General features: G+C 43.4%; 2 long non-coding RNA genes across 2 annotated transcripts; both read left to right on the top strand.

Moving 5' to 3' along the window:
• The first annotated feature begins 1,725 nt into the window (after nt 1–1,725).
• LOC147641163 (uncharacterized) lies at nt 1,726–37,223 on the top strand. Its single transcript, XR_015269000.1, has 2 exons — nt 1,726–1,846; nt 36,823–37,223. It is a non-coding gene; the product is annotated as an uncharacterized LOC147641163 (long non-coding RNA).
• Nucleotides 1,856–2,711, top strand: LOC147641164 (uncharacterized). The gene is made up of 2 exons (XR_015269009.1): nt 1,856–2,134; nt 2,484–2,711. It is a non-coding gene; the product is annotated as an uncharacterized LOC147641164 (long non-coding RNA).
• Nucleotides 37,224–61,004: the final 23,781 nt, after the last annotated feature.

Genomic DNA, 61,004 nt, shown 5'->3' with positions numbered 1-61,004 from the left:
GTTGATCTGTTTGTTTTGGTGGATTTTATTGGATGTTTTCCACGTTTTATTTGGACTTATCGGGTTTTGCCTAGATCACTTGTGTCTAGGGGTTTTTTATTGAGTGCTACACACATGTGTTTCACTTGCTTACTTTGGAGTTTTGTTTGAACGACGCTACGTTCTTATACTCCGGATTGATGAGTTGGCCACCAGTTTTAATGCTTCTTTTGGCATGATTAATGACCATTAGATGGCATGCATTGACTTTTATGATCAACTATGGTTTTCATGGATTTGAGGAGCTTCTATGCTTTTATCCATGGTTTTAGGATCTTTTGAACTTTTATATAATTTCATGTGCTTTGAAGGTAGCATTTGCCTTTGTTTTTTTGCACATAATTTTGGACTATGTTCCTTGTACTCTTGTACATATTTCAACTTGGATACCTAGTTGCTTATGTATCTAGGTGAGTTATTTTTTAACCCTAACTTTATTGTGTTTATTGGGTAGTTTTTATTAGAAAGGCGCCAATAATTCAAATTTTTTTCTAATGATGTACTCGGAAAGAGTTATTCCTTGATGTAGTCTCACAGGTTTTAGTATGTGAAAGTCTGGGATAAGGCCATCTTATTCCTTTTATATACGGGATTTTATTCATATTTCCTAGACGGCATACTAGGGAGTTTCAAATTAATAAGGTATGTATGGGTGGTATTAATGGGACGCTAGTTATCCCTCACATATATTATCTTATGGGATAATTTGGGCTCAGGATTGTTGCTTTGCTTACATCACTTAGCATGTTGACCTCAACATTCAAAGACAATCTCATTTTTTGAATTCACTTGAAGTTATAATGTAGGCATTGTCTAGATAAATTTCTTTTATCTATACAGCCTGCATGTTTTGATGAGGGTAATCTCATCGGCATATTCTCTTGTTGAAATCTTTTTCTTCAACGAGTTTATCTTATTGTGTTCGAATTAAGAAAATTTGGATTCTTCTTTTGTTGGCATTTCTTTCTCTAGTTCCGTACTTTAGGTGATTTATATAGTCAATCTGATGGTTTATAGATGAACATATGTGACTCATCGAGATGTTGATGACTCTTTATGTTGATATGGGTAACTCGGGACGCCGATAATTTTATGTGCAGATGTGGGTACGTCGGATCGCCGATGGATACCTGGTTCTTACTGTTATAATGCTATGTTTTCCTACTTCGGCAATTTGATGGGCAAACAGAGCGTACGAATCAAATTATAGAGGATATACTTCATGCATATGTCTCTGGAAAATCATCATATTGGGAAAAATATCGTTCAATGATAGAATTCGCCTATAATAATTCTAAACATACAGCTATTGGTTTTAGTCCGTTCATGCTTATGTATGGGTGTATCAACCCAGGGTACCTATTGATGTCGGTCTTAAAGGACATCGAGCTTGATGCATCGAGGGATTTCTTGCATGATATGCAGGAAATGTTGGCCGAAGCTCAGGATTCTATCAAGAGTGCTTAAGATAGGACACGATTTTATGCTGATAGGTGGTACTAAAGTTATCGCTTAACTTTCAAACCTTAGTATCCCTAAGCATGTATACCAATAAATTGAATAAGCACCCTAAAAAAAACAAAATGTCTTAAAGAGTGAATAAATTTTAAATATGCTCTTTTTAACTAGTGAAGCGTACACTAATTACTTAAAGAGTCAATAAATTTTAAATATGCTCTTTTTAACTACACTAATTACTTATGATTAGTTACCCAAAAAGCTTTGTATCGTCTCTCTTTCTACGCCCGTCATGGATAAGCGCATGCTGGCCGGGACGCTAATCATAGCATGGGCAGCTGCACTCCAGGTAAAGGGACCCGGCCCTCTTGAGTTTTTCACGAGAGTATTTTGAAGTGCTTTATTTGTTTCAATGGTGAACCCTCTATGTGCCCATGGAACAATCTACGATCCACATTAGTTTGGGGCTGGTTAGTGCTTCCTCTCTGCAAATCTCTGAGATGACTTGAGACAAGTCCTCTGAGCCTTTGTGTGGGCTAGTGTTATCAGTCTAGCACATGTTACGCTAGCCAATATCTTGAAGGGAAGATGCAAGGAGCGTTGGCTCATGTCTTCCTGTCTTCAAGTGTGCTATCTTGTAAGATTCTGCCTCTCTATGCCTATAATTTACCATGAATCTGATACATTTGGATAGTTATCAAATTTAAAGACTCAATGAGTTCCTGGATGGGCACTATAGACCAGTCAAAATTGGTGTCTTTGTGCATGAATAAGTCTTCGAGTATGTCCGGGACAAAGTCTTAATGCAGAGTTTGTGGTAGGACCTTTTTTAAAAGTTAGTTGGACTGAGTTTGACCAAATGTCTTGAAAAATGTATTGGAAAAGGCAGTTGGGTGGTGGTAAACTTAGAAGAGGCTAAAGTCATATTTGAATTGAAGGGCACTGCCTGACTCTTGTAACTATCTTGGATCATTTTTGCCTTTCAGCATAAAGACGTGACGGTGTCCTGTTCACACTCTACCCCACTTCTATCTGCCACATGCATGTTACAAGACACCCATGTGAACATCTTCCATGCTTGGTGGAATCTTTGGATCTACAGGCATCTATGGATTTGTGGATATTTTGGAACATTGTTTTTGTATTTTGGATAACTTGGTACGAGACTCATGTAGCACCCCCAAAGCTTGTAATAGATAAATACTTCTTGGTAATATGGCATAAACTCCAAGGGAGGGAGCCAGCCCATTCCGGTCCCAGTGCGGTGTTAAGTATTTAAGTGTGCTTGTGGTTTCAAGTACATGAACTATGTACCTTTATTATAAGTGTTTAATTGCATTAATAGTTGTGTGCGAGACTCCTAGATTAGTTACAGTTGTATTACCATCTTTTCTTGCAAAGCTAAGTAGTGTTGAGGATCTTATCGGAAAAGTTGTCAAGCACCTTTTAGAAGAAGTGATTAATAGTTTTAGTGCATATGGAAGGAATAGGCAAACACCAGACCAAGCTTAGCACCGAAGCGGTTGTGTCTAATACCACCAGAGCTCCCTCAAGATATTAAGATTGAGCTAAGCCAAGGCCTGATTTCAAACCAGATTTTGTGGCAATGGGTATGCATGTTTAGAAATCCTTGTCTTGAGCCAACGTGTCAATTACATAGACTCTAGGTGTGGGAGTGTCCTTTCCTTCAAATACTTTGCATCAACTCATTAATCAACAACTATTAAGAGACTTGTAACTTAAGTGTCGGTATTAAGGACCACCCTTGGCGTTAGTCTAACCTCATTATTGAATATGCCACCTGAGTTCAAATATAGAAGGAAGGTGGGGGCATAGTTGTGAGCATAGCTGTCAAGCGTTTCATGTCTCAACTTCCTGAGTGTGGATTCAAATGCATCCACAAAAACTTGGTAGTCAAAAAAGTAGTGACTGCATGAAAAATATCGTCACCGGCCATTCTTTTCACAACGGTCAAGATTGGTGAGTGGAACTTATATGCTCAATCAACAAATGATCAATTTCTAGTGGGACCTTTTATTGTACATTTTGTTCTCATTTTGAAGGTGTCCACTTGGTAAGTGGCTTGTCTAGGTGGGACATAATCTTATGCAAACTATCCGTGTCTCAACAAAATTGTGGGTTGGTGTTACATCCCAAACTTGGACTTGGACTAGTGTTAACTAGGGTGAGAGTAACCTAGGGTTAAGGGATAAGCTAACCCGTGGTTAGGGTTAGGGCTTAGCCAAGTGCTAAGGCAATAGGACCGCCCATAGATGATAGGGCTAAGGGCTTGCAAGGATGAGCTCTGGATTGGCTTAGAGTCAGTTAAAAGGAAGCCTGGGGTTAATATATAGCTAAAAACTTAGTAAAGGAGAGGGCCAATTATAGTAGGGTTATTACTGTATAAGTGAGTTTGGCTCACTTATGATTATTATGAGGATCCCTCGCAGTGGAGGAGCTCTGCCTGGACGAGCATGACCTCTAGGTCAGAGTTGCTACAGGTGGGTGGGTGGCTGGGAGGTGAGCCGCTAGCCACAATCTATCGCGGTGTGATTGGTTTTTGGTTCGAGGCGGGTTAGTTCTAACCCTATTAGGGTTTGCAGGTTTGCAAAGCTTACATTGGTATTAAAGCCAGACCTGTTGGCTTGAAGCATCCAATAGGAGGAGAGAACGAAATCCATCACTAAGCTCTTCTAATTTAGGGCAAGAAGCTTGCTTTTCAACATAAGTTTCCAAGTATTTAAGCATTAAGATTTTTTAATCATGTTTAATTAAGCTAAAAGCTTAACACAAAGAAGAGATGGAGAGAAGAGAGAAGAGAGAGAGAGAGAGCTATATTTTGAGTCTATTCATATAGTACAAAAAGGTACATGTTTTTGGTAGGCATGGCCCATAGGCATGCACCAAAAAGGTGGAAAATCCTATCCTCCCTATCTACTCTGACCTAACACTTGTGAGGTGTGAGATGATTGAAAAGATTCTTGGCAAAGCCTTATATAGGATTTTGAACACCCAATCATGCTGGCCGACTGCTGTCGGCCAGCTCCAATGGACATTAAATGCTGATCAGCCTTGAATGCTTTGCAATCCTGGCCAACTTGGTTCTGATCCATGGGGATCCGTTCTGGTGTCCTTCTGTGCCTTGCTCTTGCCCTAAATTGCCGTTTAAGCTGCTGCCCACCAGGGATAAGCCTGGGATTAAGCATGTCCATGTGCATGCACATGACATCCCCTTCTGTTAAACTTGCTCAACTTGATGACAAGATTCCAATGGACATTAAATGCTGATCAGCCTTGAATGCTTTGCAATCTTGGCCAACTTGGTTCTGATCCATGGGGATCCGTTCTGGTGTCCTTCTGTGCCTTGCTCTTGCCCTAAATTGCCGTTTAAGCTCCTGCCCACCAAGGATAAAGCATGTCCATGTGCATGCACATGACATCCCCTTCTGTTAAACTTGCTCAACTTGATGACAAGATTCCAACTTATGACCCTGGATAATCCCCTATCTCCACATATGGTCTCCCATACTTGTCATCCTTTCCTTCTTGGCAACCTTTTCACTGAAAACCTTGCCATTCCCTGATTCGACTCTCCAAAGTCTAGTGTAGATCTGTGCATTAGTTCCACCTGTCCCTTGGCCCTTCATGCCTTGTCCCTGAACACTTTCTTTGGTCTTCTTTTCTTGAATATTGAGTTGGGTGAGTGGAACTTATATGCTCAATCAACAAATGATCAATTTCTAGTGGGACCTTTTATTTCACATTTTGCTCTCATTTTGAAGGTGTCCACTTGGTGAGTGGCTTGTCTAGGTGGGACATAATCTTATGCAAACTGTTTGTGCCTCAACAAAATTGTGGGCTTGTGTTACGCCCCAAACTAGGACCTGGACTAGTGTTAACTAGGGTGAAAGTAACCTAGGGTCAAGGGATAAGCTAACCTGTGGTTAGGGTTAGGGCTTAGCCAAGCATTGGGGCAGTAGGATTGCCCATAGATGATAGGGCTAAGGGGTAGCAAGGATGAGCTCTGGATTGGCTTAGTTAGTTAAAATGAAGCCCGGGGTTATATATAGCTAAAAACTTAGTAACGCAAAGGGCCAATTATAGTAGGGGTATTATTGTATAAGTGAGTTTGGCTCACTTATGATTATAATGAGGATCCCTCGCAATGGAGGAGCTTTGCGTGGACGAGCATGACCTCTAGGTCAGAGTTGCTATAGGTGGGTAGGTGCACTGGTGGTGTGGGACGCCAGGGCATGCATAGTTGCAATGAAACACGTTTCATTTAGTATGGAATGAAACGAAACGTTTCGTACTAAATGAAACACGTTTCATTTAGTATGGAATGAAACAAAACGTTTCGTACGAATGAAACACGTTTCATTCACCTATAATATGTATGATTTAAGCTTTTTTCAAAATCCAGAGAGCTCGTTTTTCGAAAAAACGCCTACATGTGCCTGTGAAAGTGTTTGAAGGAGATCTTGCGTTGCACAAATCAGCCCCTTCCAGCTCCTTCCACACTTCTCAAGTTCTGTCCCTGCCATCTCTCAGGTTGGTTGTGCTGATTTTTGCCTTTTTTCTTCGATTGTGCAAAAAAAACACAGATTTTGAAATTTGGGAGTTTTCAGGCCAGGGTGCCAATGTTGCCCTGCCTTCGTCAAGATGCCTTGCACTAAGGATGCCATATGGGCCCATGTCACTCTTGTATTAAGATATGGTGGTTCAGGCACCCAAAAGTGGAAATGTAAATTTTGCAAGGTTTGCTTAGGAGGGTCCATAATCCGTGTAAAGGCCCATTTCACAGGCTTAACTGGGGAAGGCGTTGGTGCATGCAAACTGGTGTCTGCAAACATCAAAGCCGAGCTACAAGAATGAAAAAGACAACAACTGGTAGGACGCGGTTGTGGACCTTTGCCTGAGGATATTCAGGCTAGTGAGGATACAAGTGATGCATCAAAGAGAACACGGTTGAGTTTAGAGGAAGATGCACAGAGCCAAGTAGGATTCGGGGGTGTTGGTAGTTCCACTCCCACAACAACACGAAGCTCTTTGCCTGCAGGACCTAGAGCCTTTCTAAAGAGAGTAAGCATTCAAGCAAGCAATTAAAGATGCAACTAGGGAACTCACTATGCTTTTCATCTAATGGTTTTTGTCTTTTCACATTGTGCGCACCCCACGATGGAAAAAGGCCATGAGGGCAATCACTTATGATTATTATGAGGATCCCTCACAATGGAGGAGCTTTGCCTCGATGAGCATGACCTCTTAGGTTAGAGTTGCTTATAGGTGGGTAGGTGCATTGGTGGTGTGGGACGCCAGGGCATGGCTAGCTGGCTCTAGAATGGAGCCTATGGTTGGGAGGTGAGCCGCTAGCCACAATCTATCGCGGTGTCCTTGATTCAGATTCGATGCGGGTTAGTTCTAACCCTATTAGGGTTTCCATGTTTGCAAAGCTTACAATGGTATTAAAGCTAGACCTGCTGGCTTGAAGCATCCAAAAGGAGGAGGGAACGAAATCCATCACCAAGCTCTTCTAATTTAGGCCAAGAGGCTTGCTTTTCAACATAGGTTTCCAAGTATTTAAGCATTAAGATATTTTAATCATGTTTAATTAAGCTAAAAGCTTAACACAAAGAGGAGATGGAGAGAAGAGAGAAGAGAGAGAGCTGTATTTTCAGTATATTCATATAGTACAAAAAGGTACATGTTTCTGGTAGCCATAGGCATGCCCCAAAAAGGTGGAAACCCCTATCCTACCTATCTACTCTGACCTAACACTTATGTGGTGTCAGATGATTGAAAAAATTCTTGGCAAAGCCTTATATAGGATTTTGAACACCCAATCATGCTGGCCGACTGCTGTCAGCCAGCTCCGATGGACATTATATGCCATTAAAGCTAATGATCAGCCTTGAATGCTTTGCAATCTTGGCCGACTTGGTCTTGATCCATGGGGATTCGTTCTGGTGTGCCCTGCTCATGCCCTAAATTGTCGTTTAAGCTGCTGCCCACCAGGGATATGCGTGGGATTAAGCATGTCCATGTGCATGCACATGACATCCCCTTCTGCTAAACTTGCTCAACTTGATGACGGGATTCCAACTTCTGACCCTAGTTGACTGTCATCATCCCTTGTCTCCACATATGGTCTCCCCTACCTGTCATACTTCCCTTCTTGGTAACCTTTTCACTGTAAACCTTGCCATTCCTTGATTCCACTGCAAAGTCTGGTGTAGAACTGTGCATTTGTTCCACCTGTCCCTTGGCCCTTCATGCCTTGTCCCTGAACACTTTCTTTGGTCTTCTTTTCTTGAATATAGTCTGGCATCCTCACTTCACCTCTTGGATGATCATCATCCCTTGGAACTGAAAGCCTTTCCTGGTATGCCCCAAGTGGCATCCGACTCACAGGGCTGCCATTCCCCTTGGGTCTTGTGAAACACCACCAACCAACCACCTCGGAACTTCTTTTATGTCTTGTGTTACTCTCCTTGGACTGCACCTTCCTTTGGGACACCATCAGTGCTTAGCCTTACTGAGCGTGATGCTCTGATACCAATGTTACATGCGAGGAAGCTCTCTGTCTTCTTTCAGCCCTAAACACCTTTCATAGGAACATCTTGATGCAAAATGCAAAGAAGAGATGGAGAGAAAAGAGAGAGAGAGAGAGAGCTGTATTTTCTATATATTCATATGGTACAAAAAGGTACATGTTTCTGGCAGCCATAGGCATGCCCCAAAAAGGTGGAAAACCCTATCCTATGTATCTATTGTGACCTAACACTTGTGAGGTGTCAGATGATTGAAAAGATTCTTGGCAAAGCCTTATACAGGCTTTTGGACACCCAATCATGCTGGCCGACTGTTGTCGGCCAGCTCCAATGGACATTAAATGCCATTAAAGCTGCCGACCAGCCCTGAATGCTTTGCAATCCTGGCCGACCTGGTAGGCTGGTTCTGATCCATGGGGATCCATTTTAGTGTCCTTGTGTGCCCTACCTATGCCCTAGATTGCTGTTTAAGCTGCTGCCCACCAGGGATTAGCCTGGGATTAAGCATGTCCATGTGCATGCACATGATAGGTGAGCTGTTTCTAGGAGCCAAGGTCGTGAGGGACCTTATATTTTGACAGTTTACTGATGGCTAGATTATGGCCTGAATGGGAAACTGAGGTTGTTGACATGGTAGTATCTTTAGTCTCTGGTTATACGGATAGAAGTGGCTTGGCGTTAGGTTGATCTGGAGGTTTGACCATGATATCCAGTGGAAGGTTGGGTTGCATCAAGGTCCAGTCTTTGGGGGAAATTGACCCTTCCACCTTAGATTTGTGTACTTAGTGAAGGTGTCACATGCACAGATGTGGCCATACTTAACGAAGGTGTCACATGCACAGATGTCCACACGCACAGATGTGGACATACTCAACCCTCTGTTTTAGCTAGGATTTAGGAGTCTTTTTAGGCATTAGGCACTCTGTTTATGGAATTTTTGGGTGTTTTGTTGTCCCAAGGACTTGCCGACAAGAGTCGGGTACAGGAAAAGGCAGTTCCATGAGTCTATAAATAGGCCAGAGCAGTTCATTGTGTAGTCATTTGATCCCAGGCTTTGTGCGATAGGTCTTAGCCTTCGGTGTTTTCTTTTTGGAGGCCATGTTTGCCAGGATCTATGTACATCTTGATACATATACAAAAAACACTGTTTTCAGCATCTCTCTCTTCTCTCTGCTCATCTTTGTGTTTTGCGCAGTGCTTAAGACAAGCAGTTCTTCCGCATGTTACATAAGGTTTTACATGGGATATGTCTAGTTGTATGGGACGCCGAAACCTAGTGCATGTAAGGTCTCCTGATGCTCCTAAGTCTCTAGACTGGGATGCCCTATACCTTGTGGATAGCAAGCCTCGGATGACCCTGCAGGGTGCAATACTGATCTGTGGGACAAGAAGATAATGGATCTTCCTGGGTGTCTTGAGCAAGGCGATTCCTTGGGGTTGTGTGAACCATTGGGAATTTTGGTCAAGATGATTCTTGAGCTAGTTTGTGCTTTGAAAGCACTTGATTTGTCACATGCCCTTTCTCGTGATGGCCAAACCATTGTAAAAGCTTGTACCTTGTATACAAAGAGTCAGCCTCAATTGTACATGAGAGGAGAAGTTTGAGCACTTGAAGGTTGGAGACCTTGGGTCAACGACCATTTGGTTGTGCCCTAGGTTTTGGGACAATAGCGATTTACTAACTTTTGTGATGCTTTTTGTGAGGATCCCACAAAGTTGAGTGATGCTCCAAGGAAGGTGTAATTCCATGGATGTGTTTGGTTCTCAAAGGGAAATCCACTTGTCTTATGGGGTGCAAGTAAACCTCTTGTTGAGGAGGTTGTAGTCACAAGAAACGTTTCTAGGTTTTGAGAGTTTTGACCCACCCCCCCCCCCCCCCCCCCCCCCCCCCCCCCCCCGCGCGGCCCCGAGAGAGAGAGAGAGAGAGAGAGAGAGAGAGAGAGAGAGAGTTGTATTAACGTCTTCAAAAGGCCAAAATGACCAATGACCTATGAGACCAAAAGGTTACATCATATCCATGAGGTACATCATCCTGGGTACAAAATAGTAATAAAGAAAGATAACAAAAATCTAGAACTACGAAATCTGATCTAGGTACATGAGCAAAGAGCTCTCATATCACCCTAATACATCCCTCATGGGCCGTTGTGACATGGTGCTCAAGGTGGTAAAATTGAGTTGGCGCGAGAAGGTCCTGCGATGATGGCCCGGATCCTCCTGTGGTGGCGTGGCCGTGGATGAGGGCCATGGGGTTTAGGGCGTTGAGCTTTGCATAACTTAGTGGCTCTGTCGAGTGTCACACCTCTCAGTCGAGCTTGTGCACTAGCTTGTGGTCCGGGTATGGTGGGTGGATCGGCCCTCGGAGCGTTGGTTTGGAAGAAGTTGGTGAGAGCTCTTTGTGTTGGTCCTCGAGGAAGTACAGCTGATATGGATCTCACTAAGGACTCCTTGTGTTTGCAGAGCTCTAGAAGAAAAAGTCCCAAGCATCTTTGATTCGGGAAGTCCATGATCCTAGAAAGTGGTCCGAACCTAGCTCGGAAGAGGCAATGGCCTCCCCTGAATCTCATAGTATACAGGGCATTGACATATGTAATGATCCTCTGTCTTGGGCTCTGTGTGAGAGAGCTGGCATATCCTGTCCTCTGGTGCGGCCGCCCTGGGCCCATATCTGGTAGTATCCACTTTCAGCTGGTGGGACGAGGTGTGGATCTGGACGATCGCACATCTCACCCCAAAAGATAGGTGTGTGTCCATGTAGCGTGGGCGGATGATGAAGCCATCCTCTGCCACGCATAGGAGGTGATCTCTGTAGAAGGCCATCTTCATCCCCAGTGGACGACTATGTGAACTCCATGTCCTTTGAGTATCTAGTTTGACAATGTCCTTCCTGATAACCGTGTTCCTCTCTATGCGGCTGAGAGCAAAAGACGGGGGCCTCTATGCTGTATTGGAACGGGGAGAGTGCCTCCATTGTGCATGCCAAACCAAGTGCCTACCTGTGCATACGAGCATTCTGTATCTCCCTTGAGTGTCAGTTGTCTCGAGGACTCCAGGGCTAGCGGGGGTATCCATCTAGTGGAAGCTCCCATAGCCTGTGCCAGTATGTCACTGTTTGGAATAGAGCTTCTGTCACTATTGGTGCAGCCCCCATCTCTGCCCGCACAATCTCATGTGGCACTGATGGCTTAATTCATGTGTGAGATCATCGCCACTAGGGGCCTCTCCATCGGCTTCCACCCATCATATACCTCCTCTGTATTTGTCTCGGCCGGCTCTCTCCTGTCTTCTCCTGTGGTATAAGTTGGGACCCCAGATGGGGGCACCATACAGTAGTGCAGGTGTAACTAGAGTATCAAATAGCCAAAGCTTCGTGAGCATTGCCTCTCTAGCGAGCCAAGGGCTGCATATCCCCTCATCAATCTAGCTCCGGCCGCCTTCCGCATCGAGAACTGAGGTCCAACAAAAGTGATCCAAAGGTATACATATGAGGTAACATACTCCAGAGGCTCTCCACTGTATGTAAATTGCACTGCAGATCTACTTATCCACTGTGGGGAGGTGTTAAAGATCATGACCTTGGTCTTTCCAAGGTTCACAGTTAGGTCCCGATCATCGCAAAAGGACAATAATGCATCCAAGTGCCTCTGCAGCCCCTCTAGTGAATAAAAAATAAGAACAATATCATTTGCATACAAGAGGATCGGTATCAGGACTCCTACTAAATGTGCTCCTGGTCCTCCCTGTTTGTCTATGTAATCTGAGATCTCATCAACGTATAGACCAAATAGAGTAGGAGACAAGGGGCAGCCGTGCTTCACCCTGATAGTGCTATGTATGATCTCTGAGTCACCTCTTGGAGCCCGTAATTTGCCTATGACTGACTCGTAGAGTGTTATGATCCCCCATAGCATCTCTGCTGGCACTCCCATATCCTGTAGTCTCCTCATCAGTCTGGCCCATGGGACGATATCAAAAGCCTTGCGGAAATCCACAAAGTAGCAATATATCCAATGCCCGTGAGCTCTCCCCTCCTCAATGATCCCCCGTAGTGTAAAGATATGATCTAGTGTGTGGAGTGTCCTCTCCGGAAGCCTGCGTGCCCTGGTGCTCTGAGTCTACTCCTCAGACCATCTACTATGCTCATGCTCCAAAATCGAACCATAAATCTTGGCCAAGGTGTGACCAATCATGATAGTCCTATAGTTGCTAGGGTCCATGGGGTCACCTGCTTTTAAGATAGGTACAATAGTATTCGATGACTAGCTGGCGGGGAAGCCCTCACATAGAGCCCTGTTAAACATGTGAACCACAATAAAGGGGCTAGCGTGTCCCTAGCATGCGAGAAATGCGATCCTGTGCTCTCCCAGTTTGCATCCTGTCAATAGCATCTCTCACCATGCTCACGTGAAAGAAGGAAGTGTGGGGGAGGAGGTTTGGGTGGATGGGGGAGAGGTGGCTGCTCGGGGGCATGGTAGAGAGAGGTGGCATAGGTGTGCCAAGTGTCCGGTGAAGTAATCGGAGCCAACAGGTGATGATCTTGGAAGATCCTCTAGGCCTCCTTACAGTCCTTCCCAAGAAATAGTTGGTATAGCTCTTGCTCAAGCCTGGCTAGGTAGGCTCTCTTCTTCCTCTGTGTGAGACGTCAGAAGATCACTCGCGGCTGCTGGTGAGTGGTGGATCCTAGCGCCACCTCTCAATGTAGACGGGCTCGGGTATCACGACATTCCTGGTCGTACCAGCTATTCTGTGGGACAGTCTCTCTTGGTGATGTAGGGGTGGCTCTGGAGTGCGGGAAGGCGGCTGCAACGGACGTATGGAGGGTGGTTGTGTCACCATTTGGCCACCCAATTGGTCCACCCGTTGTCAAATCCCCACGGATCCCCTCGTGATCGATCTTGGTTCGAAACTCGAATCCTACAAACAAACGAACAACAAACAACAAAGGGGGTGCAGGCTTGACTCACCTCCCAACCATGACAGCCGTGGGCGAGCCCACAGTCTTGGCTGTCCCCACCGAGCCACGAGCTGAGCTAACTAGGTTGACGTACCGACCAATCTTCTCCTCGCGACGTCCCATACCGCCACGAAGCTGCCCTCGCGGGCCTCGAGACTGCTGCCGGCCTCGGCTGCACTAAGCAGGTGCACGTCTGCACTAGATCCAGGCTCCAAGACCATAGAGCTCTCACAAACTTGCGAGACTCTCTATAATGCAATAACTAACCTTGGCCACCCTTTTATAGGCGCTTGGCCGGTCATCGGGCGTTCACACTTGGCCGTCCGCCCGTCCATACTTGGGTGCCCGCTCGTTAGTATTTCCCTAACTCAGCTCGTCAATCAGCTTGCCTAGTTCCAAGCTTCCCCAAGCCTTGAAACTAGTCTTGCATGCGTATAGCATACGGTAGATACACACTGTGCACATGACATACTCCCCTTCCTCTAAGAGCTCACTCCTGAGCTCACTAAAAAGCCAAGGTAATCTCTCCGAAGAGTAGTCAATGTCTCCCATGTAGCGTCCTCCTCAACACGATCCTTCCACTTGATCTTGTATTCCGTGATAAGCGTATTACGCAATCTTCGTTCACGAAATCCAAGAATCTTTTCAGGTTCGTGCGGGACAAATGTCATATCCTTGACATCTATAATTTCTTGAGGAGTAACTAACTGATCTGCTCCACCCAGTACTTCCTTAAGTCTGCTGACATGAAATACAGGATGAACTTTCACATGAGAAGGCAAATCCAATTCATATGCAACTGAACCAATCCGTCGTGTAACACGAAATGGCCACAGTATCTAGGGGATAATTTCGGAGATCTACCTGTCCGTAAAGTCTCGGAATCTTTCGGAACTCGCAAATACACCATCGTTCCTTCAGAGAACTCTCTCGGTGAATGATGTCTATTAGAATAAAACCTGTCTCGGTCTTGAGCACTTCTAATAGATTCCTTTGCAACTAGTAACATTTCCTGCATATCTTGCAAAAAATTATGTGCTGCATCATGCTGAAGTCCTGAGAATCCTACTGTAACAGGTGATCTAGGTTGAAAACCATACATAAGCATGAAAGGACTAAACCCTATACTCGTATGCTTAGTACTGTTATATGCAAATTCTAACATAGGAAGATAATCCTCCCATGAACTCTGTCTTTTGGATACATATGCTCGAAGCATATCCTCCAAAATCTGATTCACTCTTTCAGTCTGGCCATCAGATTGAGGATGATCAGAGGAACTCAAATTCAAAGTTGTTTCCAACTTCTCAAAAACAAGCTTTCAAAAATCACTCGTAAACTTGAGTCCCTATCACTGACTATGTCCTGCGGTAACCCGTACAGTCTAAACAATTGCTCGATAAACTGCTGAGCTAATTGCGTAGCTGTAATAGTCTTCCGGGTCGGTAAAAATCTAGCCAATTTTGTCAAGCGATCTACCACAACCCAAATAGAATCGTGGCCTTGATGTGTTCTTGGCAATCCGGTAATAAAATCCATGGAAATACTTTCCCATTTATTACTTGGGATTTGCAAAGGATGCAACAACCCAGCCTGTCTAAAGCGTTCAGCTTTATTTGCCTAACAAATCTGACACTTGAGAACATAATCTTCTACATATCCTTTCATCTTCGGCCAATAAAAAGTGTGTTTCACTAATGATAACGTCCTGTGTATCCCAGGGTGTCCAGCAGAAGGGGCGTTGTGACACTCCCTCAGAATCTTGGACCTAATGTCCGGGATTTGTGGTACACAAATTTTGCCATTACGGAACAGTAAACCATTCCGAATCATCCACTGGCCTCCTACTGACTGCAGCCTGAATGGTAGACTGCTCAGTCATCGAGTCTTGGTGAATCAATGAGCTCCCGTCCTGGATCTTCTGCCAAAATGGACCAAAATAACTATCAATCCTGCAAAGCCCTCTCAATGACTGAAATAAGCCAGTAGAAATCTCGGTGAACGACAAAGTATTCACCTCTCTAATTCGACTAAGCGCATCTGCAATACTATTCATGGACCCTTTCCGATAACGGATCTCAAAATCAAAATCTTGCATTAACTTTGCCCAACGAGCTTTCCTTCCTCTCAAATCATCCGCATCACACACATACTTGATTGACTGATGATCAGTCAATACCACAAACCTGGAGCCATATAAATAATGTCTCCAAACCTTGAGAGCATGAATCACAGCATAAAGCTCCTTCTCAAGGGTTGGCCAACGAGATTGAGTGTCGTCTAGCTTTTTACTTTCAAAAGCAACCGGTCTACCACCTTGAAATAAAGCAGCCCCGATAGCATAGTCACTGGCATCAGTTTCAAGAACATAAGGCCGACTAGGATCAGGCAATGCTAAGATAGGTGCTTCCTTGACTTTATCTTTCAAAAGTCTGAAGGCCATATCCAAATCGTTATTCCAAGTGATAGGCTGATTTGACTTACGTCCACGACCTTTCAATAAGTCGGTCATCGGCAGTGTGAGCTGAGAGTACTCCCGTACAGATTTCCGAAGAAAAACAACAAAACCGAGAAAAGAACGAAGTTGTTTCACTGTTCGCGGTATAGGCCAGTCCAAAACCTTCTGAACTCGGTCATAGTCAATGCTCAATCCATCTCTAGTGATCTTGTGTCCCAAGTAAATGATGTCGGTCATAAAGAACTTACATTTACTCAACTTAGCATATAGTCGATTCTATCTTAAAATAGATAAGACAATTGTGAGGTGTCTGACATGATCCTCAAGAGTACGACTATAAATCAAAATATCATCCAGGAACACCACCACAAATTTTCCCAAATGTTCACGAAAAAGATCGTTCATCATTTGCTGGAAAGTGGCTGGAGCATTGGTTAACCCAAAAGGTAATACGAGAATTGGCCGACAGTCCATTTGCTGGCCGACTGGCTGGGACAGGTCGTGGGCTGCTGTCGGTTGAGTTAGTGCTGGCCGACCAGCAGCCTGGGGTCATATATAATGGCCCCTTGCCCCCCACACAGTACACATTGTATTCCGGGATTTTCTTGTGTATGATAGTAGAGTTACACGCTTCTCTCTCTCTCTCTCTCTCTCTCTCTCTCTCCCAGTTCTGCGTTTTTCTGCTGTGCACTTGCTCTTGGAGTTTTCAGATCTTGTCATCATTTCCGCTGCATATTCTGACATGGTATCAGAGTTCTAGGCTCTAGGAAGATTTTAGGACTGTGTGAGCAAGAGGGGGGCTGTTTGTAGTGCTGATTGGAGGATTGTTTTGGGCCGTACGGGAAGAGGAGAAGCAAGCGAAAAGGCGGGTCGTGTTGCTAGACAACCACTTGCAGGTTTAGTTCTTCATTTTTCCCACCCACCCTCCCTTTTCAGTTAAACCCCCGCAAGATTTGCTTGAGATGGCAAAGAAGCACGTGAAGATCCCGACACTCCCCACGTTCCCGGTGGACCGTTAGTTGGACGGGAACAACTACGACGTATGGAAGGTAATGATGGAATTTGTTTTGGAGTCTTATGACTTGGCTGATTTCGTTGTTGTTGGGGTTCCACGGTCGGAGTTAGAGGAAGGGGAGTTACCCTCTATTCGGAAGGAACGGGAGGCACAGGCACAGTTATGGGATCGTGTCAATGCCAGAGTTCGTTCTTTCGTCTTCCTCAATTGCACACCAGAGGTGATCAATCATATAAAGCATATGACGTTGGCTAGAGGTATTTGGCAGCATTTGGCTTCTCTCTACACCAGGGTATCACCCATGAAGAGAATTTCCTTGGAAGTTCAGATGCGGTTGATGAATCCTGCAAAGTCGTCCACGATGCGGGAACACATCAACAAGCTACAGGTTCTTCATCAAGAAGTTCTCCAGGCAGGGAAGGAGATATCGCCAGAGGATATGGCCATAACGTTGCTGTCACATTTGCCCTCTCAGTACTCAGCCTTTTACTCTTCGTTGATTACCAGTGGGGGCAGGCTCAGCACCATCACATGGGAGGAGCTTGTGCCCATGGTCTTGGCTGGCCAACGGTCGAAAGGCCGTCATAACAACAAGGGCAAAGGGAAGGCTTCATCGGAGAAGTCTTTTGAGAAGAAGCCCGACTCAGACCGAGAGAAATTGAAGGCCGAGAGGACCTGTAATGATTGTGGCGAGAAAGGCCACTATTGGAGGAAGTGTCTCAAGCGGACTGGGAAGAGTACTGATTCTTCAGCTTCAGCCCCAAAGACTCTAGCCTTTGTGCACTTAGAGATGATGGACATGGATGCTTCATCTTCTTTGAGCGAGGAGGCAATTGGCTTCACCACAAAGGATACTTGGGAATGGATTCTTGATAGTGGTGCTTCCAGGCACATGACTTCCTCTCGTGACTTCTTTTAGGATCTTAAACGGCAATCAGGTCGCATTTTCATTGGCAACAATTTCACCATACCGATACACAGTGAGGGCCGGATGGAGATCATTCCCGATGGCAGAGGGGGGAAGCATTCCTCTCGTGTTCTTTATGTCCATGCACTTGGTTTTCATCTGTTGTCAGTGGATGAGGTGTGCAAGACTGGCTTCCGGGTGGAGTTTGAGGAGCATTTTGTTGCTCTACGGGACTGCGAGACTGGCCAGGTTGTTTGGGAAGGCAGCATGGAGAATGGTATATACAAACTCTCTGTACTCTCCTCTTTGACAGGTACTCAGATTGGTGACTTGTGGGCAGGCACTTTCGTGTAGGCATATGCTCACTTATGGTAGTGCTGTGTGTGAATAGGGCTTAACCAAGGGCACTTTTTTCCATGTGGTTTTTCCCCTTGGACATCAAGTGTGAAAGGACACTCTAACATATAATATTTTGTACTTTTATATTATATGGATGTGGCACACATGCAAGGGTTGACTTGCATTTTGTGAATACCACACTTTTGGCTCTCTCTCTCTCTCTCTCTCTCTCTCTCTCTCATTTTTGTGTGTGAGCTTCTCTATCCTGCACCTAACCCTAATGTGCAGGTTTGTGTGTATGAGTGTGTGAGTCCAACACCCAACAATTGGTATCAGAGCTGGGAGCTGCCTGTGGATTTCTGTCCCAAAAAAAACTGCCGCTGACTGTGGAATTCCGTCGCCGAAATTCTGTCGAAAACTACCATTTCGTCTGCCGCCTGCGTTTTTCCGTCGCCGGATTGCTTGCTTCCGTCCGTCGACGCTCCACCGTCCGGCCACCGGAAACGGGCGGCACTAGTGGGGAGCCCACCACCGCCGCTCAGCCAGCGGGCGGTGCCTCCCTTTCTGGCTGGTGCCCAGAACCGCCCCTGCTCCGTTCGCCCATTTCGTCACTGCTCCGTCTCGGCCGCCACTTAGCAGACGGTTCTCGCCTCCAGCGCTCGGTCTTCCGCACGAGCCTCCGACTCCAGCTCTGTCCGCTGTTCGCGTCAATGCTCCGTCCTGGCCGCCTGCCCGATTGTTGACCCTGCGCTCAAGCTCCAACTCCTCGCTGCTAGCCCGTCAACGTATTCGCCTGCCCGTCAACGTATTTCCTTGTATGTGCTCCACCTTCACTTCCGCCTGGTTGCTGCCCGTCGTCAAAAGCGTCTACCTACTGCTCTGCACGACCAGTACCTCTCGTGGCCAGCAACGCTCCCAGCTGACCGTACTACAGGTAGAAATATACAAGTTTACGCAAAATTGTGCTTACGTAAAATTCTGCAGCCATTTCAGTGTAGGTCACCTACCATTTTGCAGACCCTGCAGTGCATGTGGTGAAAATATGCAGATTTTGCCGACACTTCTGTGCAGGTCAGATTCAAAGGAAAATTGGGGGATTTCTCAATCTGAGGCAAAATTGAAAAATTGCAATTTGGGGGTTTTTAAAATTGAGGTCAAAATCAGCAAATTGAACCTCTTTCATTTGCAGAAATTTGGGGCTAAGCAGCTTTTAGCTTTTTGGTTTGGTTGAGTCTCCCTTTCCAATGGTGCCCTTAGCTCGCGGTCAACCCTGATTGACTTTTTGCTTTTTCTTGCTTTTTGACCAAAAATGGTGCTTTTTCTTTATCAAACCTTATGGACCCTGTCCCCATGTGTTCTTTCACCTGTCTAGTGTTCGGGTATGGGTTTCATCATGTGAAATAGAGCTAGGAGGGCCAAATAGTTACATTTCCTCCCTCTTGTCCTCAACTGCGGACCGCAAGTGTTCCAAGCATGTCCATATCTTCCAAGTACATCCATATGTCCGTGGTATATCCATATGTTCCTGGTACATCAAGTACATCATATGCTTCAAGGTACATCAAGTACATCCATATGTTTCAAGGTACTGGCCCCATCTGGTGAGCTTGTGCATCTGGTCTTTCCCGTATCTGTGGTGTCATCTGCTCATCTGGCAACATCTCAATGCCTTTTCTTTGACCAAGAGCTTTGTTCTGGATGGTACTTCGTCATGGCGTGTCACATGTGTTAGATAAAATAAATGCATAATCACCTTGTAAAAACTAGACACAATCTAGTCAACAAACAAGTATGCATCATTTGCGTCTACTGGGTACTCCAGGCATTAGCAAGGTAGTCTGGAGCTGAGTGGACTATCACATGCCATAAATCCAAGCATTGTCCATGTATCAAAAACAGCACACAAAGTCAAAGAAATTCAAACATACATCAGTATGCACTGCACAAGTAATGATCCTCCTATTCATAGATTGTCTTGTCTGGTTTCATCGAAACCGTGCTGAGCCATTTGGTTCCCGAGGAAACCGCTCAGACTATCCTCAAGGCCATCTGGTCACTAGGACCACTCGAGAGTTCTTCCATAGTCATCTGGGCCATCTGGTCGCATTGACCGCCTGACTATGAAGTCCAATACAGTCATATGGGCCATCTGGTTGATGAGAGAAGGAATTAGGGTTAGGTTATGTGGGAGACATACACAGAGAAACAACAAGGGAGAGAGAGAGAGAGAGAGTTGTGGGGATAAGTCAACTCATGAGGCATGAGTGTGTGACTCCCCTATCACACATGTATATTGCACTAGTACACATAGTGCACTTAGTACATTAAAAGTACTAAGTGTACTATGTACTATAACTTATGGGCTTGTACACACTATACGGGTGGGCATAACGCCTTTACCCCAACAACCTCCCACTTAAAGGCAAAGTGCCCTTCAGTAAAGGAAAAGAAAAATCAGCATGTACATGATAATATACAAGGCCATATCAAGGCTGAAAATGGCCTCATCCAATGCCCATCAAGTGTCTGCAATGAGCAAACCGCTCCGGAGGCAAACTCTTCGTCAACAGATCAGCCGGGTTGTCATCCGTATGAATCTTAACAAGCTGAATTTGCTTGTTCTCTATCACCTCTCTGATGAAGTGATACTTCACATCCACATGCTTCGTCTTTGCATGAAAGACAGGGTTCTTTGCCAACTGGATGGCACTCTGACTGTCACAATGCAACAATGGAATATCCCCTGTATAGCCCAAATCGACCACTAACTGAGATAGCCATAATGCCTCCTTGCAAGCCTCTGTGGCTGCAATATACTCGGCCTCTGTAGTAGATAAGGCAGTGCACTTCTGCATCCTGGATATCTATGACACAGCACCTCCTGTGAATGTAAACACATAACCGGTAGTAGACTTCCGGTTATCTGGATGACCGGCATAATCCGAATCCGTGTAACCATGCTCTAATGCATCCTGTTTGCCAAAACAAATGCACAAATCCTGTGTGCCCTTCAGGTATCTCATGACACCTTTCACTGCTTCCCAATGCTTCTTGCCAGGGTTGGCCATGTATCTAGAAACCACTCCCACTGCAAATGCAATGTCCGGCCTAGTAGCAACCATGGCATACATGAGACTGCCACAAGCTGAAGCATACGGAATCTTGGCCATATCAGCCCTGTCTCTATCTGACTGTGGGCTGTCCATAGCACTGGGTTTCACATATGGAGGCAAAGGAGTACTATTCTTCTTCCCCCCGTCCATATTGAACCTCTGCAAGACTTTGCCAATGTATTCCTTCTGAGACAAATACAACACATGCTGATTTCTGTCCCGAAGTATCTGCATACCCAAGATGTGATTTGCATCACCCAAATCCTTCATATCAAAGGTTTGATGCAGCCTCTGCTTCAAGGTATCCATCTCCTTAGGAGATTTCCCGGCAATCAACATATCATCAACATACAAGATGAGAATCAATAGACTGCCATCCAAAGCTTTCTTGGTGTACAAGCAGTGATCTATGTCACTTCTCCTGAATTTCTGTGATTTCATGAATGTATCAAATTTATGATACCATTCCCTTGGTGCCTGTTTGAGCCCATAAAGACTCTTTTTCAGCTTGCATACAAGCTTCTCCTTTCCACTTACTGCATAACCCTCTGGCTGCTGCATATATATCTCCTCATGGAGATCACCGTGAAGAAAAGCAGTCTTCACATCCATCTGAATCAAGTCCAGATCATCATGCGCAACCAAAGCTAACACAGCTCTAAGTGTGGTCATTTTGACCACTGGAGAGAAGATCTCCTCAAAGTCCACACCATATTCCTGCTTGAAGCCCTTAGCCACTAACCTGGCTTTGTATCTTGGCTTTGCATCTGGTGCAACTTTGAGCCTGTAAACCCATTTGCATGGCAAAACCTTCTTGCCTGTAGGCAAATGCACCAACTTCCAAGTTCCATTTTTATGCAGAGAATCCATCTCTGACTTCATGGCACGCTCCCATAGAGCCTTGTCTGCCCTCTGTAAAGCCTCTTTATAACATGAGGGCTCCCCACAGTCAGTAAGCATCAAATAGTCAACCCCTGGAACAAACCTGTCAGGGGCTCTGGAGGGTCTAGTGGACCTCCGTACCCAATGACCATCATTTGCAGGTTGCTGTCCAGCCTGCATATCACCCATTGGTGGCTCCTGTTCCATGCCATAAGGCTGAAATATCATGCCTGGTATATCCTCTAACTGTGGTATATCCATAGGGATATCTTCTGCCATCTCTGGCTGTCCATTTGGACCATTTTCAGCACCATTTAAGGGCTGGTTTTCCTGCTGTAATGGCTGATTTACAGCCCTTTGTTGTTGTCCATGATGTCCATCATCATCAAAGATGACTCTGCCAGGCTCCTGTTGCCTTGCAGGCTCCTTATACATGCATGTTTCATCAAAAATGACATCATTGCTGCGTATGATCTTTCTATTCATGGGATCCCAAAGTCTATACCCCATTTCACCTCTGTCACCATATCCTAGGAATATGCATTTGTGAGACTTAGGATCAAGTTTGGTGCGCATTTCCCTGCGTATGTGCACGTATGCAACGCAACCAAACACTCTCAAGTGCTTGTATGACGGAGGCTTCCCTGTCCATACCTCTTCTGGCACTTTCCCACCAAGCCTCGTGTTAGGTGACCTATTTATAAGGTGAACGGCTGTCATAACAGCTTCAGCCCAAAAACCATGAGGTAATGCAGCATGTGACAACATAGAACGGACCTTCTCCTGAATGGTCCTGTTCATCCTCTCTGCTGTCCCGTTTTGTGGAGGATCATAAGGAGTAGAGAGCTCCCTCTTGATGCCTTTAGCATCACAAAAGTCCTGAAACTGTTTGGACATGTACTCTCCACCATTGTCGGAACGCAAAGCCTTCAGTGTTTTGCCAGTTTGGTTCTCAACAAGAGCAACAAACTTCTGAAACACTGAGAATGTATCACTCTTCAAACGAAGAGGATAGACCCACACCTTGCGTGTGGCATCATCTATAAAAGACACAAAGTATTTTGCCCCTCCCAAAGAAAGCTGAGGCATCTCACATACATCTGTATGCACAAGCTCTAACTGAGCATCTTTCTGTCCAAGAGCTTTCTTGTGGGGGCACTGTATTTGCCTACCATATATACAATGCTCACAAAACTGAAAACTTGAAAACTTTAGAGAAGGCAAGTAACCCAAACGAGACAATTGCTCCATTCCCTTGACACTCATGTGTCCCAACCGGCTATGCCACATAGAAATTTCCGGCAGCTCGGTTGCATTTACATTAGCATGGTGACAAACACCTGCATGCATAAAGTAAAGAGTGTCCACCTTAGAGCCTCTGGCAACAACCAGTGAGCCCTTACTAATTTTCCACTTTCCACTACCAAATGTGGTAACATAATCAGCATCATCAAGCTGTCCAGTAGAAAGCAGATTCTTCTTGATCTCAGGCACATGCCTGACATCATGGAGCATAAGCTGTGAGCCATCTGAAAACACAAGCCTCACATCACCTCTGCCAAGAATCTTGCATGCATGGTTATCACCTAAGTAAACCACTCCTTCATTGCCAGCAGTATACCTGACAAACAAGTCTCTGCAACCTGTGACATGAAAGGAGGCACCTGAATCAATGATCCATGAGTGCATACCATGACCACCTGTAAGAAGTGAATGGGCATCAAGTGAAGAAGTAAATAGGACCTCATCCTCACTGCCACCTGCATGTGACACATTGATTTCTTCGATCTTGACTCCACTTTTGCCCCTTGGCTTTACATCTTTGGCTTCATCTTTCTCTTTGTCTTTGCCTTTTCCCTTTTCCTTTTGATCATTTTTCCATTTGTAGCATTGCTTTTTAATGTGTCCCTTCTTGCCACAATAATGGCATTCCAAATCCTTTTTGGAGCGAGACTTGCTCCTTCCCCTTTCTTGGCTTTTTCCCCTTTGCTGGGATCTCCCACGTGCATTCATTGCATTGGACTTTCCAACAGAGTTGTTTTTCCTGTTCATCTCTTCTTGAAGAAGAGCACCCTCAACATCTGCATATGACAGCATAGCATTCGAATTGCTAGTGGCTGTCCTGAATGTGTCCCAATTCTCTGGCAAAGTGCATAACAGAAAAGTGGCTTTGAACTCATCGTCCATTGCCAACTTTTGATTAATGACCTGGCTGACAATACCATTAAACTCATTTAGATGGGCTGTCATAGACGCCCCTTCCTTCATCTGAAGACCTATGAGTTTCTTCAACCAATACACTTTGCTTGAGGCACTTTGTTGGGCATACAAGTCCTGCAATCTCTGCCACATTCCCCAAGCTGTCTTCTCTTCACGAATGCTGAAAAGTAATGAGTTTGACATAGACAACATGATAGTAGATCTTGCCAGCTCATCCATATCTTCCCCAATACACTTTGCTTGAGGCACTTTGTTGGGCATACAAGTCCTGCAATCTCTGCCACATTCCCCAAGCTGTCTTCTCTTCACGAATGCTGAAAAGTAATGAGTCTGACACAGACAACATGATAGTAGATCTTGCCAGCTCATCCATATCTTCCCACTCTTCAGCAGTAAGAGAAGCGGGCATTACACCCCTTTCTTTGATAGGCTTGTGCTGCTTTTTCTGGAGCAACACATTGTAGCACTGGGTTTGCCAAATATCATAGTTATGCGAGCCTTCAAGCTTCTTGATGTGAAGCAATGAAGAGCTCTCACCTGCGGTTGCCATAGCAAAATGCAACCTGTCAATGCCTGACTCCCTGCAAAATGTGCAAACACTGCACCAAAAGCACACAAAGTGCTCACAGTTTTTCTCCCAAAGTTTTATCTCCCACTGCGGAAGCACAAATGCTACTTTTCTCCCACCTTATGTGATGAAATCACCAAAATCTGGTTGCTGCAGATTTTGGACAGCACCTTAAATGTGCTCTGTTGCCCTTCCAAAGTACTGTACAGCAGTACCAAGTGCTCACCAATGATGTACCAAACCTGTACCGGCAAGTACAGCAGCTGAAATTGAACCTTTTGGTCACTCAAAACAGTGTACAGCCATGCCAAAACTTGCACAAAGCTGTGCCAAATCTGTACCAGCAGGTACAGTAGCAATAAATGCTCTCCTGGCTGTCCAAATGAGTGAAAATCAGACTTTTATAGTCCCGTACACTGCATACAACAGTCCCGAACAGAAATTGGGCAAAAGCCCCTTGACTGCAAGCTGATTTTTGAGGATTCAAGGCATAAATGTCTTGCCTGCTGCTTTGCCAAGCTCAACAAGCATACAAACTTGAAAAGCCCCTTGATTTAAGATCGATTTCTGATCATACATGGTACATTGACGCACATGAAGGCATCCAGAGTGTTCACGATGCTTCCCCCTGGCCACATATACATCAAATACATGAAAGCCCCTTGATTTACAGGCACATTGAGTGCTTGTAAGGCATCAGCACATTATCCACAGCATCAAATGCGATTGCCTGCATGCAAATCAACCAAATCGGCACAAAAGCCCCTTGATTTGCACTGCAATTTGCTGCAATTTGTTGCAATTTTGCTCAAATGTGCGATTTTTCAAACATACAGCATGTATGAGTGCTTAATTGCACAATTACATCAAAAGCCCCAAATTTCAACATCCAATTTCCTGCAAATTGATCCTGATTGTGACCAATTTCCTGCAAATTGATCCTGATTGTGACCAATTTCCTGCAAATTGATCCTGATTGTGACCAATGTCACCCAATTTTGCCAATTTTGCTCAAAATTGAGCAATTCGACACCTGTATCTGCTCAATTGTTGATTGTACTTGCTCAATTGCAAATCCCAAAAAAAAAATTGAGGAAAATACCTTGTAATTTCTGATTTTTTGTTGCAGGAAAGGGGGGTGGTGATGCTGCTGCAGAAAATTTGATGCTGTTGCAGAAAAGGGAGGGAGGCTTCTTGCTGATGTTGCTACGGGTAGCTCCAGGAGTGACTTGCTCCGAGGTCTACAGAGACACTTTCTGATTGTGGTTGTCGTTGAGGGGCACTGTAACCACTCCTGTAAGCCTGGTGGCAAATTTCGCATATCGTGTCACCTTTCTCATTGCACCAGTGCTGAATACATTTGCGGTGGGCAAACTTAGCCGTATTTAAGGAGCGGGGAAAGGAAGGGCGATATATGAACGTTGAAGCGTGCCTTGGCGGGTGGGCGAAAACGAGAGAGGCGGACCGTGACGTGTTTGACGGGGCCGCCAAGATCACCAGTTGAGACTTTCTGCGAGTCTCGGATACCGCAACAGGTGTTCTCGGCCAGACTTACAAGCGCCTGCTGTTGACGGGCAATGGTGTGTCGCCTGTGTATCCGCTCGCTGCTCACGCTGAAGGGCCAGCGCTGTGTCGAGTTTGCCTGCCTTCGCTAATAATTCAACGCCCGCCAGCCAATTCGCTTGTGTTTGCCTTCGCTCAAGCCTAGCGCCACTCGCTGTGTAGTGCTACGTCGCCTAGCGCCTGCGTATCTTACTCGCTCAAGCTGTGTTAGCCTAGCGCCTGCGTATCTTACTCGCTCTGGTACCAGTTGATGAGAGAAGGAATTAGGGTTAGGTTATGTGGGAGACATACACAGAGAAACAACAAGGGAGAGAGAGAGAGAGAGAGAGTTGTGGGGATAAGTCAACTCATGAGGCATGAGTGTGTGACTCCCCTATCACACATGTATATTGCACTAGTACACATAGTGCACTTAGTACATTAAAAGTACTAAGTGTACTATGTACTATAACTTATGGGCTTGTACACACTATAAGGGTGGGCATAACGCCTTTACCCCAACACTGGTGGCAATGACCGCCCGATTGCGAAATCCAATCCAGTCAGCTGGGCCATCTGGTCGCAATGACCGCCCGATTGCAAAACCCAATACAGTCATCTGGGCCATCTGGTTGGAATGACCACCCAATTGCGTAATCCAATATAGTCAACTAGGCCATCTGGTTGGAATGACCGTCCGACTACGAAATCCAAGATGTTTGGCATTGTTGCCGTCCAATCGGTCATCTGGCATCGTTGCCACCCATATACAAATCTTGCTCCTTGGGCTATCTGGCATCATTGCCTCCCAACTAGAGCATGTCCAAGTAGAATAATGATCAATTCTAGTCCAATATATATACAATGAAGAGGGCTAGAGGCACAATCCCTCTCTCTTAAATTTGTCTTGATCGCAAGACGTCCATATCTGTACTTCAAATACATTTGGACATTCTCAAAGTCCAAGAGAAACTTTCTAACCACTGTCTTTCCTCTTTTTCTCACAGAATGAAACTCAATTTGTTTTGGCTCTTTCACCTCTGGTGGATCCTTCAAAACAAGTTCCTCTGGGGGTAACCTGTACATGGTTTCAATAAACTGTCTTGGAAGGCATTATATATTCTCCAATGATCTGAACGGTCCAATCGATAGCATACACTATTGATGTTCTTGGTAACCTGAAAAGGTCCACGTACCATCATTCCCTGACTTTGGCAAACCAAAGATAAAATCCATAGCAATACTCTCTCATAGAACATTCAATGGGTGCAGTAATCCTGCAGGTGTTTGTCGATCAAACTTGACCTTCTGACAAACCAAACAATCTCAAATCATAAAGCTCAATGTCTTTCTCATACTAGGCCAATAAAAGGTAGCTCTCCAAAGCTTGAAGTGTAGTCAAGGTGTCTCTATGTCCCATGTAGAAAGGAGCATGGCACTCTTCCATTACCTTGGGCCTCAATTCCTTGTGTCACACATAACCTAGGTTTGCATGATAAGAAAACCCTACTTGATGACATAAAAAGTCACCAAATTTCTATTCTGCAATCTGTTCCAAAATATATTTGAAATTCTCTTTGGTAGCATAAGGATCCTTCATCAAAGTGAAATTCATATGGTAACCCATAGAAACTACATGGCTCAGGGGTCTCCGAGATAATGCATTTGCTACCTTGTTGTCTTTGACATTCATAGGCCAAAACATGGCCTGCTTGGGTTCAAGATTGCTCCAATGCAATCTCATCACGTTCAACCACAAAAAGGTATGGAATAACCAACATTGATCCTTTGCTAGCATAAAGTCTCAATGCTTCAAAAGATTCTTTTTTAGCTTTGGCCCACCGAAATCCCACGGCTTTCTTCGTCAAATCATGTAGTGGACTTGTTACAACAACAAACCACTTGATGAACTTCCTATAGTAAGAGCATAAGCCAAGGAAACTTTGAATTGCATGCACACTAGTCAACTCTGGCCATTCCATAATAGCCTTGACCTTGTCTGGATCCATCCCGACCCCTTCCTTGGACACTATAAGGCCCAAGTAGTGAATTTTTGCCAAAAGAACTCACGCTTCTTGCCATCCACATACAACTTGTGCTTGCGGAGTTCTTGAAATACCATATCCAAATGCTTTCGATGCTCGTTCTCATTCTTTGAATGCACAATAATGTTATCAAAGAAAGTAGCTGCAAACTTTCCATGTTCTCGAAATATTCTTTCCATCATTCGGTTGAATGTAGCTAGAGCATTGGTAAGACCAAAAGGCATCACCAAATACTCACGCTTCTTGCCATCCACATATAACTCACGCTTCTTGCCATCCACATATAACTTGTGCTTGCGGAGTTCTTGAAATACCATATCCAAATGCTTTCGATGCTCGTTCTCATTCTTTGAATGCACAATAATGTTATCAAAGAAAGTAGCTGCAAACTTTCCATGTTCTCGAAATATTCTTTCCATCATTCGGTTGAATGTAGCTAGAGCATTGGTAAGACCAAAAGGCATCACCAAATACTCACGCTTCTTGCCATCCACATATAACTTGTGCTTGCGGAGTTCTTGAAATACCATATCCAAATGCTTTCGATGCTCGTTCTCATTCTTTGAATGCACAATAATGTTATCAAAGAAAGTAGTTGCAAACTTTCCATGTTCTCGAAATATTCTTTCCATCATTCGGTTGAATGTAGCCAGAGCATTGGTAAGACCAAAAGGCATCACCAAATACTCAGAGTCCAAAAGTAGTCCTAAATGCGGTCTTGTGAATGTTTTCTGGAATAATCTTGACTTGATGGTAGCCACTCTTCAAGTCAATCTTGCTAAAGATAGTGGCTCCATCCAATCTATCCAAGATATCGTCAATCCTAGGAATAGGAAACTTGTTCTTCACAGTAATCTTGTCAAGAGCCTTGTAATCATTACACATATGCCAAGAACCATCCTTTTTTTGAACCAATAAGACTGGGGACTGGGGAGCAAAAAGATGATGAGCTAGGTATAATCAAACCCTTTTCCAATAGCTCGGTCATTTGCTTCATAATCTCCTTTTGTTGAGCTTCTTGGCATGATGTCAATTTGATGATCTTCCGATTTCTCTGGTTTCTTGCTTTGGCTTGACAGGACAATTTGCAACCATATGTCCCTTGTTTCCACATTGAAACACTTCCCTTCTTTGGCATATTCTTCATGTTGCTCGAGGGATAATCTTCTTCGAAAGAGTGGGGGTTTGTCTCCACTCCCATCCTTGTTCTTGAGAGAATTAGCTTCTTGATGGGGATCGGTCTTTAAACTTTTTCTTTTGAGATGGATTCCGATTGTCGTTCTTTGTCTTGCCGTCCATCCAAGGCATGTACAAGGCCTCGGCTTTGCAAAGCCTTGTCTGAAGCTTCTTCTAATGTCTTTGGTTCCGCCATGTAAACTGCTTGCATAAGCTTAGGCTGCAATCCATTGACAAACTTACGCATTTCCATTAGTGATGGAATGGGGGTATAAGAAGTAAACTTCAAAAAAAGACTACTGAAAAGTTGTTAAGATATGATGCCACATTCTCACCAACTTTCTGCTTTACCTCATCCCATTTCTTTTGCACATTAGCTTCAAAGTTTGCGGATAAAAACTTCTTGTTGAACAAAGTCTTGAAGTTTCTCCACGTCTTCGGCTCGGTCTCTTCTTGTATTACTTTTAGCCACCAATTCAAGGCGGCATCCTTCAAATGCATACGAACCATGCGAAGCTTTAACTTCTCGGAGTAGTTGTCATCTCCAAAAGAAGCATCAAATTGCTTGACAAAGGATAAAGCTTTCTGGGTATCCTGCTTTCCATGAAAAGCATCAAACTTGATGCTCTTCTCTCCCGGCTTGAAGTCCATCTTTCCGGTTGATGTAATTTCCTTTGCCTTCCTTTCCCTCACCTTTCCCGAAGAAGTTGCATCTGAAAAAAAGTTGCCTAGATATAGCCTCCTTGTTTTATCCACAAGAAATAGAACGGGTAGCTCTAGATCCTTCTGCAATGATAGCTCCTTTGGCTCGTAGATAAGCTTTGGTGGATTCCACTCCTTCGGCCTCAGTGGCTTGTTCTTTGATAAAGTCTTCAAATATCTGAGTCCTTCTTTGGTCCTGTTCCCTCTTGCTTCTCCAAGCAAGGAATTTTCTGAAAAATCATATGAAGTGCTAAAAGTCATGGTACTCTTCTAATGACCTTGGTTTCCATCAAGAATTTCTATATCAACCTCATGGTTGTTTCCTTCATGAAGCCCTTGGTCTCCCTTTGCTCTTGACATGGCTCTGTCACCCCAAGAAAGTTTCTTCAAGAGAAATCTTGCTCTGATACCACTGTAAGCCCAGCGGGGCATGCAGTGACAAACTCAACCATGTGTCCAATTGATAAAGATATAGAGAGAGAGGGGAGAGATAGAAGGGAACAGGGATCTTGCATAGTACACCACATTCAGCGGGGAACATGCCCTACCCCCTTTCATAAATTTATGCAGGAACAATCCACGAGCACACTGGCCAGGATCAATACAATCAATCAATACAAAACAAACAGATATGCCGATGTAGGATATCCAAGTCGATGTCGATGTTGAGGCACGAGATTTCTGATGCCGAGCACACCACACAGGGATGACCCACAAGTATCTCTCACCGGGCTAGTACCAAATCTAATATCCAAATCCAAATCCAAGTCCAAGTCCAAGTCCAAGTCCAGATCCAAGTCCAAGTCCAAGTCCAAGTCCAAGTCTAGATCCAAGTCCCAAGTCCAAGTCTAGATCCAAGTCCAAGTCCAAGTCCAAGTCCAAGTCCAAGTCTAGATCCTAATGCAAGTCCAAAATCACTCGCTCAGCCCATGAGTAATCTTCACAACTCCTATATCCTTGTTGATGAAGGAAACCATGGAAAAGCTTTTTTTGGCAAAAAAACTGATATAAAACCTCTTTTAATGGTTTTCGGGCGATAAAAACATTCAAAAAGCAATTTTTAGGGTTTTGGAGCAGTTTAAGGGTTTCTGAATTTTTTTGACCGTACAGTCCATATGGCTGTACGAATCCGTATAGTAGTACGGATAGATGATGATGTGGTACTGTAGTTGCTGGAGGCGCTCTGAAATCAGCGGGCAGCGATGAAAAACTCCATGATTTGGTTCATAGATGATGATGGAGAAGATTATCTCCACGCTTCAACGAAGATGGCAATGCGATGAAGAGGTTCTTCTTCAACTTGATGCTCAAGAGAGGCTCATGTTTCTTTTATACTTGCGGAAGCCTTGCTTTTTGCCAAAAAGTGATGCTTTTGCTTTGCTTTTGCCTTTTACTTAGCTTTTGGTCGTTTTAATAGTAAAATATTACTCAACTTTAGTCAAAAGTTCTTGTTTTGTTTTTCTAGCTTTAGGGCCTTGCTTTTTGGCTCTGGAGTTGGTTTTTGAAAAAGCAGCCTTTAGCTTTTTGGTCCGGCTTAATCTCCTCTTTCCAATAGTGCCCTTGGCTCACGGTCAACCTTGTTTGACTTTTTTTTTTTTGGGCTTTTTGACCAAGAATGATGCTTTTTCTTAATCAAACTTTATGGACCCTGTCTCCATGTCTTCTTCCACCTATCTGGTGTCTGGGTATGGGTTTCATCATGTGAAATGGAGCTAGGAGGGCCAAATAGTTACAGTTCACGAAGCTGAAGTGATGGTTTGTGTTACGACCCTGTGTTTTTCTCTGGACAGTATGCAGGTGGGCATTGGGACATGGTGGACAGTGTGAAGGGCATCAGTTTGGAGTTGAAAAGAAAACCCATGTGTGGACAACCCCAAGTGTGAAGGGGACAAAAAGAATTTAAGTTTATAAGGTTTTATAACCTTTGATGACTTAAAAATTATTATTGTAGGCATGCGTTTTTCTATTATTGCTTTTGGTGTTTTTGAAAAGTGATCGCCTCTTTATAAAAGTGGAGGGTGGCGCATGGAGCAGCGGGCGCATCCCCTTGAGAGGTCGCCATGTGGAGTTGGCACTGTTGCGGGTACGCTTGGTGCAGGGGCTATTGCGCATGGACTACAGACAGGCGGCGGGTGCTGCAACGCTTGGGCTACAGGCGGCTGGCATTGCTGCGGACAGTCTACAGGCGGCTGGCACTGCTGCGCACAGTCTACAGGCGGTGAGCGCTGCTGCCTATAGGCTACAGGGTGCTGCTTCTGCTGCGCATGGGCTGCAGGCTGTTGCACACACAGGGGCCAGGGGGCTACTGCACACAGGGAGGCCAGGCAGCTGCTGCACTCATGGGCTACCGGTTGCTGTGCGCATGGGCTATAGGTGGCTGCAGCGCACATGGCTACAAGAAAACATGTCTTTGGACGCTGCTCGATGTTGCTGAATTTCTTCTTCTGATTTTGCGGTTCTAGTTTTCTCGAGGTTACATGCAAGCTGTTACTATAGGAAGGACATGTGGATTGGTACAGCCCTACTACTGTTTGGAAAAGGGTTGTGAGATCCATGATAGAGATGGAGAAGACCTTTTCAAGCAGGGAGATGTTGTACAGATGTGTCTTCTCTATGGAATGCTTTGCTATAATAACGAGAGTTTTCTTTTGGAAGTCCTGGGTGAAAAGCTTCGAGGGATCCTATTGATAAGAGGATTCGACAAGTTGTACTTTGTACTCATATTTGATCAAGTAAAGAAATACTGCAAGGGCCGCCACTGCGTTTTGGGGCGCCAATCGGTGTCCGTGTACTATTTGCAGGAGCACTCTAGCTCCCCTTTTGTTTTACTTTTCCAGGTTCCCATGGGTGGTGAAGTGTTTTGTAAGCGAGTGTTTGTTTCACCGCCCATTAGATTTCTGAAGGCCGGTTTTAGTTTGCGAGAAGATCCTTTTGCACCGCTTGAAGCTTGGCTCCAGCCGAAGACAAAGACAATTAGTTCCTCATGAAGTTTTAAGACCGAGGGACTCACGAAGCGGTTTGGCTTGACAAAGAATTCTTTGACGACTATCTGGCTTTATTGACGGACAATCTGGAGGCTATGCAGCTTCCGTCAAGTTAAGGAGAAGGGGATGTCACGTATGTCCCTAACTTGGATGCCACGTGGACATATCTGTATAGCAGGTGTAGGACTTGGAGTGGAAACTGGTCCCATGTGAGCTTAGTTCAGGACGAGTCAGCCAGGGTTCCACTCTAAGCGTCCAAGGTGAGGTATACAAGTCCCGTAGTATATGGTTTTGGTCAAGTGTGCATTGTCCTGCACATGAAGCAGTGCCAATCTGTACTGCGAGTCTCCCTCTGGAATGATGTTAGGTGTCTTGAGTGTTTGGTTTGCAACTAGATGCTAGGCATTTGTCTAGAAGCATGTAGTTGCATGTAGAAGGGGGGCAGCCCTTAGGGCTACCCCAGAAAGGGGTGTTGTATCCCTTGAACATGGGCATGGGGTAGGCCTTAGGCCACTCAAGGGGGCCAAGATGGCCCATGGCCTTTGCCCACTAGCCACGAAGGCTAGGGCTTGCTGTCGGCCAGGCCTAGAGGGGCTATAGGCCAAGTCGGCCAGCCTGTCGGCCAGAAGCCATGAAAGCTGCACAGTTTGGGCAGGCCAATGCATGGTCAGGATATAGCCTGGACACAGCAGAACAGGGCGACCAATTCATGTCCAGAAAGCAGGTGTGAATTGTCCTGCACATGAAGCAGTGCCAATCTGTACTGCGAGTCTCCCTCTGGAATGATGTTAGGTGTCTTGAGTGTTTGGTTTGCAACTAGATGCCAGGCATTTGTCTAGAAGCATGTAGTTGCATGTAGAAGGGGGGCAGCCCTTAGGGCTACCCCAGAAAGGGGTGTTGTATCGTTGAACATGGGCATGGGGTAGGCCTTAGGCCACTCAAGGGGGCCAAGATGGCCCATGGCCTTTGCCCACTAGCCAGGAAGGCTAGGGCTTGCTGTCGGCCAGGCCTAGAGGGGTTATAGGCCAAGTCGGCCAGCCTATCGGCCTGAAGCCATGAAGGCTGCACAGCCTGGGCAGGCCATCGCATGGTCAGGCCATCGCATGGTCTGGATATAGCCTGGACACAGCAGAACAGGGCGACCAATTCATGTCCAGAAAGCAGGTGTCAAAAGCGCTGCCCAAAAGGGGCACTTTTGCAAGTCGTGGGAATATTTGCTGCAGGCCGACCCATACATGAGCCAGCTGACCAGCATCACTAGGAACTATAAAAGCATAGGCATGATTTTCAGTCAGTCATCTGATCATTCACAAGGGGTTGCTGAATTCCAAGGGCTGGGACAGCCAAGGTGAGCTCTCAGCCAAGGTGAAGGGGAAAGGTCAAGAACCAGATTCTATTTGTAGAATTGCATCATTCTAATAAAGCAAATACACCATTCGTGGTGGGGGCCCTACAGAGGGTATTTGGGACCCAATACGGTGTCGGACTCCCCCCCCCCCCCCCCTCCTCTCTCTCTCTCTCTCTCTCTCTCTCTCTCTCTCTCTCTCGATTTCTGCACTTGTCTATCTTGTGCGTTATCATCGTCACGAAAGATTGCTGAATTCTTAACATTGAAGTTACTGATTCTATCCACTAAGCTTCTGCATGTTACATTTGGAATCTTTTGCTCATGCTCCCACGGACAGATTGCCAAAGTCTATGCTTCAAGTCAAAGCTTATGAAAATAAATAAAAGAATGTGCGACAATCAGAGCAGGTCGAGCATTTCATGGATGGTTTGAAATCATTCTTGCAGGCAGATGTTCGCGCACATCAGCCCGGTGATTTTTTGGACGATGTTAGTCTTGCTACGATCCTCGAGACATGGGAGAGTTCCAAGTCAAAGACTTAGCATAAAGTCGACCAGTAGAAGGCCAAGGAGATTGCCAAAGATGGAGATTGTCAAGAAATGGAGGATAACAACTGGTTGAGTGGGGGAGTGTCACGGACACGATTCTCTCTGAGGAGCTCCGAGCGAAGCGACCGATTTGTTTGAAGTGAGACTCCCAAGCACATCGTGAAGGATTGTCTGAGGACCTTGGAGGAGGAGCTCACGGAGGAGGCTGCTTCGGAACCAGAGAATGAGTGAATGTCTCATTGTTTTTCATTTCTTGGGTTGAGCACACACCAAGGGTGCTTCATTGCATCAGACCACATGTATGAACATAGGAAGTTTTCAGCTAGGTCTCTGAGGAAGAGTGTTCACAGTTGCCATTTGCACTAGGTAGATAATCTTTGGCTTCAGTAGCGGTTGCTTTAGTTTTGGGCTAGTACAGGAGGACTCTTCTCACCTGCCGCTAGCATTGGGTGGAATATCATCAATGTCTGATGTCATGGTGGCACCACAAGAGGACATATCACCAGATTTGTCTTCACCTTGGGAGGATATACCAGTGGGTGTCTTCACTGTGCATTGATTCCTTGGAAAGAACACGGACAATAGGCGGAGTTTTTGCTTCGGTATATTAGAAGAGGTACTACTTGGAGCATGTTTCACATGGAGATGGTGGTCTAGTCATAGAGGTGCCGATATAGATTTGGTGCAACAGTGCTGTTCTTGATTCTTCCTTCAGGGTGCATCGGAGTTGGTGCACACAGGTATTGTGATCTAAGTCTATGCATTAGCGGCTAAGAGTGGATAGCGGAGTTTTTCCAGGCCATTCTGTGGAGTGTTCTTCCCATAGGATAAGAGAAGAAACTCAGAAGCCTGCAATGTTTCTTCATGGACGGTTGGATAAAGGGATAGTGCTAGATCATCCGTCGGTTTCTTTGTAGGTCTTTGTGCTGACGCGTGGCGAGGATGGAATGCGAGCCTTCACATTGGACGCAAAGTGGTCTCACAGTGTTTGGGATGTTGGCTACCATGGATGAGCTTTGCTTGGATCTTTTCCTTTTATGAAAGGGCACTTTATATGGACACCGGCAGCTGAGGACTTCTGCAATGCAAGTGGGAGGGAGAATGTTAACACACCTTACCTGTGGTAGTGCCACGTATCACATACAGCCTTGGGGCAATGTGCACATGCATTGGGCGGTGTCGACAGGCATCGGGCTGTGCAGCAGTGTACAGTAGCCTCGGGCAGTGTGCACAGGCATTGGGCAGTGTCGATAGGCATTGGGCTGTGTGTGCAGCAGTGTACAGTTGCTGTTTGGGCAGTAGTCGATTTTGCCACGAGCATTAAATGCTGGTCATGGGCAATAATAACATGCCGATAGCATTTTATGTTGGCCGACCAGCACTTGGGGTGCATATATATATGTGCTTAAGGAATTCGTCAAACTCTTCAGTGATTGGGGTCTACAGAAAAATTCTCTAGCGTAAGGGCTAGCCAAGGAGGCTCTACAGTAGAGTGGCTATGTAGTGACATCTTCATTCACAATCGTCACTTGTACTTGAAGTACAGTCGTAACACTTCTTTCTTATACATAATACATAACTATAATTTTAGGACTCTTTTGTGTGCCATCTGTTTGATTTCACTACACTCTACTCTCAAACCCTAGCACATAGACACGAGTGTTCTACAATGTCGCATACTCTCAATTGTAGACTTGGTGCATGTGGCATTAGTGTACGGTAATTGTACTTTCATGAAGAATGTTGGGATGTCTGAAGGCAAAAAATTGAAACATTTCAGATGATAAGCCAACCTATAACCGACAAATTGGTACATGGTTTGTTATTGTGTTGTCCTGTGTTTTCTTTGCATGTTACTGAATGCTACAGGAAAGGGAATGGGGATGGCAAAAAATGGGCAAGTTTTGAGAAGAAATAGGTCCAACTATAGAACTCCATAATACATTGGTATGCCTAATGCAAGGCTTGTGCAGGCACACATAATGTGGCTACAGCGACAAGACAGTCTCAAGGAAAAGTTTGGGGAAAAATAATGACTACTCTTGCCCAGATCAACGACCTGCATATCAAAGGGCTGTATATCAAAGGGCTGCCCTTGTTTTTGAAAGTACATGCATAAGAGAAATAAAATGGTTTCTGCTGGGACTTGGGGGTCCGAGCTTGGTCGGTGGTGAGGAGTGAGCTGAAAGCTAGCATGTTATCTGGCCAACTGTTATGGTCATTTGGCCAAATTACCTGCCATAGTTTCATATGATGGGCCAATTTGATTGTTTGCTTACATGGCCTTTATAAATACTTACATGTCCACAAAACTCTTCACTCTTGTATTTACGAGGATCAACTCACACTAATGAGGATATTTTTTGTTTTTTAATCAGAGAGTGCCGTGGTTTACATTTTATCTATTAAGATTCCTGTAAAGAGAACAAACTGATTGCCTGGCACGTAACACTGGATTGATGTTGTGCCAAGCACTAATGGGTTACAGCATTCTCATATAGGGTAACATGAGGCAGTGCGCGAGGGATTTCTAAGAATGCTCATTTCTCATGTAATGCACCATATACTGTGTGTTTTGCTGAATTAAACATGTGAATCATAAAGTTCCTTGCCTCTCCTCATCAGAAAATTTGACAATTGCTATGATTTTGACTCACACGGTTTTTTAAAAACCAAGAAACACCTATGGCCCTCTGAATAGCTACAGCTTGGTAGATCGTTATTCTGAAGTGTGGTTGTAGATGTTCTTCTCCCCTTGCCTCGCTAATGACCACAATGTTAGGGTTTCAATGGCCAAAAATATTTCAATTCCCAAGCGTGTGCTAGTTGATGTTTTACTCCCTCTGCCTTGCTATTGACATCAATATTTGTGTTTCAATCATAAATTGGTGGTTCTTGTGAGGTTGTATCAAGTGCTTTAGCTGAAGGGGGCACTAATGATGAACTTGTTAAAAACCTTGGCCAATGTATTTAGGGCTACATGGACTATTTGCAAGTGCTTGTTGAAGTCATTCTGAAGTAATAGTTTACACAATTATTTACAACCATGAAAAATGTTGTTTTGGATTGATTCTCATCAAAGTGTTGTCTAGTATATGATTAGATGCAAACATATGGATTACAACTCCTTGACATACACATCAAGGGTAGTACCACCATGAAAATATCTTGAACAAGGTTGGTTTTAGAATATATGCTTCCTTTGGAATAGCAATTGAAGGAAAACAAGGCATTGCTTAGGAGTCAAAACCATAGACGGTCATGATAATTGGATAAGCTGAGAGTAGTAGGGAAGTATGTGCATCCAACATTAAAAAATGGTTAGGATCAAGCAAATTGGTGGGTATGCAAGATTTAAAAGTGTAGTTTGCTTTTCATTCTTATTGAAGTATATGAAGTAATGTACCAGGAGTCTTTGGTATTTTATGTTGTGGGAAGGAGTCTTTTGAAAATAGAATGTCTTGACAATGTCTTCATGTATGTGGAGAGAGATTGGTTGGTTGACCAAGTTGACATAAGAATGAAAATGAGGAGTCTGGCAAGAAGATTATATTTGTTGGTTATTTGGAGTTGTATATGTGTGAACACTTCCTCGTGTGTCTTGGTAAGTGTGTGAACCCACTCTTAGAGTGGTTAGGATAACATTTAGATATTATACCTTTTTGCACAAGCGGTGATGTCATTTAGAGGAGCCTCTAAGGCTATTAAAGCATTGTACTTGGTGAAGCTTTACATCAATCAACCATCATTGAGACGACTCTCTCTTTGAGCATTCTCTCTCTCTCTCTCTCTCTCTCTCTCTCTCTCTCTCCACACACACACACACACACACACACACACACACACACACCATGGATATCTTCCATCCATCTTAGATAAGGTGCACATGCATAAACCCTAACCGTAAACCAATAAATGGTATCATAGCTTTTTAGGCTTTTCTTTGTTTTTAGAGTTTCAGCCAGTGTAGCCTATGAGCGGCGTCACCGCCAAGTTGGTGATGTGGTTGATAGATGCTGTGATATCAACTTAAATAGTGATTAAGATTAGAGGATTTTGTCCAACTCAAATTTGTGGATAGAGCTTAGTATCAAACACTCTATTTAGATCTATAAGCATAGTCTTGCAACTCACAGTCGATTGGCAATTCAGATCATTAGCAAGTTTATGTTTCACCTACAGTCTCCTTAAAGCCACACGTGTGGCAACCTCAATAAGGAAGACATGAAATAGATCTACAATGAGTGAGGCATGCGCCAATAGACAATGACACGTGTGGTAGAACTGTAGACTCTAATGCCTAAAGCAAACAATTTCTCCACCGGAGCCACTCTTTAAGAGACAAGAGAATGTTGCATCCTGTGCTTGGAGCATGAGGCAGGGCATTTTACTTAGTTTTTAGCTTAATTATGGGCTATATAATCGGGGAATGTGGCTCCTTAATGAGAGAGTTCCTCCCCAGACCTTGAAGAGAAGCTTGCCAAACCTATTCGTTAGCCCATTGGTAGCTAGTTATAGCGGTAACAATCATAAGGCATGGCATGAAACGTGTATACCTTGAGGGTGCGGATTGGATCGACGTGGGGTTGCTAGTTTGAATCCTACGGTTGATTGGTGAGTGCTCGTCAAATCCACTTATTGTTCTTTTAAAAGTGATGTTATTGTTCAAGTCTAGCCTACTTTCACCTTGCTAAAGCATGTGTCATTCGGCCTTACCTTAGAGTCGCAATTGTAACTTTTTTTTTTGTTTGGTCACATCTTCACTCCGTTATTACACATGAGAGTATTCCCTATTAATGGGATCAAGGAATGGGGAATGGCTCTCTATGCCTAGATGGAGGTAAAAAGAGATTTATTTTCGTGGTGGTTCTCTTTCGAATGAAGAAGCAGCAGCTAATGTAAGAAGGAATTCTACAAACAAAACTACCTAGCATGCATCCATCACACAAGTAAGATTCAATAGCATACAAGCAAGCAAAAGTAGAGAAGAAAGGGAGCTCACAAGTATTCTTTTTTGCAAGGAAATGATTGTGTGTTGGTTATTGTAAAAAATGACTCATATACAAGTGAGTAGTTTTCACACTCGGCCGACTAAACTTAAAAATGATATAGTTTTTATTACTAGTTTTTAGCAAGTATGTAAATGAAGTCCTTACACTTTCCTTATTTGATATTAAGCACAAGGTAAGGTCGATTTATATGTTCTAGCACTTTCTTACAAAGGTAAGTGTCCGTTTGAGCGAGCAAGATTTCAAACACCTTGTTGTAGGTTGGGCGGATGTGAAACCATGTTAGCCTACGGACTAGTGGTGACCGTGGATTTTAGGTAGTTGAATTGCTTCAAAGAAAAGAATGGACTCCATAATCTAGACGTGCAAGAAACTTTGACTTAGCTTCCTCCTATTCCTAAGAAAGAAAACCACTTCCTCTCTCATCAACACATAACCTAAGACCTTAACCTAATTATATATAATTTTTTATTTGAACAAAATTGAGTGAAAATCATGGGAGAACAATCTCACCATGCCCTTTACATCTTTACGAATACGACAAAAAAGAATGGACTCTCTGTAATCTAAACATGCAAGAAACTTTGACTTAGCTTCCTCCTATTCCTATACATAAGCTTATAACTCATTTAATTTAGAAAATACCATTTTGGAGGAGGTGGTGAACCAAGCATAGACACCCTCCAAAGAGTCATCTAAAAGAGCACTCTTATCATTATCCGCACCACTACCCATATATTCATGTACATATACCTATTGAACCATGCTAGCACCATTATCACATATGTCATCATAGAAAGGCAATTCTAGCAGAGTCTCTCTTCCTCACAATCCATTACTTCATTAAACAACCATGTAGACTCCATATTGGCATCTTCTGATGACCCTATCTTCAACTCAAATACCTATGGTATCTCTAGAACATTAGGGACCACCTGCTCCTCCATAGCAGACTCACCAACCTTTGAGAAAATCTTCATCCCTTCACTGGCATCTACTACTCAAATTTTAAGTCCGTGGTGGTTATACAACATGTTCTTTCCATCACAAACACTCTCATCCATTATGGTGGGGAACACAATGGACCACGTTTTGGGCATATGCAAGCTCAAGCATATATAGCTTTGCATGCAATAGGTTGAGTCATCGATCTCCACCGTTTGCCACTCCTCAAATAATTGGTGCAAAGCTTTCAAGTTGCCCATGACAATGCCTCCACTCCTCAGCGCCTCAAAGAAGCGCATGGAGGAGTTCAGCCAACAAATGGGAAACTACTGATGGATGACAACGGAGCTTGCAAGCGAACAAGCTATGGTGATTGACGTGTGCTCTACACAGGGTCAGTCACCCTTATATCACACAGCCCAAAGAGAGCAATGCCTTTTGGAATTCGTTAATAAGAATTTCATGCATTAAGAGACTTGGATTGGCATCCATGAGTCATTAGAACAGGAGGTCAAGAAGACCATAGCTTGGTGCAAGCGCATTAATCGAGGGAAGTGTATCATGATGGCCTAGCTTCCTTTCATTTGTCTAGCTCTATGTAAGAGTTAGAAATCTAAAGCTATGATTAAAACTTGCTTTTATTCAAAAGGTTAAAATATGCCTTATCTAACACTTATCCCTTTTCACCTAACCTACTAGCCCTCTACTCCACTCATAACATTCTTCTCTAATATCAACCCATACCACCTAAACATTGTGCCACACAGATTCTCATTTAAGTAATGGCAAGTAGCATTCACTTCTAATGTGTTGCTGAGATTGTATTGTAAGCAAGTAGCATCCATCTTCCTGTCATATAGCAAACTCTAAACTAATGATTTTCTAATTTGATTTCAAAATTCAATAAAGCTATAGATTTTCAGATTGGGAGCATCTTGACAAGTCCTTTCTTTTCTTGAAAGAGTTGGCCAACCTTTCCAATCTAGTTATCATGTTGTAAGAAAGGTTAAAACTGATATATATAGGAATTTTTGTTCCCATACAATAGTTTTAACTTCTTTAAAAATAAAAATGTATATTTTTTGTGTGATCTTTATACAAATCATGGAAAACTTAGTACCCAGGGTTAGTCATATTGTAGGTCAGCCAATATTGGCCACTTACAAGTGGTTTGAATTGACCGAATCGACTACATCATCTGGCAAACTAAAATCATATTAGAATATAACATAGACCTTTGATATTTATGCACAGTTTCCAGACCCCTCTGAATTCATCTGGGTGCCAAAACGAGACCCGCAATCTAAGGACAAGGTGTCATGGGAAGATCTCCTTCTAACCCACGAGTGTGGCCAATTAGCCCACACTAACATGCATCCTACTTGGCATGGTGCCAAGTTTACATAAGCAATCTTCTAACCATTCAACCACACGTTGCCAACATCTAATGTCTAAACTGGGGATTGGCGGTCCTCAACACAACAACTACTTCTATTATAGGGGCCCTTAAAAAATAGGGCAACCTGTCACATTGCATAGTGGCAGCAATGACGAGGGTGGAGCATTGACGAGGGTGGGGCCCTTAAAAAATAGGGCAACCTGTCACTTGGATAGTGGCAGCAATGACGAGGGTGGAGTATTGATTTTTCCACCAAAGTAGTGGTTCTATGATTGAAGTGTGTTTCTTCTCTCTATGTGGTCTACGTGGTTTTGGTAGTGATGTGAGAAGAATACAGGGGAGAGGGTCAGCTTGAGCTCGTTGTTGCATGCTTTCTTCTTCACACACACACACACACACACACACACACACACACACACACACACACACACACACACACACACACACGAATAGACAATCACACGAGAGAGATGGTGGCTAAATTTTCTTTTATCTTCTTCACTTCTCTCTAAAACCATAACATAAAGATAAGAGTACATACTATAAGGGAAAGTACTTTCCCAGTAGAACATACAAAGTTGATTCACAGTGTAAACCCGACTATATGAGGTGGCACTATAACTATGCTATAACTCTAGCAAACCAAATCACATAGCCTGTAAACCATTGGTGGCATATCTTTACCATAATCTCACTAAGCATGATAAGTGTGGAGGTGTCATCGTGGAATGTTATCTATATTCACACTAGGCTCGATATCTCAACACTCCCCCTCGAGCTCAACTCCATACCCTGCACTTGAAGTAAGCTTCTAAACCTACGAAGTTTCTCTATACCTAATGTCTTAATCATCTGTGCTGACATAAACCAAATCCATATCACCTGCTACTAGAATCTTCTCCCTCAAAATGATAATGCACCTCAATGTGCTTCATTCTACCATGATACTCCATATATTTTCTGACCATGCTCTACGTGCTTGCTTCAAGCCATACAAGTTTGCGTAACCTACAAACAAAATCTGGGTGTGCATGATCCTCATATCTTGGATCTTGGTGGTTTCACCATTTAACCTTCCTCCTATAAAAAATGCATTCTTTACATCCATCTAATGTGAAGACCATCCCTTAGATGATTACTCTTATGGTTTTCACCATCCTAGCAATTGGGTTGAATGTCTCCTCATAGTCAATGCCATATGTTTGTGTGTCGAAATAACAATGTGTGAGGGTGCAACAAGTTTAGAGCAAGGGGGAGAGCATATATATTAGAAAGGAAATAAGTAAGGAAATAATAAAGAAAGAAGAAAGACTGAGGGTCCTAGATTAAAGGTTGATTTGTATAGTCACTTGTAAAAGGTGAAGTCAATGGTAAAAAAGGTAGCACATGGAAAGCACAAGGTCGCACATGTAGTGTGAAGGTGCACATATCTTGTGGGATAAAGCTCTATGAGAGCTATATAATTATGCATTTGGATTGACTCTAATGTAAGTGGTTTTTATGTGTATATCTCTTGCTCTCATGAATAATCAAGTTTTAATTAAGTCATTAGTTTTATCATTATAGCTTTAATTGCATTTGAACCTCCTTAGCTTAGTAAGTTTTAACATGGTATTAGAGCAAACCTAGCTCTTATTAGGAGGTTGCGTGCTTAGGAAATTGTTAGAGCCACTTAGGGGCTAGCCATAACAAGTGATTAGGGTTATTGATTTTATATTATTATTATTTTATTAACATTAGAGCTTCCTCTATCTTAGGATGTAGCCTAGAAAACCTTGTTTAGCATAGGAATTTCATCCTAATCTTCTCCTACCACTACCTCCACTAGAAAAAGAAAGAGTTGTCCCTCTAAAACTGTTTATTTCTCCATAGTTGTTTACCTAGATGAGCATTCTCCTTGGATGTGAGAGAAAGAAGAGAAGAGAAGAGAAGAGAGAAGATGCAAGGGTCGGTTTGGGAATGTGCACTTGCCAACCCTGAGTGGGTTAACTCCTCGATATGAAGCCACTAGGGTCTCACTCCACCACCACTTGTGTCACCCGAGTGGAGTGTTCCTTGAGCTAGGTAGAGAGCAATGAGAGAAGGAGCTATAGAAAGCTCAACTCCTATCTCAATGCCTTCATGTGTGTAAGAGCGAGAGAGATAGGAGAGATGGGAGAGAGATAGGAGAGAGGGGGAAGATGGGAAGCATCACCTACAAGCACATACACACAATTAAGCAAGCAAGTATGCATCAACACACACAAGCTTATTACCACCATAGCCACAAGAGAGCAAGAGGGGAGAAGAAGAAGACTCAATTGTGATAATGGGATTTTATCATTTTCATATTTCATAAGTCAATTATATATATGAGCTCTCTTTTTACAATGGCCAGTCGCCCATTAACAATTGGGGGCCCAAAATTGGTTCTCTAGCTCTATGTAAACTTAGGATTTATTGCTCATGGTGGTTGACATTACACATCTCGTAAGCTTGGTTATCCCATAGCAAGGTTTTGCATAAAATAAAATTACACATGAAGTGCAATCACTCTTTGAGTAATGTTAACAATTAAGGTTAATAAACCTCCCTCCCTCATTCAGGTCCATCATCCAAACTGGCAAGAAAGTCAATGGTAGTAGGAGAGAGAGTAGGTGTGGACAAAATTGTATCATGATTTGGGGTATTGGAGGGAATGGTGGAAAGCTTTACAGTTTGTCCAAAAGGTGGTTTTCATCATGTCTTCAAAGGTCTAGAGGCACCAGACGGGCATCCACTATATGTGCTTGTAGTAGCCAAATAGTTGCTTGAGTGTGGGGCCTTTGTTGATGTTAAAGACGAGACCTTGGGCTCCTTCATGATAGTGGTGCCAAGTAGGGAGTTTTGTCAAGAGGGTGATGATTAGGTTGAAGAAGCGGATGGTGGCAATGATGGTGGGGTCAGGCACCTGATCATACTTGGTAGTGAGAACGTGTGCATCCAAGAAAGTATGCTTTCTTCAGTGTATGGACTACCGGAAGTGGGGGATTGAACCAAGGAAAGCTGAAGTGAAGCTTTGGGTTCTGCTACATCGACTGCACATGGGGAGCTAGGTTGGGTTAATGCGGAGGTGACATGGGGCCTTGCTGTATTAGGCCTAGATGTGAGGCTTGAGGAGGAAGGGACGCTGCCAGACAGGCTGTTCACCCATGAAATCGAACATGATGGGCCAGCATCGGGGTTGGTGGGCCACATGTGGAGACTTGCGGGTGCTCTTTTTTCCAGGCATCCTGCTTGGCATTAATGTAGAAGAGCGAAGGACATGAATGTCCATGTAGTTAGTAAGCTTTTTCAATGGTGCTTGTTGGAGTTGGTGGCCAAGCAGGATACAAATGGCTTGTCTGAATCCATAGAGTCGCCCCCGCTAGTTGAGAGATTAAGGGGAGGATGGGGTAACTTTTTATTTCATATTCTACGAACAGAGTGACAAAGTTTTTGGGGGTCAGATTGGGAGTCAGGTGACTCTTCTTTTTTAGTGGTTACCTTGTTAACCCGAAACGGGAAATTCATCTAGCTCCTTTTGCCAGACTTGCCAGACCTGGCAGAAGTTGGAATGTGTATCAACAACCTCCACTATACTTTGCAATGCGACATCTTTTATGACCATGTCTCTTTTAATATTTACGAATTGAAAGGTGATGACTTAACTTTAGAAACATGACAAATTTAATTGTAAAACAAGTTTTGAACAATAAACATGAAAGAAGTCTACTTGTAATGTCCATGTAATGCATGAGAAATCAATGTAAAAATACATAGAGGTCCCATTACATATACATTTTGCCCAACATATAGAGGTCGCAACACATATGCATGTCCATGAATGTAAGAGTGCTCGGAGGAAGGGTTAACAATGCACTTGAGATGACCTGCTGGCACCCATGGGCCCAAAGTCTCCACATTCTCACCATCACTAAAACCGAAGGTACCTCCGAAGAGGGTGATGATAAGACATGGGGGCTACCCTAGGTTACTATGGGCCCCTCATGATAATAACTTCCATGCTCCTAATTAATGACTCTTACGTTCATGAGCATGCAATATTGAAGCATCCCACTTCATGCAAAGAATAGAATAAAACATACTCATCTTTAGAGTGTGAAGCAAGCTTCGAAACACAAAAAAGATAAATCATAAACTCTAAAAATCTCTTTAAAGTGTGAAGCAAGCTTTGAACACAGTAAAGGATAAAACTTGCTACCTATATTTTGCATCATCTTTTAAGTGTGAAGCAAGATTCGAACATAATAAAAGATAAAGCCTAAACCTAAAATTTTATCTTCTAAGTGTGAAGCAAGCTTCAAACATAATAAAAGATAAATCCCATTCCTAAGACTTTATCTTTCAAGTGTGAAGCAAGCTTCGAACACAATGAAATACAAAACTAATTTTTATTTTCTAAAATATATGTACAAGTGTAAAGTAAACTTCAAACACAAGTACACATATATCTAAACCTATATCTAAGATTTTTGAACTTATTATATTAGAAGTATTTTTAGTGTTCCAATTTTAGAAGCACTACCTTTGGAAGGACGTGCTTATTTTTTTTAGCTTACAGCCTTCAGATATCAAAAGTCGTGTACATAGTACATTGGGAATGATGTACTATTTTTATAGTGACTTGTTTCGATCGATAATATATTGATTGACAACTTTATCGATTTATAAAGTTATCGATCAATAATATATCGATTGATAACTATCGATTGATAATATATTGATCGATAAAGTTATCGATCGAAATGTAAGGGCCTAAACATATAACCCAAAATATGTGATGTGTCACCGTATAATATGCATGTATAAAGAGGGAAAACGTATAAAATAGACATTATTCGCATATAAAATGAATCTCGTTTAACGTATAATGTAACTTAGGTCGAAAACTTGTTCCAAGAATCTTAACCTTCAAATCCTGTAGAAGACCTATTGGTGTAATGAAGGGATTTTAGTGAGCACATACATATGGGGGATGGGTCTAGGCACATGGGGCTTAAAGGGGCATTTACACGTGTGTAGGGCATATTGGGGCCTTTGGAATATAAAAGGCACCAGCCCTAGGATATTGTACCTTTTCTGATCTTTGATTACTTTGATCATTTTTCACTCAATATTAATTCAAGCCTTGCTCATGCAAGCTTCCATGTTGACCTTCACCCATGTCCTTAGACTCCATGTAAACGATGTTTAATGTGTCTAGACTCCATGTAAACAATGTTTAATGTGTCTAGACTCCACATTAATGAGTCCCTCCTCCCTCCTTTCTTTCAATGGGCTTTGTATTGGCTCCATCAACTATTTCACAATCAATGTGGTGTCATCCATAGGAGGTCTTTTCCATTTTTCTTAGCATTGCTTTTGGTAATAATGCTCACTCCTGCCCCACCATCTAGGATGGCGGTGACTTGAAGCTCATTAAAAGCTAGGGGCAGTGCTGCATTGAGTTCATCTCCTTCAAAATACTACCTGAACTTTTTCACTTGGGGGAAGGATTGGAGGTGACAGGGGTACTTTAGGTACCATAAGGATTCCTTGCGTTGGTCCACTTCATGGCCGGGTTGAGGTGCATTGTGCTGTGCTGGTGCTAGCAAAGCCAACGGTTGCCTCGGATTAGGCGGCAAGGCCTACGGTGGAGGCTTGGCTTGAGCAGGTCTTTGGTGGTAGGAGTTTGATGTTTTGTGATTGCCCCATCTCTAGCAGTAAATGCCAGTAGAGAGTTGGTATGGATCTCAAATGTGGACATTCCGTACTAGTGTGATTTTCTTGGCAAATCAAGCACCACACTAGCTCTATTTGGATAAAGATGAGGTTGCCCAACCTAGTCAGCCTTGACCTATTATCCATTGTTGGATCATTTGCTGCATCAATGCAGCTCTGCTGGCTGCTATAGCTGCTCCACATGTTATCCCCTAAAGAGGATTCCTTCCCCTTCCCTTCAGATTTTGTGCTTGTGGTTTTGAAGGAAGCCTTAGAAGTGCCCTCATGCAATTCTTGAGAATGAGTTCCCTTAACATTGTCTTCAAAATCCATGATGCTTTTGCACCATTACTTAAAGGAGGTGTGTCCAAGAGCATATAGGAAATTATGTAGGGGGCTACATCTTTAAGTCCTAGAAATTGAATGATCAGTCTTTCATCAAAGAACTTGTCCCTATCGTTATTACAGTGAGAATGAAGATATCTCACCTAGATGATATAGTCCTAGACGGATTCTCCCCCCTTCTACTCCACATTATGCAGCTGTTCAACTGGTCTCCATCGAGTTCCCTATCGCGAATATCCTACTTTGAAAGCTTCTTTCAAGGTTTCAAAGGTAGCCTTATCTTTTATTTTTAGTGATCAGAACCACTGTCCCGCTTTACCATCAAGGTTGAGGCCAGAGGCACTCACCTTAACCTGATCTTCTACATGGCGAAATGCCTCACAGATCTGGTTAAACATCTCTAGATGAGGTATGGGATCTCCTGACCCATAAAACTTAGTGATAAGTTTGCAGATATGGGTCGGTTTATTCCTTTTTGGTTTGCATGGGAGCTGAGGGTGGTACAATTCTTAAAGTTACCCCCTCTCTATTTCCATGGGGCTATTCTCAACATTTTGGGCATCAAACACATGCCATAGCCAGAGCTGGTGCAGGTGGAGGTATGATAAGTGGGGAAGTGAGGCATAGAGGATAGTATCCCATCTGTGGACCATGCCTCAGTGTGGTGGGCCGATGTATGCTTCATAAGGATCCGTATGGTGGGTAGTTACTATACATGGGTATCGTGTGCTGAAGAGCTCTGGGTGGACTCTTTCCCTTTGGTAGGAGGTCTCTGGGCCTTGGTGAGATGGTTCTTGACCTACGCTTGGCGCTGAACTAAGTTCTTGAAATGAAATTTTTGGACACAGTAGTTGGCATGGATCCCCAGACTTTTGCATCGGTTTGAATTAGATTATCTAGGCCTTGACCCACCTTTGGTGGTCTTGGGCCTTGCGAGGTATTAACCCTCATTTAACACCTCTCTAGCGTCGATGCCATCCATTGGCAGCCGTCACTTCATTTGGCCATTGGCATTAGAAATGCTAATATTATATATTTTACGTGTGCAATCGTCACTTGTCTATGAAAGGCGTGCCATGAGATTAATTATTGATATTGCATGCTTAGATTAAGTGTTTGCACAAGACTAGGCAGCCTTGGATAGCCATGGATCTATATTTTAAGTATGGCTGGCCAAGGTATGAATGCTTGGGGCCAAGATAAGGGTCAATTTGTATTCTCACCATTCATTCTTTTATGCAACTAATGCTTGGGACCTTTGGTTCTTCAAAACCCAGCTTAGCATTGTATAAGGATCTGTAATAGGAGCCAGTGATAGTTCATTTGATTTCGAGTTAATGGAAGGATCCCCAGTTCCAAGAAGTAAGAACCCTAACCAAGCCTTAGCAGTTCGGCCAGCTTTACCAGCCTTTTTGATCGCATAGCTAGCTACCTCAAAGGTTCGGCCTCAACTGCTATCTCTAAACTAAAGCTTACTACATACTGACCAAATGATGAAGAAGTTGCGGTAAACTCTAGTGAGACACCTAGGGTAGTGTAATCATTACAAGTAGGGACTCCTGTTACACCTGTTTTGCAGCTATGACTATCGAACCACTCCCCGCATAAGTGCTTATGCCTGATGGTAGAACATTAGAAATGCATCCTATAGAGGCATTAATCTAGGCTTCTAGAGCAAAGGAAGAAGAGAATTTACAAGTGGCACAACACAATGATTAGTAGCCCAAATAGCTTGGTATCCCCAAAATGAGTCCCAAGATAGGATTGCACAAGTATTGCTTGACACTCTCAACACAAGAAATAATATTGTATCTACCTTGAGGAAAGAGCTAGGCTTGAAAATCTTGGATTAACTTCTTCTCATGATGATTGGGAGTATGACACATCAATAGAGACTCTTGTGGATTTCGGTACTAAACAAGCTTATTGTATAAGTTGGGAAGGGATTGTCCAATCAATATCTGGGGCCACAACAGAGGAGGAACGATTGCAGGGCATTTGCAATTGCATACATAGGATCATTGAGCATGAAAGGATCCAAAGATCTATGGTACAAGTCAAGAAATCCAAAGCAAGAATGCCCGCAAATGACTTTTCTAAGTAACCTAATTCTTATGAAATGATCTTAGGAAGACCATTTATGCGCGTGAAGCTAAAATGGTCCATGATTGGTTCAAAAACCATGTCTACCTATAATTTGATGACTCGATTCTTAGACTAGACCTCATGAGGTCACGTACATCCAATGGGTAGTGTTGGAATATTCAACAAGAGATTTGATACTACCATCCATTCAACCCCCTTGTAATACTGCTATACTTGCAGCGAAGAGGCCGACGTAGGGAAGAGATCAATGTAGGGAAGAGACCCATCCTTTGCAATACTTCTAGAGAAGAGACCGATGTACAAAGATGCTAAAAAACAAGCTATTGAGCCCAAAGATGATCTAAACTATGCCCACAATCCATAGTGAGGGAGGAGTTGGGGAGCTAGAGGATTTACATGGGTTACACCTGATGATGGTGAGGAGCTCCCTAAGGTTGTGCCCCTACGAATGATTTGTGCCCTACCTTCTGATGTCGAGGGGATTGGTTATAGTGAATTTGAGTCCACATGGGATGACTCAAGCTCAAGCACCAATAGTGGTGAGGAGTCTGAAACAGAGAAGACTGAAAGCGACACCAACTCCTCAATTACCATAAGAAAAACAACGTTGACAACATCAAAGAAACTACAGGGAGTAGCTCCAAATCTAATACAAATTCCCAATCTTAAGAAAGGGATGAAGTTCTTCAAAACACCAACGACTATATCCAAAGATGGCATAGGTGTAAATGCTATACAGTGAATCATCAGAAGGCCTATAAGAGAGAACAACTACCACACCCAATGGCTCTCATACATGGGTGCAATAAACTTACATTGAAAGTTTATAAACGATTGAGGAGAGGAGTTACAAAAGGTCAAGTATTATAGGCCACCCCCAATTGATATAGCTAAGGTGAAAGTTTTTGATGAACCAAAATTAAGTCACTCCAAGAGGAAACAAAATCGTGAACTCACATAGAAGGAATGAGAGGCTATGGTTATAGGCTAAAGTAGCTAACGAAGGAAAGGAAAATGAGCCTGATTCATGTCAAATATCGGCCAAGAGTGATGAAACTTTGCACACACGTGGAGCTACGCCCACCCCACATGCTTATAACGTTTCATTGCCACTCGGATGATGTTTGGATATGATGGCATGCAGAAGAGCGGGATTTTTCCTAGCCTCTTGAGCACTAAGAGACTTTAAATTTAGGCATTGGGTCTCACTTGACTAACCAATGCTGGTTGATAGTGAGATGAAACTTTGTAAGCATGAAATAATCATGTAGAATAGTCCAAATGGACATACAATACAATGCTACAATTAGGAGCAAAGGAAATGTCAACCTCATGAAATTGGAACTGAAAAAAAAGTACAATGATGGAGAACTACTATGTAGAACCCTCTTTAGCTCTCAAATTCTCCAAAATTTCCTCATGGTCATCCTCTGCAGCAAGGCAAAAACGTGGTTTGGATCCAAGTTGCCTACTATGTATGCAACCAAGTCTAAGCTTGACTGCAATAACTAGATGAGAGTACTAAAACACCTCTAACTCCAACTGCCACTACTGGAACTCAAGAATCCCTCGATGACGTTCAACTTGTTGATTGTACTAGCTTACCATAATCATGTTGTGGGCATCAAAATAAAACCCATGATTATCTATCGTATCCTAGTTGAGGATGCACTTTGGCCTAGTGCAACTCAACAGATAGTACTCTACTTATTACCCAGATCGGTAATAACAACAAATACATCACCCTCCTGTAGTAAATCTGTTAGTGCATCATAGTGTGCATGAGCATAAAACTGACATGCTATGAAGACTACACTAGCTGAGAAGGATGCTTGGGACTGAGGACCTGTTGGAGCCAGTGATCTACCGAGTATGACTTGGAACGATCTACCCAATCACCATCCATACATGCTCCACAAAATCATGTAAATCGTCGTGTGAAGAGATCGTTGGATAACTCAAGCTAGAACTCCTAACGGAATGTAAGTTAAGGGTACCTACTACTATCTCACATTCATATGGGGCAGAGTGGTCTCAATACTGCTATCATCCACGCACCAAAAAAATATCCTGAAAATCCTTGCATCATGTCTTGATAGAATGAGACTACATTCTCATGCAAATGCTGAGAATACCACTCGACCACCTGGCGTGCATCTCTAAACCACTCTAAATCATGTTGCAAATTGATAAGGTTGTAAAGAATGTTTCACACATGTGCCTGCACCATCATGCTCACCCTTCCCGTGACCAATCTTAAAGTGGCTCCAAATCACTGGTTTAGTAGACTGCACATGCCACCTGTAAATCCAATCTTAAAGTAGCTCCAAATCACTGGTTTAGTAGACTACACATGCCACCTGTAAATCCAAAAAAATCTCTTTGTTAGTATTCCATAAAGATATATCTTTGAGCTCTAGCTATGTAAGGACTCTTTGAAAGTATAAGTACTACCTGTAAATCCAATAGAACTATCATGTAGACTTAAAATGTGATCCACATCCATCAGACCATATCCATTGCTGTCACCATATAACCCTGCGATCTCATAAAAAATCATCATGAAGATGAAAGCAATGTTGCACAAAATATGTACCATGTGGGTGATCATCATGAATGTAGAAATGATAATCTCGAATAATTATGTTGGCCTCTTGAGCATGCTCTCCACTCCATATATATGTGCTTTTGCATGTTGATAGCTAATATGTACCGAAATAGCAACCTAGTGTGGACAGGGGAGGGAAAAGATCGTATATTGATTCATTTTTACTCTAATGTTTTGAAATTAATGTTATCAATAAAGAATACCCGCTTAACAATATTATGAAATCAATGTTAACAATAAAGAATACCTACTTAACAATATTATGAAATCAATGTTAACAATAAAGAATACCTACTCAGAGAAGTAATACTCATATTGTATCTCTTAAAAAGGTGTGAATGTGTAGTTCTCTAAAACATCCACCACAAAGATAATCACACCAATAGGGAACTCTGCTAAGAATGCTCAAAACTGGCTATCCAACCACTTGGCAGAGTGAGTCAAAACTGGCTATCCAACCACTTGGCAGAGTGAGTGTGTCGAATGTATGGGTACACCTCCCTGAATGATGTTGATGTGAACTAAGAGAACGAGGTTTATGCTTGTCCATAGTGGGTGAACTCACAAGTACTATGAGGCAAGTTTTTATGCCTAGAAAGAGAACGAAACACATCATAAAAAAGCCAGAACTCAATATGGTAGTAACATAAACATGTGTCACGTTCTTGTGAGTACCTCACAAACCAAGGTTTAGACTCCTCAAATGACCTCTGCCCAATTTTAAGGTCTGGAAATGATGCCACAAACTGGGAATATAACTCAGTTTGGGTCATCTCAAGAAAGAAAGCACTATGTTCAATGAACACATCTTTTGTGACTCTCTTGCACAAAGCTCTCTTGGAATCTGGTGAGGTGCAAAAATTCTCCTCTCAAAACCTCTCTATTAGGGATCTAGTGGTTTTGTCAACTAGGTGATCATGCCTAGGTGCACGACCACTACTTGCCAACAATGCTTCAGTGTCATTGGCATTCAAACATTGTCTTCTACTAGAGACAACTCTAAGTCTGCATGGTGATATAGAAAGGATGTGAGATGTGGCACTCAATTTACCTCCCATTTAGGAGCTACTTATAGCTGCCATAATGGCCCTTCAAGCAGCCAAAGCACCTGCAACTATTCCTCTTCTTGATAATTGCATAGGATTGACACACACTTGTAAGCAGTGCCATGCCATCTCTTTTCTCTCTTCGACCTCCAATAGAAGACATCGCCCTGCACTCCACCATGTTGGGATGCTCGATCAAAGCATCGAGCACAGATGACTGTGATGAAGGTGTGAGATCTTTGAAATAGGCCTAGTGCTCAAATTTGAAGCCTCTTAGTTCTTGAGAGGCTAGAAAAAATCCTTCTCTTCTACATGCCATCATACCTAAATGTGATGGTGATAAAACTTTGCAGGCATGGGGGGGTGGGCCAGGTCCCACATGCTTGCAAAGTTTCATCACCATCGGCTGTTTGGTTGCTCAAGTGGTCCCATTGCCCAAATTTGAAGTCTTTTAGTGCTCGAGAGGCTAGGAAAAATCTCACTCTTCCACATGCTATACTACCCAAATAGTGATGAAACTTTGAAAGCATGTGGGGTGTGATGAAACTTTGCAAGCATGTGGGCTTAAGTGCACCTCACATGCTTGTAAAGTTTCATCGCCATTGGGGGTATGAGGGCATGTGAAAGAGCGAGATTTTTCCTAGCTTCTTGAGCACTAAGAGACTTCAAATTTGGGCAATGGGTCCCACTTGAGCAACCAAACGTCGGCCGATAGTGATGAAACTTTGCATGCATGTGGACCTAGGCCCACCCCACATGATTGCAAAGTTTTATCACCATTGGTATTGAAACATCACCTGATGGTGATAAAACTATACAAGCATGTGGGGTGGGCCTATCTCCACATGCCTGCAAAGTTTCATCACTATCAACCAACATTTGGTTGGTCAAGTAGTGCCCAAAATTGAAGTCTCTTAGTGCTCGAGAGGCTAGGAAAAATCTCACTCTTCCACATGCCATCATACCCAAATAGTGATGAAACTTTGCACGCATGTGGAGCTAGGCCCGCCTCACATGCTTGTAAAGTTTCATTGCCACCCATTAGGGGTATGATGGCATGCAAAAAAGAAAGATTTTTCCTAACCTTGAGCACTAAGAGACTTCAAATTTGGACACTATGATGAGCCTTTGTAAGCACATGGGGCTAGGCCCACCCCCATGCTTGCAAAGTTTCATTTCCCATCGGCGGACGATGATTGGGTATGATGGCATGTAGAAGAACGGGATTTTTCCTAGCCTCTCAAGCACTAAGAGACTTCAGATTTGGGCATTGGGCCCCACTTGACCAACCAAATGTCTATTGATAGTGATGAAACTCTTTAGGCATGTGGGGCTAGGCCCACCTACATTCCTACAAAGTTTCATCACCATCTGACGATGTTTGGATATAATGGCATGTGGAAGAGTGGATTTTTTCCTAGCCTCTCGAGCACTAAAAGACTTCAAATTTGGGCACTAGGCCGCACTTGACCAAACAAATGTCTCCCAGTGGTGATGAAATTTTGGAAGTGTGTGGGGCTAGGGTCACCTGCCCATGCCTCAAAGTTTCATCACCATCGGCAGACGACGTTTGGGTATGATGGCATGCAAAAGAGTGGGACTTTTCCTCAAGTACTAAGAGACTTTAAATTTGGACATTGGGCCCCACTTGACCAACCAAATGTCATCCGCGCTGTCGATAGTGATGGAACTTTACAGGCATGTGGGGCTAGGCCCACCCACATGTCTACAAAGTTTCATCACCATTAGATGACGTTTGGATATAACGGCATGTGGAAGAGTGGGATTTTTCCTAGCCTCTTGAGCACTAAGAGACTTCAAATTTGGGCACTGGGCCCCACTTGACCAACCAAATTTTGCTTGACGGTGATGAAACTTAGCAAGCATGTGGGGCCAGGCCACCCCCTATGCCTATAATGTTTCATTTCCATCAGAGGATGTTTGGGTATGATGGTATGCAGAAGAGCGGATCTTTCCTAGTCTCTTCAGCACTAAGGGACTTTAAATTTGGGCACTGGGCCTCACTTGACCAACCAAATATTGGTCCTGATAGTGATGAAAGTTTATACGCATGTGGTGATAGGCCCACACCCACATGCTTGCAAAGTTTCATCTCCATCGGGTGATGTTTGGGTATGGTGGCATGCAGAAGAGAAAGATTTTCCTAGCCTCTCAAGCACTGAGAAACTTCAAATTTTGGCATTGGGACCCACTTGACCAAACAAATGTTGTCTGATGGTGATTAAACTTTGCAAGAATGTGGGGCTAGGACCACCACCCATTCCTACGAAATTTCATTGCCATTGGATGAGGTTTGGGTTTGATGGCATGTAGAAGAGCGGGATTGTTCCTAGCCTCTCGAGCACTAAGAGACTTTAAATTTGGGCACCAACCAAATATCGGTTGATAGCGATAAAACTTTGTGGATATGTGGATCTAGGACCACCTCACATGCCTACAAAGTTTCATCACCATCAGTCGTGATTGACCAACCAAATGTCATTTGATGTTGACGAAACTTTGCAAGAATGTGGATTGGGCCCACCCCCCATGCGCACAAAGTTTTATCGCTACTATCGGATGATGTTTGGGTATGATGGCAGCAAAAGAGCAGGATTTTTCCTAGCCTCTCAAGCAGTAAGAGACTTCAAATTTGGACCCTAGGCCCCACTTGACCAACCAAATTCGGCTCATGGTGATGAAACTTTGTAGGCATGTGGGGCTAGGCCCACCCCACATGTGTACAAAGTTTCATCGCCAATGGACGATGTTTGGGTATGATGGCATGCAAAAGAGTAGGATTTTAATTTGGGCCACACTTGACCAAAAAAATGTTAGTTGATAGTGATGAAACCTTTTAGACATGGGGGGCTAGACCAACACCACATGCCTACAAAGTTTCATTGCTATGGGACATCATTTATTTATGATGGCATGCAGAAGAGAGGGATTTTTCCTAGCCTCTCGAGCACTAAGAGACTTTGAATTTAGGCACTAGGCCCCACTTAACATACCAAATGTCAGCTGTGATGAAACTTTTCAAGCATGTGGGGCTAGGCCCACCCCACATACCTACAAAGTGTCATCACCATTCGATATGATGGCATGTCAAAGAGCGGGATTTCTCCTAGCATCTCGAGCACTAAGAGACTTCAAATTTGGACACTAGGCCCCACTTGACTACTAGCCAAATGTATGCTTGATGGTGATGAAAATTTGCAAGCATGTGGGGCTAGGTCCACCTCATATACTTACAAAGTTTTATTGCCATCAGATGACGTTTGCATGGTGAGAGGCATTCCAATCGATAGAACTGGATGGCATCAAGGGAAACCATGCAAACTAGGAAGGCGGTGTTATGAAGAAACTTTGGAGCATAGGATGTAAAAGAACATCGACTTCTGACGTTAGTGGCTAGACGAGGATATCAGGCGATGTAGGGAGTTGACACACTCCCCCACCAATCACGAATTACAAGTCGTGTCTGATGGAAATAATGCTCAAAACAATGCTTTGCAATCCGGTGCCTGGTCACCTCATCGAAAAGATGCCCTCTCATATTCTCCAAGTATATTCTCGCATACTATCTAGACTATTCCAGCTCTACTCTCGCTTGATGGAGCTCTTCCCTCACCGACTAGAGTTGTGCTTTTGCGTGCTAAATCTCAACTATGAGACTCTCAGTCACATGAGATGCAACTAGACTAGCATTCTCGTAGACACTGGTGCCTATAGGAAAGGTCAAAGTTTAATGAGTTATCTACCAAATGCACAAAGAACATTTTGAAGAAATTGTTGATACAATAAAATAGATAACCACCTTAAAAATAGATAAGTGGGGTCTTGGATTGTGAAAAAAGCTGCACCATGTACTGGATGCTCTTTGTAAGCTGAATTCCCATCCACACCAACATGCAAACCTAGTGCCTTGACACTAGATAAGGGTAGAAAAACAGGATTCCCCTGAGCTATGTGAAGGGTTGGTGGAGGTCTCTTGGGACCTTGGTCCTACATACGCCCTTTGCCTAGCACCACCACCACCAAGCTAGTGGTCTGTGTAGTCCACGTGATGTCCCAAAACAAACTCTGCATATAACTATTTTGCAAAGTATAATGGGATCCGATGGTTAGCCATCCTCCCATAGGCAGTGACATATCAGCTATAGATATGCACTGCCGTAAGGGTGGGCGCAATTAGAAATAGAAAGGGGCTTCCCTACCCCAGATCACACTCGCTACCTACTATCGACAAAAAGGTCTAAAACTCCATCTCTAATACTAGGTAGTCTATCTACCTCATGGATAAGATAAGCCTCTAAACATATCAGATACATGATGCCTCTCTATCCACTCATCTATAAACAAAACGCTAGAGAGGCTATAGAGCGATGTGAGAAGGGTCTCTAGGTCTAACACAATGTGTAGCGTAGATGGACTATCTATAGGCAATAGCATGAATAGTAGCCTTATCTCGTGCTTAACGCAAGCTATCAGGTTGGTTATGGAGTCACGTGGTTGATCATGTGACTCCATGCTAACTAAGAGACCTAGAAGGTTAAGTATGAAAGCACAAGTCTAAAAAGAACAAAAGGATAATTAGGCTTAAGGAAGCTAATAATGAGGACACTAATCGCTAGAGCTAGAGAGCTTGTGTGAGAATGGTAGATTTTTCTTTGATCCTTTTATAACACCTCGAAGAAGGTCGGTTTAGGGGACCAATGAAATGGCGACAAAAATTAGCACTTTTTTCACAAGATAACTAGATGGTGTCAATTAATACATAGTATCTCGATCGAGGTATGGACAACACAGATATGATCTTCATACTTGATCGAGGTATACCTCTACCTCGATCAAGGTAGAAACAATGGCGATTTGCAACTTTTGGATGGTCAAGATTTTGATATTTATACCTCGATCGAGGTCTCAATGGTAAAGATTTGGTCCAGGTACCTCGATCAAGGTCTGGATGGATGAGATTTAAAAATATATATATTTATTTTATGGACCTCGATTGAGGTACATATGATATGGGGCATACACATACATGTATAGATCCACATGCATGGGCCTCAATTGAGGTCTTGCGTGGCATCAAACCCGAGTTCTGGCATGGCACCTATGTGCACCTTGATCGAGGTCTTGCATGGCAAATGACTCGACATCGAGCGAGCTCGATGTCGATGCCCACTTGGACCTCGATCGAGGTCTGGAGGGGCCTATGTGGATGCCACTTGAACCTTGATCAAGGTATCCAAGTCGAGGTTCATGGATGGGTGGCATGTTGTGATTTGCCTATATACCTCGATCGAGGTATGCCACTCGCAATTTTTTGCGAGAGATGCTTGTCCCATCTTTGGGGTGATGGGACGGGTTTGAGCACCCGTAGCTTGCAACCATCCTTTTATAATCATATTCAAAGGATTACAATTTAGACTGGTTTTTAATTTGAATGGTGGGGATGGCCTCCCATCGTATTGAATGGTGGGGATGGCCTCTTATCGTATTGATGGTGGGGATGGCCTCCCATCGTATTGATCACCCACCACAATGGGGTAGTGATCATAAGAGACACCATTGGCCTCTCGGTTTGATTGCCCTCTCGCTTGTGGGGAAGTGGTCTAGTAAGGGAATTTGATGGCCTAGCATTCATAAACTTTGTTACAGTTGTCCTATGTTTGTGCAAGTTGCAACTCTTGAAAAAGAACATTGTCAAAATCTCTGAGCAAATGGAGAGAAGTTACATGGCATTACATGGCCTCTTTGTTTCTATGCTATTGGGTCTTGGACATTTTAGAGTGATGTGTTGGTACGCGAGAAAAGATGCCATGGAGGGGTGGGTGACGTGGAATGGGACTAAATTTAGGAGTCATTTATCTTAAAATGTTATATATAGTAATTTTTAATATTTTCTTATAGTTTATTGAATAATAGTAGACTATTACTATGGTCTTATAGGGTTATGCATGGGTCCCACTTTCTCTTGCTCTCAACCTTGAGGCCAACGTCGTAATCATGAAGTAGCTTATACTATTGCCATGTGGCCTACATTCTCACCATAAAAAATAAAACATCTTCTAACATGGACTAGCTAGCTCACATTTCTTTCAGATCAAAGGTATACATTTCTCTCTCTCTCTCTCTCTCTCTCTCTCTCTCTCTACACACACACACACACACACAAATGTATGTATATATATACCTACACACACACACACACACACACACACACACACACACACACACACACAGATTTGTATGCACATATATATACATATACATAAATGCACACATATATATACATTTATACATACATGTATGTGTGTATATATATGTATCAGTGTATGTGTGCATGCATGAATGTATTCATATGTATATGTGTACATACATTGTAAACATATGTGTATGTGCATGGACACACACATATACGTGCATGCATGCATGAATGTATTCATATGTACAGGTATACACACGCAATATAAACATACGTGCATGTACATGGACACACATATATACGTGCATACACATGTTGTGTATGTGTACACACATATACATATACATATATACACACATGCACATATATATAGACATAAATATATATATATATATATATATATATATATATATATATATATATATATATATATATACATCTAATGAATGGATCTTACAAATAAACGCCCTAGCGCAGTCCCCCCAATACATGAGCAACACACACACACACACACACACACACACACACACACGCACTTTCTTTGTGTGTGTGTGTGTGTGTATTGGGGGACTGGGCTGGGGGGTTTATTTGTAAGATCCATTCATTAGACCACTATAGTAGGAAAATGTCAATGATGCAATAATACAAGAGCTTATTGTTTCCCACAGTTGTATAGCCCCCTCCTTTCCCTTTCTTCCTCCTTTCGTAAAGTCCATTTGGACCATTTAAAAGTGTAAGCCCAAAAAAGATTGCTCAGTTTAA

The sequence above is a fragment of the Cibotium barometz genome, chromosome 2, assembly GCF_041138505.1.
Source record: "Cibotium barometz isolate CiBa-2024 chromosome 2, ASM4113850v1, whole genome shotgun sequence".
NCBI lineage: Eukaryota > Viridiplantae > Streptophyta > Polypodiopsida > Cyatheales > Cibotiaceae > Cibotium > Cibotium barometz.
Note: the sequence above shows the minus strand (reverse complement) of the source record. Positions and strands in the feature narration are given on the sequence as shown.